Below are 72,089 nucleotides of genomic sequence, written 5' to 3'. Positions count from 1 at the left end.
CTGCCTTCAGTTCAGGTCATGATCTCAGGGTCCTGGGATGGAGGCCTGCCCAAGTCTGGCTCCCTGCTCAGTGGGGAGTCTGCTTCTCCCTCTCCCTCTGCCTGCTGCTCCCCTTACTTGGCTCTGGTTTTCTGTCAAATAAAGAAATAAAATCTTTTTTAAAAAATAAAGATTTTATTTTTAAGTAATCTCTACATTGTAGGTGCACAAACCTACAATGCAAGATCAAGAGTTGCATGTTCTATGGGCTGAGCCAGCCAGGTGGCCCTTCCACGTGCTTCATAAAGTCAATTAGTCAAATTCCACAAAGCATCCTGTTGGTATTCTGGCTAAAAATATAACAAAATTCTCCTATGTTAAAGAGAATTGCGTCTGCGTAATATTGAATTTTCATTTCAAGAACATGGTGTATCTCTCCTATTTTATGTCCATCAACAATGTATCATTTTTTACATTTAGGTATTACACATTTTTGTTAAATTTATTTCTGAATACATTATGGCTTTTCTTGCAACTATAATTTAGGTATTATTATTATTATATTTTCTAGTTGGCTATTGCTAATGTATAAAAATGATGGTTTTTATTTTCTTCTTTTTATTTTTTAAAGATTTTATTTATTTGATAGAGAGAGTGCATAAGCAGGAGGAGTGATTTAAGCAGAGGGAGGGAGAGAAACAGGCTCCCTATGGAGCAGGGAGCCCGATGAGGGGCTCTGTGCGGGCTGGATCCAGGACTCAATCCCAGGACCCTGGGATCAGGACCTGAGCCAAAGGCAGCCGCTTAACTCTCTGAACCACTTAGGCGCCCCACATTATTGGTTTTTAAATGTAGATTTTGTGTCACCCTTGAAGAACTCACTTTTAACTATTGATTACAAGTCAAAAGATTGTCTTGAATGCTCTGTGTCAACAATCACATTATTTTCCTATAATGATTATTTTATTTCTTCCTTTCGGATCCCTATTTTTTTTTTTTTTTTTTCTGATTTTCCTACCTTGGTTAGGACCTCCAGGACAATGTGGAGTGGATACAATAGCCATGTTTTGTTCCTGACTTTAAAGGCATATCTTCATTATCTCACCATTGAGCATGATGTTTACTGGAGGTTTGGGGTTTTTTTTAATTTATTCATGAGAGACACAGAGAGAAAACAGAGACATAGGCAGAGGGAGAAGCAGGCTCTCTGCAGGGAGCTCAATGCAGGGATGGATCCCAGAACTCCGGATTACGCCCTGAGCCAAAGGGCTCAACTGCTTAGCCACCGGGGCATCCCTATGGGAGGTGTTTGAGGTTAAGGATTTTATTTATTTATTTATTTATTTATTTATTTATTTATTTATTTATTTATTTATTTATCTGAGAGCACACAAGACAGGGGAAGAGGGAGGCAGAGAGGGAGAATCCTCAAAAAGACTCCCCACTGCACATGAAGCCTAGCATGGGGCTCAATCCTAGGACCCCGAGATCATGACCTGAGCCAAAATTGAGAGTCAGCTGCTTAACCAACTGAGCCACCTGGGCTGCCCTATTTCTAGCTTTCTAAGAAGGATATTTTAAAATCATAAAGTGAGTGTTAAATTTTATTAATTTTTTAAAATTACTGAAGTGATCATTTAGTTTTCTCCCTTAATTGAATAAGATAGTGAATCACATTAATAGATTTAAAAAAAAATAAAGTATCATTTGATATCTGAGCTTAGATCCTGCTTGACTATATTGTATTTTCAATGAATTGTATTTATTTAGTTTTTGTGTATCTATATTCAGAGGTGAGAGTAGCACATAATTTTCCCTTGTGCTGTCCTTATCTGGTTTGAATATTCTCCCTCGATATTTAAGTGGGTTGCCTCTCTACTTACTCTTTAACCCAATACTACCCTATGACAATAGCTCTCAACCTCATATCTAGGTGGATAAATTTAAAGTCTTTCCTCTAGCACTATGTTGCAATGTCTCTGTTATATGTAACACAACTGATCTATTCCTTATTAAAATTTACACTTTATTTTAATAACACCACACTCTCCCTATTCTCTCATATATCTCTGAGCATTTCTTTCTTTCTTTCTTTCTTTCTTTCTTTCTTTCTTTCTTTCTTTCTTTCTTTCTTTCTTTCTTTCTTTCTTTCTTTCTTATTTTATTTATTTATTCATGAGAGACACAGAAGGAGAGAGGCAGAGACTTAGGCAGAGGGAGAAGCAGGCTCCATGCAGGGAGCATGATGTGGGACTCAATCCCGGAACTCCAGGATCATGCCCTGAGCCAAAGGCAGGCACTCAACTACTGAGACACCCAGGCGTCCCTCCTTCTCTCCTTTCTTTGTGGGCCTGTCTTTTTTCTGGAATCTCCTTTGCCAACCTGTGTCTCACTGTACAGGTGGTCCCTAAGTGATCTGATACACTCTCAGGTTTTCAACTACACCTGTACAGAGATGAATTCCAACGTTGTGCCTCCATCTCAGCTCTGTCCCCTCAGTTTTCAGTTATTCTGGCTCATTCTTGCTCTCTCCCAGGGGCAGCTGGGACTTGGCATGTTTACAACAGAATTCTTCATCTTCTCCATTAAACTAGTTTCTCCTGCTGTAGATACCCTCTTAGTTCATGATGTTGTTATCCATATTTGTCATCCAAGAGAGAATCCTCTGATAATCTCTCTCCTTCATTTCTCAAATCCAATCAATTACCATACCTTTACAATTTAACTTCCTAAACGTTGCTTGATCTTTTCCTGCCTCACCATCTTCACTATCCATGCCTCACATAGGGCTCTCTTCATCTTTTACCTAGACTAGAACAGTACTTTGCTAATAAATCTCTTTTTCTTTGTCTGCCTCAAACATAGGTACAACCACAGCTGCCACTACAATCGTTTTCTAAGTCACTGAAGCAATATACTTGACACTCTTGTCATGTCACTGTTCTGCCTAAAATCCTGCTAGTTTCTGTCCATTGCAGACAGGATGGTCTACTCTTTATAACATAGCATTCAGAGCCCACCATTGTCTAGCCCTTAGCTTTTTCTCTAACTTCATTTACAGCTTAATCTTGTCTCTAGTGACCCAACACTGCTTGGAGTTCCCTATGTAGCTTATGCATTTTTTCCTTCCGTGCCTTTGCCAATGGTGTCCTTTCTAGAAGGTCCATCTTTACTTCCATTCACCTCTTCTACTCCAACCCCAAACCATCTCTACCTGACTAACTCTATATCCTTTGAGATCTAGCTCAGCTGTCAGCTCATTCAAAGCACCATCCCTAATCCTGACTCCTCTGGCAGGCTTCACTAGGTGTCTCTCTTCAATGAGCTCATAAATACTGGGATCATTACTATATCTTATGCTTACCACACTGCATTGTAATTATTTGTTTATATATCCCCACAGGACTATGAACTTATCAAGAGAAGTATTTGGGTTTTAGTCATATTTAAAGTTTAACAACCTAGTAGAGTATCTGGCACATAAATATTTGTTGAGTTCAATGAATAAATGACTTAGTTGAATTGAATATGCTCTTTATAAAAACTTTTTGGTTTTCTATCTATTATTGCTTAAAATTTAGTTTTCACTAGACTTCTCCCACCACATAGAGTTCATAAATTTAATTTTTTTGCTCTGGCTAACCAGTTCTAGGAATAATAATAATAAAAAAAAGTGACCTATCAGTATGGCTAATACGGTCTAGATTGGAGTATTGGACCATAGGGGAAAATAGAAACAAGTAAAGCAAGATAGGATAATGAAAGGAGAGGATCCAAATTGGAATGTGCAGTACCTATCACCCCTAATGAGGGTTTTCACTAATACCATGGTAAGGAGTGATTAATATTTATGAGCTGAATCACATAGTCAGGAGCTCCTGGATTGTTTGTTAAGTGATATCACCTTGAGATGCCTGGGTGGCTCAGTGGTTAAGTGTCTGCCTTCGGCTCATGGTGTGATCCTGGAGTCCCCGAATTGATTCCCACATCAGGCTCCCTGCGTGGAGCCTGCTTCTCCTTCTGCCTGTTATCTCTGCCTCTCTTTCTGTGTCTCTCATGAATAAATAAATAAATAAATAAATAAAATCTTTAAAAAAAGGGATATCACCTTGAGGTTTCTATAAACCTATCTGAAACCCCATCCCACATCTTATGGGAAAACCAATGCTCTCCCCAAACTCCCTGTAGTTTTTCTGAGCTCTCCATTCTCTTGGTAACCCCAGAGTTTGATTTCTGGCTTCTGTAGAATTCCCATTCTGCACTCTGAATCTTGCAGCTGTTCCTTTATGTTCATTTGGCCCTGACCCAAGGGTGGGTTACAGCTTCTCTTCCTAAATTTCCCACCTTAAATTCATGAGAGGCAGCTGTGTGTAGCAGACTCTTCCTGGAGATTCAAAGATAATGTGCACCATATAGGGGAGCTACTTGGCAAGGACATAACACTCTTCAGTAGCCAGTTTAAAATTGAAAACGATTTCCTTCCTTTATTTCCACCAACCCAAAGTTAAGCCCCCGACACTTTGCTCAATCTTTCCCATTCTTCCTCCTCATTTACTTTTTCTCTTTTCCTCTTGTATCTCCCAATTTTTTATGTGGAATGATTTTGTGATCTTTTTGCCGTTTCTTTCCAACCCATACAGAGCCTCTACATTCATGCCTTAGGCATCTCTTAAGATATTATTCTAAACCAGGACAATTCCTTACTTATCTAAAGAAAACTCTTGGGCCAGTTTGTAAAATAATATTTTCTAATTTCTCAACTACATTTCTATGTATAGTGTACAAATGTTTTTGTGTCATTTTTGTGTCAAGTAACTAAACATTCAATATTGTTCATTCTAATCCATGTGATTATTTCTTCTCAACTAAATTTTTTATAAAACTTATGAAAAGAACACTTTTAGCTACTGCTAATGATCAGTAACTGAACCAGGTGGTACCAACAAACACAGATAGTCACCATCCTGGTGTTCAGGTTGAGACAAACCAAGCAGTAATCTTTACATAATTATTTTGTAACTAGACCTTAAAATAGTCTTAACTTAATGCCTTTAAAACAACATTCCTCATATTTGATACATGTATATGTATTCATTCTGAATGAGATATTTTTGAGCAACAGTAAATATTGATGGTTCCTAAATTTCTGGAACCCCAATGAAATTTTCTCTTTTAAAAAGACTTGAACTCATTCTTTCCACTAAATATTTGTCAAGAGCCTACTGTGGGTCAGGCACTGTGATAAACCCTGGAAACAGAGTGGAGAAGAAAAAGTTCAACTCCCTGCTCCCATGGAGCTTATACTCTAGCAGGGGACATGGTCAATAGGAAGGAAACAGATAATTATACATTGTTATAAGTTCTACGAAGAAAGTCATCATGGTGAGTTGATGGAGAACAGGGGAAAGAAAGGTACTCCCAATAGGATTGTTTGGGAAGTCCTCTGTGAACTTTGACGTGTTATCTGAGACCTAAGAGATGAGAAGGAGCCAGAAAAGGAAGAGAGGGAATAGCTAAGAGGCCATTGCAATAGTCCTGGTAAGAGACGATGGTGGCTTAGATTAGGATTGTGACAGTGGAGGGCAAAGGAAGGCAATATAGTCCAGATATGCTTTGGACGTGGAATTATAGACTTACCTCTACTTGCAATAGGGTTACATTCCAGTAAACCTATAAGTTGAAAATATCATAAGTAGAAAATGCATTTGATACACCTAGCTCACCAAACAACATAGCTTAGCCTAGGCTATCATAAGTGTGCTCAGAACACTTACATTGTCCAACTATAGGGCAAAACATTTAACACAAAGTCTAGCTTATAATAAAGTGTTGACTATCTTATGTCATTTATTGAATACTGTACTAAAAGTGAAAAACAGAATAGACGTATGGGTACAGAATGGTTGTAAGTGTACTAGTTGTTGACCCTCATGATCCCATGGCTGACTGGGAGCTGTAGCTCACTGCTGCTGCCCAACATCATGAGAGAGTTTAATACCACATATCACTAACCTAGGAAAGATCAAAATTCAAAGTTCAAAGTATGGATCCTACTGAATCCGTGCCACTTTCACACCATTGTAAAGTTGAAAAACCTTAAGTCGAACCATCATAAATTGAGGTCGATCTTTTTAATAGTATTTGCTGATAGGTTTTATATATATATGTGGTGAGAAAAGGAATCAGGGATAACTTCTGTGTTTGTGGCTCAGGCAGCTATGTAGTTCATTTGACACCAAGATGGAAAAGACTAGAAGAAGAGCAGACTTGGGTAGGGAAATCTAGTGTTCCATTTTGGACCTATAAATTGAGATACCTCATACTGTTTTTTTTTTTTTTCTCATAGACTTTCAAATAAGGATATTGGATATATGAATCTGGAATCTTGGGAAAGGTTAGGGTTGGAAATATATATTTGGAGCAATCAGCACACAGATGCTATTTAAAGTCACAGAACTGAATGAGCTCTCCTAGGGAGAAAGTTATTCTTAGAGAAGAGAGCCCAGGACTGAGCACTGAGGCACTCCAACATTTAGAGGTCAGATAGGGAAATGAAGACAGAAAAAGACTGGGAAGGATCAGTCAGTGAGGCAAGATAAAGCCAAGAGAGTATGATACCTCAAAAGTCAAGGAAGAGGTGAGATGGTTAAGTTAGGGACAGAGCCATGCTCAGTCTATATAACAAATCCCGTGCAAGATTCCACCCAATCCAAAAACTTTCTGAGTCTAAAGAGATAGGTCAAGAAAGCTTCTAATATCAAACCTTCCAGGGGGTGCCTGGCTGGCTCAGTTGGTATGGCATGTGACTCGATCTTGGGGTTGTGAGTTTGAGCCCCACGTTGGGTACAGATATGATTTAAAAAATTAAATCTTGGGGGGATCCCTGGGTGGCTCAGCGGTTTAGCACCTGCCTTTGGCCCAGGGCACGATCCTGGAGACCCGGGATCGAATCCCACGTCAGGCTCCCAGTGCATGGGGCCTGCTTCTCCCTCTGCCTGTGTCTCTGCCTCTCTCTCTCTCTCTCTCTCTCTCTCTCTCTCTCTCTCTCTCTGTGACTATCATAAATAAATAAAAATTAAAAAAAAATTCAATCTTGGGGATCCCTGGGTGGCTCTGCCTGGTTGGCGGCTGCCTTTGGCCCAGGGCATGATCCTGGAGTCCCAGGATTGAGTCCCACCTCAGGCTCCCGGCATGGAGCCTACTTCTCCCTCTGCCTGTGTCTCTGCCTCTCTTTCTCTCTCTATGTCTATCATGAATGAAGGAATAAAATCTTAATAAAATAAAGTAAAATAAAGTAAAATCTTGGAGCATCTGGGTGGCTCAGCTGGTTGGGCATCTGCCTTCGGCTCAGGTCATGAACTCAGGGTTCTGTGATGGAGTGCCATGTCAGGCTCCCTGCTCAGCAGGGAGTCTGCTTTTCCCTCTCCCTCTGCCCCCACCAGCTCTTGCTCTGTCTCTCTCTCTCAAATAAATAAATAAATAAATAAAGAAAGAAAGAAAGAAAGAAAGAAATAAGACCTTAAAAACAAATCTTAAAACAATAACAAATGTTCCAGGTAAGGTTTTGTAACCTAATTGGGGGTCAGAAGGAACAGCAGTTCCAGGCATTTGCATGTGGTATGGGTCTTCCTGGCTTGTGATTGAACACAGTCATGATAGACGGTGAACAAGTGGCTCCAGTCTGCCTTCATTTCACACTGGCATACATTTTTTGGCTAATTCTTAGTAGATAATTCCAAAAAGATTTTTGTGATGAGAACAAAGTGTAAAAGCATGATTATAAAATTAGTATGGAAGTTTCACAATTTCCATGATGAAAGCAGGATCATCTTTGGGGATTTGTGCCTACTGCTTTTTCACAGAAGGCACTGGTCACTAGGAATAAAGAGTGGTGCCTCTTTGTCTTCCAGTTCCATGTGGTGAAGTCCGGCTCCCAACTGAAAGTGGGAGCATCGATGGAAAGAAACAACTTTTCATCTTATCCTACTATAAACAGCACTGACATTCTAGAAAGCGTTCCTTTGATGGCAAGTCCTGTGCCAATGTAGGATACAGCCATTTTGATACAGGCTGTTTTGTTATAGTCAATTTGCTGACACACAGCTTTGACACAGTCATTTTGATGCCAGGAACATCTTGATGTGGCTGCCTTGAAGTGGCTGTTTTGATATGGGAACATTTTGACTGTGCCTAAAAACAAACCAATAAACTTTTCACTCAGAAAACATTATTACTGAGTAATGTGCATTGACTGATCTCTTCCCCCACTCCCTGAGCTCTGTCTCACTCCCTCCCACCACTGTAGAGACCAGACTGCAGAGATGGACAGTAGGAATCTTGGGAGGAAGAAAATTGCTATGAAGGAGGGAGAAGGCTGGGACAGTGGACCCAACTCAATAATATAACCTGAAGAAAGAGAAAAATCATTTTGTTTTTGCACTCTCCTGATTCAGCCCTTCTAAAAAGTCAGCGTTTCTGTACAATACTGGAAGGTGTGGAGAGCACCTCAGCCTGTCCCAAAAGGTTGCAAGAGCTCTGTCGTGACCAGGCTTTTTCTTTTTTTCTTTTCTTTTCTTTTCTTTTCTTTTCTTTTCTTTTCTTTTCTTTTCTTTTCTTTTCTTTTCTTTTCTTTTCTTTTCTTTTCTTTTCTTTTCTTTTCTTTTCTTTTCTTTCCTTTCTTTTCTTTCTTTTCTTTTCTTTTCTTTTCTTTTCTCTTTTCTCTTTTCTTTCTTTTCTTTCTTTCTGAAACAGGAGAAAACCAAACAAATTTAATAACATGTATATGGGGCAGCCCAGGTGGCTCAGTGGTTTAGTGCCACCTTCAGCCCAGGGCGTGATCCTGGGGTTCCAGGATCGAGTCCCACATCGGGCTCCCTGCATGGAGTCTGCTTCTCCCTCTGCCTGTGTCTCTGCCTCAATATCTCTCTCTCTCTCTCTCTCTGTGTGTGTGTGTGTGTCTCTCATGAATAAATAAAATTTAAAAAATAAATTAAAAAAATAACATGTATATGTCCTATATACATGGGAGATACCTAGGAAAGCTAAATAATTTTAATCGGGCATTCCTTGGACAGGACACATCATTGAAGGAAGGATATTAACAATAAGCCGGAGAGGAGGGGTGTCGGGGGGTAGGGTGGGGTGGGGGTTAAAAAGAACCAGGACCTTGCATACCCAAACAGGAGGCAGCAACCCCAGGCTGCCAAGTGACAGATGTGGGCACAGAAGAATCAGATTGTTGGGTTGATCCAAGGCTGATATTTTGTTATTCAGGTATAACTAGACAATGGAGAAGAGAAAGTAAGATGCCTTGGGCTCCTTGTCCCATTCATATAATCTGGTATCTATTATCAAGCGTCCTTTTAGTTGAATGGAGAATATAAATTGACTTCCTCTAGGCACATTTTTCTCTCTAAGAATTCTCCTTAAGCAATAATAGAACTGAAATACTTACTCTGGGAAACCAGTTAAATCATTAATATGATTAATGCTATAATTTCTCCAGTACTAGGTGTTCACATCATTTCGGCTTGTGAAATAAAATATTAAATATTTTCCAAAGATGAATCTCTATTTCTGCCACCATTCTCCCTTTAAAGACTTAAGATGTTATTTAATTGATTTGAAGATGTACATGGAGGATACTGCATGATATATAATATGAAAATCTATACAGAGCACACGAAATGTTTCTGGAAATACAGATTCCTCTCTCCCACGACCCACCTTTCATTTCAAGCATTTCCTATTTTGTTTTAGTTCCAAGCCCTTCCAAACACTCTGATTTCAATTTAGGTCAGCAGGTATGTATTAAATATTACCATGTGCCAGCCATTTTACTAGGCACAACAGGGGACAGAAATATAAATATGAATAAGAAATAGCCTCTGCTCTCAGGGAATATATTGGGAGAGATCAGGTTTGAGTATAAACAAGACAAAAAACAAATAGAGGTATCTCTAGGCACTCTTATGCTTTTAAATATCATCTGATAAATTTTAGATGCCATAAGCTGGCATAATCAAAATGATTTGGGACCACAATGACTAGAGAAATTAAACCCTACTGGGAGAAAGAAAGAGAGAATGGCATTTAACTAAGATAGTCTCCTCTGTGATAAGCACTGTGCTAAGTGTTTCACATATCTTATCTCATTGAATTCTCCCAACAGTCCCATTTTCCAAAGAGGAAACAGCAGCTCAGCAAGGCAAAGTACCTTGCCCAAGGTCACACAGCTCAGATTTGGTGTGGAGGCCAACTTCAAACCCAGAAGACACCCTACTCATTTCAGACCCCTCAAGGAAGGCAGCGGTACTGGCTACAGTTAAGGCAAGAGAATTGGCAGCTCTTGATACTAATGCTTGAAAGAATGACTTGGAAAAAAAAAAAAAGGAGAAAGAATGACTTGGGATTATTAAAGCCATATAAACAGAAGGTAAAACAAATGGGAATTATAGCCACATTAGAGCCACCACTGAGCAATTTCAATGGGCACAGGGATCAAAATGGCTACTTGATAAATACAACTTTTTATACCCTTTGTTGGGTTGCCAATGAGAGGAACAAAAAACGTAACAAAAACATAACCTTTACCTTTTAAAAGGACTGCACCAATTCTTCAGGTTCTTTTTTTTTTTTTTTTTTTAAGATTTTATTTATTTATTCATGAGAAACACAGAGAGAGGCAGGTAGAGACACAAGCAGAGGGAGAAGCAGGCTCCATGCAGGAAGCCGGATGTGGGACTCTATCCTAGGACTCTGGGATTATGCCCTGAGCCAAAGGCAGATGCTCAACCGCTGAGCCACCCAAGTGTTCCAATCCTTCAGGTTCTTGAATTGAGAAGATATCTTTTCTTCCCCTGAGAAAAAGTAATAATACTGACCAACATTTATGGAACACTTACTAATGCTGGGCTCTATGCTGAATACATAGAATAGAGGATGAGATCATGAATTTAGAACCAGGTTGATAGGTTTCAAATCTTGGTTTTACCACCGATTGTTATTACCTTCACCAAGTCATTTAACTTCTCTAGACCCTAATCTCCTCATCTGAAAGGTAAGTGAGTCACTTCATGGGGGTCTGACAAATACACACCTTTTAAAATTAGCTATCATTATGAAGTTAGAGTGTGTTTTTTTTTTCTTAAGATTTATTTATTTATTTGAGAGAGAGAGCATGAATGAGAAGGGCGGAGGGAGAGGAAGGGGGAGTCCCAAGCACACTTTGTGCTGAACACGAAGCCCCCACTGGGGATTAATCCCATGACACTGAGACCACAACCCAAGCCGAAACCAAGAATTGGATGCTCAACCAACTGTGCTACCCAGATGCCCCCAAGTTCAAGTATGTTTAACTACAGTCCCAGAGAAGAAGGGAGTTTCTTGAGTACACCTGCTCATGGATAATTCCTTCTTGGGGCTCATTGCAAAGTGGGGGTCATGTAGACAGGGAAAGCAGGAACAAGTGAAATCACAGAGCATCGTGGCCATCACTTCTTTTTTTTTTTTTTTTAAAGATTTTATTTATTTATTCATGAGAGACACAGAGAGAGGCAGAGACAGGGGAAGCAGGAGCCATGCAAGGAGCCCGATATGGGCCTTGATCCCAGGACTCTGGGATCACGTCCTGAGCCAAAGGCAGACGCTCAACCACTGAGCCACCCAGGTGTCCCGTGGCCATCACTTCTAATGGAAAGCCCTGTGTTATGGGAAGTCTGATGTTAAAGAGAAGTACTCAAATGATGCCAAGGGGAAGTTGAACTGACAGAATCATAGATGAGGAACAAAATTCCGGGAAGGTTAGATGGTCTGCTCCCACTCATGTCTGGCTGCTTCAGCAAAATGCTCACTGTGTCTCTGATAGTCAGACTCCAAAATAATCCCCAGTGATCCTCATCTAGGAGTCATGTTCTTATACAGTCCCCTCCCACGTTGTACCAGGAACATAATACTGTGGAAGAATAGGGAAGAAGTGATGATATTATACATCCAAGATTAAGTAATAAAAGACCCCGTGGCTTCTGTTTTGATTTCTCTCCTCTTCTCTTTCAGATTCCTTACTTTGGGGAAAGCCAGCTGCCATGTCGTGAGCACATGGAGAGGTACACATGCTGAGAAACAGGTTTCCTGCTAACACCCATGTAAGTGAACTTGGAAGTAGATTCTCTAGCTCCGTTCAAGTCTTCAGATGATGGCAGTGAGCCAACTGCAATCTCATGAGAGACTCTGAGCTAAAATCACTCAGCTAAGCCCCTCCAGGTTTCTGGCACTCAGAAACTATGAAATAATAACTGTTTGCTTCATCTGATTGCAAATTTGGGGGGGCAAATTGTTACAGAGCATAGATAACTAGTAGACTGTCCTCTTTGCTGAGTTAGCCCTCAGTCCTACAGGATTGGTTCTAATAAGTCTAGACTTCTCTTCAGTGACAATCTTCACCCTTCACATCCTTCTCTCTCAGCTCCTTTTCCTTACTTCCAGGAAAGAGGGAATCTTTTCTACTCCTTGGGAAAAAAAATCACTTGCCCAGAGACAATCTCTCTTGCTATTTATTGGCTTCAGAAGTATTGCGTGGAATAATTTTTTTTTAAGATTTTATTTATTTATCAGAGAAAGAGAAAATATGTGAATGAGAGAGCATGAGTGGGGAGAAGGGCAGAGGGAGAGGGAAAAGCAGACTCCCCATTGAGCAGGAAGCCTGATATTGGGCTTGATCCCAGGACCCCAGGATGACACCCTGAACCAAAGGCAGATGCTTAACCAACTGAGCTTCCCAGGATCCCTGCCTGGAATAATCTTATTAAACGGTTTAGGGATTTTCTTTTTTTAAAGATTTATTTATTCAGAGAGAGAGAAAGAGAGGCAGAGACACAGGCAGAGGAATAAGCAGGCTCCATGCAGGAAGCCTGATGTGGGACTCCATCCTGGGTCTCCAGGATCACACCCTGGGCTGCAGGCGGTGCTAAACCACTGCGTCACCCGGGCTGCCTGATTTAGAGGTTTTCAAACTAGGAAAACACCCTTTCTCTTCTTTTTCCTCTCTGGTCCTCCTCACTCTCCTGTTCCCAACTCTACTTCATGGATTAGATCGCAAGGAACAGTTCCCTGCCTCCTTCCTCCTTCATCAAGTGCCTTACAACCACGAAGAGTCAGTTCTCTGGTTCCTTGGGAGCTGACAACTGGAGGGTGACTCTTCAAAATGTGTATTTCTGTCTCAAGGTCATGGGTTCGCCGCTGACCAGGAGACTGCAGTCAGGAACCAGTTCCCCTTGCACCATCCTAAAGGCTGCCTTGGGTATCTCTGCAGCCCACTGACCCTGTCACCCAGCTGTTAGAACCCGGTTTCCCCAAGTTTTCAACACGGAAAGGTGAAGGAGGTTGCAGGGAATGAGATTCCCCGGCCCCCCCCCCCCCCCCCCAGTGCCCTCTCACCTCTTTTGGACTCCACAGAAGCCCCACAGATCTGAGTCACTCAAACCATTCAGTCTGTAATAAAAATATTTATTGGACAAAAAAAAATATATATATATATACAGACCTCCTCCTTTTTAGGTTAATATATCAATTAACCTAAAAGTTAATATATCAATATATTATCCCACCAAATACATTATCTCCTCTAACAACTCTAAGAGATAAGTTTTCTTATCATCCTCATTTTATTTTATTTTTTATTTTTAAAAATATTTTTTAAAGATTTTATTTATTTATTCATGAGAGAGAGAGAGAGAGAGAGAGAGAGGCAGAGGCACAGGCAGAGGGAGAAGCAGGCCCCATGCAGGGAGCCTGAGGTGGGACTGAATCCTGGGTCTCCAGGATCATGCCCTGGGCTGAAGGCTGCCCTAAACTGCCGAGCCACAGGGGCTGCCCTCATCCTCATTTTACACACAAGAGATAGTCTTGCTTTAGGGCACATGGCTGGCAGGTAGCCTAATCAGGAACCCCAAGTTTCATGGACTCTCCAGCCTGTGCTCTTAACTATCAGGCAATATCAACTCTTTATATCAGTTATTCCAATGTTACGATGTTAAAATCTAATGAAAAGATGAAATTTGTGGAATCTGCATATCCACTATAAACACAACACTTAAAGTGAATCATTAATGAACAATTAATGAATAGTAATTCTAAGAAATATTTATTTGTTCCAAGACTAGTCAAGTAGCTGACATGTCTACCCATGCTTCAAACTTAATTGCAGAGTAGGATAATATATTTCCCAGGCAAGCTCCTTGGTCTCCTTCAAAGCAGAAAATCGGGCTAAAAGTGACATCACAATCAGAGAGGCCCTCCGACTTTACTCCCGACCCAGCTGGGACCCTTGTGACATGTTCTCTTCCATTCTCCAAAGCAGCTCTCTCACATGGACTCTGCTCTCCACAAATCTGCCACCATCCCTCCCACCCACACATGTCACTTCTCCTTTACTCCTAACAAATGACTCAAGATCTGCTGATGGGGAAAATACAAGCTACCCAATGATAACCAACTCAACTTCCCACCCATTTCTAAGCCCTGACCCCTCACCAAGCTTATCCCATCCTCCTGGGTAGAAGCTGGGGTTTGCAGTCCAAACCCTCCCACTTTCTCAAAAATCTTGCACTATTGCTTCATTGTCTGCCTTTTCCTCACCTATGGTGAGGAAAATCTACTAAATCCATTCATCAATATTGAAATGCTCAAGTCTCTGTGTAATGAATAAAAACAAAAGAACCCCTGCCCCTTCTCTCTCTTCCCCTTCTCAGCCACAGGTCTTAAGGAATTATATACACTTGGTCTAATGATTTTGTTACCTCCCGCTCCTCACCCCACCACATCTCAGTTTATGCCATCAATACTTCTCTCAGTGAAGATGCCAAGGACGCCAGTGACCTCCTAACTGCAAAATCCTAGGGACGCTGCTTACTCCATTCATTTTCTCACTTCTTAATGTTTAGCACTATTGTTCACTATCTCTTGAACTGTTCCCTTTGTTCAGCTGGCTTTTCTTTGTTTTTAAAAGATTTTTTTTGTTTGTTTGTTTATTCATGAGAGATACAGAGAGAGAGAGAAGCAGAGACAGGCAGAGGGAGAAGCAGGTTCCATGCAGGGAGGCCGATGTGGGACTGGATCCCGGGACTCCAGGATCATGCCCTGGGCAGAAGGCAGGCGCTAAACTGCTGAGCCACCCGGGGATTCCCCCCCCCGCCCCCCAGATTTTCTTTTTACCTATTTTGCTGTACTTTCTTCTTTTTAAGCTCCTCTTCCACTGGCTGTCCTTTTTCCTTGGGATTCTGCCCTAGGGCCTCTATCTTTCTCAATATACACACTTGTCTTAGGTGGCGCCATCCTTTCCCTTGGGTTTAGTTACCATCTCTTTGCCTGTGACTCCCAGATTTATAATTCTGTCCTGAATCTCCCTTCTGAGCTTCATATTTAAATAGCATGTCAATCTGTCTTCCAAACATTTCCACTTAGATATTCTATAGGCACTTCATGCTCTTCAAACTCAACTGCTCCAAACTCACCTGGTTTTCCCTCCCAACCTGTTCTTCCTGCTGGGTTCCCTGTGCCAGCGAATGGTCCTACCATCCAACCAGTTGCCTAAGGCAGAAATGTGGGTGTCATTCTCAACTTCTTCGCCCTTACTTGTGTCCTATTTCCAATCAAGTCTGACAATTACACCTTTAAATATCTCTGGAATCCATTTACTTATTTCCATTTCCAAGCCCCTGCCTCCTCTAACCAGGATGACTGCAAAAATCTCCGGATCTGACTGTCTGACTCCAGTCTTGTCTTTCTCTAATCTACTCTCCATCCTGCAGCCAGAGTGATCTCTCTAAAGTGCAAATCCTTCAAGATAAAACCCTAACTTCTTGGCACGGCATGCCTGGCCTCTTGTGACCTGGCCATCTGTCACCAACTCTTCTTGCTTCCATGTCTCCCACACAGTCTTGTATCTGGCCTTGATGAACTGATACTGGATTCTCTGTTAGAACTCTGTCCTTGGTCTCAATATAACTCCTCCCCTGGGACATCTGTCCTGCAACAACCTGTATGCCTGCATGTTTCTATCGAATGTGGATTACGCTGATGTACTTTCCAGGCATGGTTTTTAGACTCATAACAAAGCTGGGAATTTGGTTGAAAAATGTATGTCATGGTCCTAAGTAGCCTGGATCAATATATCAAATACTTACACTTCTTTCAATCATAGTACATTGTCTGTTTTTTCTCTTTGGACTCAAGGCACTTGAGGCCATGGCAATCAAGTACAATGGTTCAGAATTCAGGCTCTGGAGCAAGACTGCCTGAATTCCAACTTAGATTCTGCAACCTCCTAGTTTTAGGATGTTAGACAACTGGCTAACTTGTGCCTCAGTTTTGCCATCTGACCTGGAGGTCATAATAGGATCTATCTTATGGAACTGTTATAAACAAGACTGAATAAGAAAAGTTACTAAAATATTTCAAATGGTGCCTGGCACACAGCAAGCATTCAAAAAGAAGGCTGTTGTTACTTTTGAAGGCAGGTACAATATCATTTAGTTCTATAGAGCTACTAAACATGTATGAAGTGAATAGATGAAGGAAATGTTTGTATCTAAACTTGTCACCAAAATTCTTAAGGCTAACCCCAAAGTGAATATTAAATACATTACTCTAAGCACTATGCATAAAAAGTACACCGATATGGTCGCTGGCCTCTTGGAGCTTTTTGGAAATGAGGTCATTCTATTTCTACCCAAGCACTCAGGGAATTATACTCCCTTGAGAAGGGATGTTGGAATCGAACAGGACACCTCAAGGTTCCTGGAGGCGGCATGACTGATTCTGAGGTAATGTCTTCTTTACATAAATGTGCCTATTAAAACAAGGAAACATGAAGGTAACTGTTTTAACTTGTCTTCCAATAAGTTAAGTCTCCTAGGCCCTCCATTCTCAGAGTGTCACAGACACCTGTAATCTCCCTCAAGGAGAGAGCTGTGTTCTGTGGGTGTCTTTCCTTTCAGAGTCATAGAAGTAGGCTTTAGTTCTCAAGCATCACAAGCTAGTGTGATTTTGAAGTCGATTTTTATTTTTATTTATTTAAATATTTTTTTATTTATTTGAGGGAGTGAGAGAGAGCACTAGCTGGGGTGGGTGGGGCGGATCAGAGAGAGAGAGAGGGAGAGGGAGAGGGAGAAGCAGACTCCCCACTGAGCAGGGAGCCCAAGGTGGGGCATGATTTCAGGACCCTGAGATTATGACCTGAGCTGAAGGCAGACGCTTAACTAACTGAGCCACCCAAGTGCCCATAAAAGTCAATTTTTAAAAAGTAGTGCCACCAGATGCTTAGTTCGGTCAGGGGTGAGACAGAAAGAGAATAAAATTGTTTAATGGGGTAGGTTTGTTTCTCCAAAACATAGTCTAGCTGAGGGGAGCTGAGGTGACCTATGAGAAGTTTCAGAGTGAGAAAAAGCCGAACCAGATACACGTGTGGCCAAATATACACATACATGCAAATAAATAAATATTCATCCCACTCATAACTGCTTGCCTTCCTCATTGGCCTCCCGCCTCTCCTAGGGATAGACAGACACTGACACAGTATTTCTGTCTTCATAAAGAAAGCCTAGCGTCTAGGGAAATGACCTTGATAGACTGAACTATAAATATACGATTAATCAGAGCAATTTGCTCTTGAATTGTGCCCCCCTTCTCAATATCCCAAAGCAACTCTAGGAGAGAGGCAAAAAAGCACAATCACTAGCCACTTAAGGAGTGTGCAAGTCAAGGTCAAATATTCCAATGCAGTGGGGAAATTACCTGAGTCCTGGATCCAGAGAAAGTTAGTTTCTAGAATCGGCTAAATCTGAACAGATCCCACAGGCGGTGCCCCTTCGCCAAATGGTCTTAGTGTCCTAGAGCAACATACTATGGAAAACCAGGTTAGGAGTTTCATCCGCACGTGACGGGCACCTCTGCTGTCTGCAAGACCGACCCGCACAGCCCTAACTCCTGGGCCAGCCGTCTTAGCAGCGGCTGGGAGTCCTCCAGACTGTCTGGGGCAGGGGGGCCCGCTAAGCCTAAGTACCAGCCTATCTGCACTGATGGGAAAACAAAGTAGCAACCCGCAATCGCAGCCTCCTGGCGCTAAGAATAGCGAGTTACATTCATTTGTTCACTCTCCTCGGACTTGAGCATTACTTTTCAGGTCAAATGAATGCTCAATTGCACCCAACGATGAGCAGTCCTCCGCAATAAATGTCACCAAATGGACATTCCCCCCAGTGAAAAGAGTATTTTCAGTGTGAAAGTTGAATACAGAAAGGGGAGCCCCCTCATTCCTCGTTGCATAAGAAAGCGCCTCTGTGGCCAACTTAGCTGCTGTTTTACAAGTCAAAAGGTGGCCTTTCAACTGCCAGCACTGGTTCCTCCACGTGAGACTAAGAACCGAGCTGCTCCCTCTCCGCCTCTAGTGACCTGCTGAGTAATAAAGGTTTGTGGAGTCGCTTTGTTTCTTTCCTTTTGGTTTTGTTTTTTTGTTTTGAAATCAGAACCGAGCTGACAGTCTTCCTGGGGGAAGGCAAGGGCAAGTGAAAATCCACCTCCAGCTCCGCGGGGAATGAAGACGCTGAGCCTCATTCCTGTCAGCAGGTGTGAGTCAGACACGCTGGGAGCAGCAAAATTGAGTAAGTAGCTGCCATTTGGTCTCCAGTGTTCCCACCCCCACCGCACAGAAATAAAGAGCTGGAGAAAACGACCCAGGAGCACCGGGCGTCAGGCTGAATAGAAGGTCCCCGTTGAATGCTGCTTCATTATGCAACTTTTCCTTTCACTGAGGGATTCCAACTCTTGGTGGAACCGATTATGACGAGGAAAGGCTGACAGCCCTGGGAACCCGCAAAGCTGGCCTTTGATTTGTCGCTTGGAGGCCCAGTTTATCATTGGATTGTTAGTTAAGTGTAAGCATGTGAACTTGGCCGCCTGAGTCCCCAGGTTTTAAATCTAGAAACTGGGGTCCGTAACCTTTGCCATTAGTGTTTATAGATAGTGCCTGAGGGGACGGACGATATCAAAATGCCCCCTTTATTTTTTTAAAAATGTTTTATTTAAATTCAAATTGCCAACATATAGTAGAACACCCAGTGCGCATCTCATCATGTGCCTCCTTAGTGCCCACCACCCAGGCACCTCATCCCCCCATCCTCCTCCCCTTCTGCAACTCTGTTTGTTTCCCGGAGTTAGGAATCTCTCATGATTTGTCTTCCTTTCCAGTTTTCCCCATTCAGTTTCCCTCCTTTTCCTTATAGTCCCTTTCACTATTTGTTATATTCCTCATATGAGTGAGACCATTGACTTCCCTGATTGATTTATTTTACTCAGCATAATACCCACCAGTTCCATCCATGTTGAAGCAAATGGTAGGTGTTCGTCCTTTCTGATGGCTGAGTAATAGTCCATTGTGTGTGTGTGTGTGTGTGTGTGTGTGTGTGTGTGTGTGTCACATCTTCTTTATCCATTCATCTGTCAAAACACATCGTGGCTCCTTCCACATTTTGGCTATTATGGACGTTGCCGCTATGAACATTGGGGTGCAGGTGTTCCATTGTTTCACTACAACTGTATCTTTGGGGTAGATGCCCAGTAGTGCAATTAAAATGCCCCTTATTAATCATCCCTTAAACCTCCCCAGAGATACTTTTTGCCTTCCAGTTTTTTTTTGCCACACTGGAGGCTTACCTTCCTGTGTCTCCTCATGGTCACTGCAGGATGGATGGTGCTTGGCTTCCTGTTTATATATCCCCCATGAGGAGAGCAACAGAGGAACCTACTCAAGACATGACTCTCCCATAACCAATTCTCTAGTGACAGAGATTGGAGCTGGACCTGGTAGCTTCATCCCATATCATTTATCATTTTTCTGTGCTTAAGCTTGAACTGTTTCATAAACTCTATGTAGTTCATCCTGAATACATATATATATATAAATTTTTTTTTTACAATCCTGAGGTCTTTTATTTTCTTTACAGTTATCATGCCATGAATTCATAGGGAATGGGTCCCAGCAGTTCAGGCTCCTTTCCATTGGTTCTCACAAAGTGTGCTTCTCTGGGTGGGGCAGGCTGGCGCTTCAGTTGGACCCAAGTACCTTTCTCTTTGGCTTCCTTCTTTTTCTGATCATTTTCCTTCACATGCTTCAGGAAGCTATCTTGGCTCTTTGAGTGTTTAATATGCTCAATGCGAACATTAATTCTCTTGGCAAGAATCTTGCCCTTAACTTGTTTGTTTACAACAATGCCAACAGCATGCTGAGTAACATTGTAGACTCTTCCAGTTTTGCCATGGTAACATTTGTGGGGCATTCCTTTTTGAACAGTGCCCATTCCCTTGATGTCCACAATATCACCTTTCTTATAGATCCGCATGTATGTGGCCAAAGGAACAACTCCATGTTTTCTAAAAGGCCTAGAGAACATATAGCAGGGTACCTCTCCTCTTTCCCTTTGTGTTGGTCATTTTGGCGAATTACTGGAAGATGGTGGTTCCTGCCGAAAGGAAGTCATCCTGAATACATTTTAAAAGGAAGGACCGACCTGTGGTACCTAGTTCATCCCAGCCAATGAGAAAATGGTCTATGAACCCTTTTACTTGTTTATTCTGAAGTTCCAAATTAAATGCAGAACTGCACCAAATATTATTATTTTTTAAGATTTTATTTATTCATTCATGAGAGACACAGGGAGAGAGAGGTAGAGACACAGGCAGAGGGAGAAGCAGGCTCCATGCAGGGAGCCTGACGCGGGACTCGATTCCGGGGTCTCCAGGATCAGGCCCTGGGCTGAAGGCAGGCACCCAACCATTGAGCCACCCGGGTGTCCTGGCACCAAATACTACTTTACAATTCTGTGATTCTCAAAGTGTACATCAAATATAGACTCTTGGACCTCCTCCAAATCTACTAAGGTAGAATCTTTGGGGCTTGGGGCAAGTATAATTGGCGAAGTTGCCACCATGTGATTGTGATGAGCACGCTTGGAGGAGAACCACAGAAAATGTTATTTACATCAAATGGGCCCCCGGTAACCCTGGTAAAGCCTTTCCTTTCTCAGGTAATGCTTAGTTCCTTCTGCCAGCTGCTTAGGCCACAGGCCTTGGCGTCATCCTTGACTTAACCTTTATTCTCATGTCCCATCTATCAGCCCATGTCCCATCTATCAGCAAATCTTGTTGTCTCTACTTTCAAAATATATTCAGAGAAAAAAAATATTTCTATACTTAGGGCTCATCACTTTTGCTGATACTCTAATATAGTCTTTTTCTAAAAAAAAAGATTATTTATTTATTTGAGAGAGAGAACATGAAGGGGGTGGGGTCAGAGGAAGAGGGAGAAGCAGACTCCCCACTGAGCAGGGAGCGGGTTCTATCCCAGGCAGGGGGGGGGTGCAGGGGGGAGCAGGGAATCGTGACCTGAGCCGAAGGCAGATGTTTAACCAACTAACTGAGCCATCCAGGGGTCCCACTAATATAGTCTTTTTTTTTAAAAAAAAGATTTTTATTTATTTATTTATGAGAGACACAGAAGAGGGAGAAGCAGGCTCCTCCAGGGGAGCCTGATGCTGAACTTGATCCCTGGACTCTGGGACCACACCCTGAGCCTAAGGCAGACACTCAACCACGGAGCCACCCAGACATCCCTCTGATATAGTCTTTTATTCCTATATAGCAGCCAGGGTGATTCCGTTAAAATGTTAAGCCTAACATTTCATTCCTTGCCTCAAAAACTTCCTGTGGTTTACTCCTCCTTTCATTCAGAGTAAAAGGCAAAATCAATTTAGCATGGCATTTGGGGCTCTTTGGACCTAGAACCTGCCTCTTGTCTGACCTCTCCTCCTATACTGTCCTACTTTAGCCACGGTGGCCTCTGCTGTTCTAGGCATGGTCTCACTTCAGGTCCTTTGCACTGGCTCTCCTCTCTTCAATAGACATCCACAGGGCTAACTCTATCACCTCCTCTGAGTTGTCCAACAATCACCTTCTCAACGGCCAGCTTCTGACTACCGTGGCCACCCTATCACAGCCCCTCACCCCAACTCTCCCCAGTGCTCTTTACTCTGATCCAGTTTTTTTCTCCCAAAGCACTTATCACCTTTCAATATATCACATAATCTATTTATTGTATTTTGTTTATTACCTTCTCTAGGGAGAATATCAATAAGCCCCACAAGGGCAGGAATCTGTTGGTTTCCTAGTATAGCCCAAGCACTCAAAACACTACTTCGTACATAGTAAATGCTTAATAAATATTTGTAGCACTTAATGTATGAAGATTCTCAAATCCTGAGAGAGCAAACCAGGAATGTGAACTACATTGCAGAATGCTGCCTCCACAGAGTTTGATCCTAATTGTATTTGCCACTGTGAGGACAATCAGAGCTTATATGATATTTTAAGAACTTTGCAGTGCAGGGTAGGATACCATAAAATATGCTACTCCCGGTTTTCAAATCAAGAACTCAGAGTTGTTGAACTACTTCTATGCTGACAACCAACAGCTAAATCAAAAATAGTTGCTGGAGTTAACTATATTTCAATTAAAACTTTTTTTTTTTTAAATAGCTGCTAGAAATTTCACTTTAGCTGCAGGCCTGTGTGTTATTACATGAGAAATGGGGGTGAAACAGAATATGTCATTAGTCCTGTGACCTCCAGCTCCTATGAGGTGGGTAGGGGTCAAAAGCCAAACTGTTGGAGAGTCCTTCTCTGAAATGAGTTAGGAATAGAATCTCCATTTACCACAGAGAAAACGTTAAGAAAAAAGAGAGAGATCACACTTCACAGATCTATTTTTATTTTATTGGGCTGTGTCACAATCTCCCCTCAGAACAGTTAGCCCCGCCGCCGGGCAGAAAGATCAAGAACATCCCAACAGTGGTCAGAGACAGCAGAGCAGCACTCACCCCCGGTTGGAAGCAGTCTCTAGAACCTCCCCCATCCTGGGACAATGCTCTTAATTAGCGGCACCACATTTCCCAGAGAACAAAAGCTCCCCACCCCTCACCGGAAAAGCTTTTCCAGGAGATATCTCATTGGGGAAGCGCCAGGCACACAACAGAGAGAGGAGAACATACAGGCTGTTCTGAGCTCTGCAAAGAGACACAAACTGTGGATTCTCTAGGGAGCCGCAGAGGTTAGCGGCACATTTTACATCCACGTGACAGGCATGTGCTCCACATACCCTGAGGTGACCAACTTCAGAGGGCCCCTTCCCTCCTCCCTCTCCCTCAGCCACTAGCTGGGGTTAGGAGCCTCGAGGGTGGCCAAATAAACGGGACTGATCTTTAGAACTGAGCATCTGCAGGAGCAGTAGGGAAGGAACAGGGAGTTTATTTCAGGTGACAGACATTGAGCAGGCCCCTATTTTTTTCCTGAGACTATAATAATATTTCTGGAATGGGGATGCTTGAATCATATGTCTCTTCATATCACTGTGTGGGAAGTCTCAGTTATGAGCCCAACAACCGAAGTGAGGGGGTGCTTATAGGACTTAGTGGGGGGCCGTGCAAAGAGTCTGGAAGCTGGGGGGCGGGAGAGGAAGCGGGTGGCAGCAGAGAAGGCAGTGAAGGGGGAAGGTCCACCTCACTCACCTGACCCTGTCTGGGGAAGAAAAAGGATAAGGCTGACAAGTCTCTCCACAACTTTGCTCCTTCCCATTGAATGTGTTTTTTGAAAAACACAGAGAAAAAAACAATCTCGTTGAAGTGCCTCTTCCTGAGCGTGTCCACTGTCAGGAAAGGAAAATCCAAACGCTCAAATATTCTATTTTTGTGCCCAAGGCTCCAGGCGCCGCACATAGACCCTTCCTTGCTCTGAAGCAAAGGAAACTGGGCATGAGGCCTGCTGTCTCCGCGGAGGCCGGAATTGAGGAACTGTGTTACTCGAAGGCCTGTTCTCCACAAGGCCTCCATTTTAGGACATGAGGAGAGGGCTCAGGGCGCCTGGGACCTGCCGAGGGTGGAGCTCGTAGGAAAGAAAAGGAGTGTCTCTCTGATGAAGCTCTAGGCTTTGATTGGAAGGTTCAATCAGCTGCATTAGTATTCTGCTTCTTTTGGGCCTGTTGGTTTATTGCCTTCACCTGCCTCTCGGCTACCAGGTAGATAAGGATGGGAGGCCTGATTCAGAAGCCTGCGGTTTGATGTGTGGGCCAAGTGAAAGTAAGTCAGTAATAAGAGCAATAAAACAGCAGTTACCCGGCTAGATAAGGCCTCTCTTTGGACTGTTCCTGTCAGTTTTGTGCATCAGTTCACAGGTCTGTAGCTTCCCCTCTGGATTGCCTTGAACTGGTTTGGTGGTGGTGCTGAGGGCCTCCAACCTAGGGGCAAGGGGTTCAGGTGGCTCCTCCTCTCCATCCAGGGGTGGCCCTGCCCCCTCCCCTCTTTGCCAGAAATTGCCTTTTGTGAGGATCCTAGTGCACGCCAGAGGGACCATTGGGTTTGTGACAGCCACATCTCTGGGGCTTTTCTGCCTCCTTTGTCAGCTGGCATGTGAGGCCCACTTAAAAAGAGACCTCTGTGTTTAAAGCGTTTCCTGGGAAGCCGGTGATTGAGGATGGAGGAAGGAAAAGAGAAAGTTCCAATTGAAGAAAGAGGCGGGTACCTCCGGCTTTGCTGGCTTATTAATATACTGAGGTAGCCCTGACCCTGGCTGGCAGAGGCAGAGCTGGTCACAGCACTAAGCCTGCTCACAACCTTTCAATTGCTCCCCAGAGTCCTTAGGGTAACCCTGAGGGATGTCCCAAGAGGATTTACAAGGCTCTATGGGAGCTGGCCCTGCTTGCCCTGTGCCCCACCTCACCCTGCCCCCTTACCCCACCACTCCACCAGTTCCACTGAATTTCTTTCAGTTCCTCAAATGTGGTCTGCTTCCTCTCTTCCCCAACTCCCAAACATGCCTCTTCTTGCTGCTCCTAACTCATCGGCAAGTTTTTGCAAACTTGTATTGAACATTTCTACCCCAGGGGAGCCGTCCTTCACCCCTCCCACCCCCCAGCTTTGGATGAGGTTTCTCTATGAGCTTCCACAGACCTCCTACTTAACTGATTACTTACACACTACTTTGTAATTACGCGTTTGTCTGTCTCTCCTAACTGGATTGTAAACACCCGAAGGCAGCACGAAGTCATCTGTCTTGCCCACCGTTGTTTTCCCAGGGCACGGCCAGTGCCTGGCACACGGTAGTGCTCTACAAGTGTTTGTTGAACACATGGGCATTATGCCAGTATGACAACAGAAGGTCCAGTGGTCCTTCCCATGTTTGCATTTACCGTGTTTATTTGAGTTAAGTCCCTGCTGAGACACAAGGAAAGGCCCTGAATTAGACAGACATGGTGCAGTTGAGCTGGCCTGCCCTCCCTTCTTCCTTCTTTCTCATCCCACCTTTTCCTCAATTCCTTCCCAAAGATTCTTGGTCTTCCCCAGTTATCCCAGTCAGCTTAGGGCCCCTCATGGAGCAATTTGTTTGTGTCTAGACTGACACCTGTCTCAGAGTTAGTTATTGGTTATATATTTTTTTAATTTGAAAATTAGTTAAATTAATTTCTAAAAAAGATTTTATTTATTTATTCATGAGAGATGGAGAGCGAGGCAGAGACACAGGCAGAGAGAGAAGCAGGCTCCATGCAGGGAGCCCGATATGGGACTTGATTCCGGGACTCCGGGATCATACCCTAAGCCAAAGGCAGATGCTTTGTGCTGAGCCACCCAGGCGTCCCTGAAAATTAAATATTAGTTATATCTTAAGTGATTTCATATGTATGCCTTATCTTTCCCACATTTTTCTCGAGAGTAGAAAGAATGTCTTCTTTTATCAATCCTTTCTTTAGTACCTAGTGTGGTACACAATTTTAAATATTTATTTATTTTTATATTTTATTTATTCATGAGAGACACAGACAGTGGGAGAAGCAGGCTCCATGCAGGGAGTCCGACGTGGGATTCGATCCCCAGTCTCCAGGATCACGCCGCCCTGGGCTAAAGGCGGTGCTAAACTGCTGAGCTTTCCCCCCCTCCCCTTCCCTGGGCTGCCCAATTTTAAATATTTAACGAGTAAACATAGGATGACTTGAAGTCGCATTTTTCTTTACATGCTGTGTTTGTTACAGTCCCGCTGTGGAAATGCATGGTCAATGTATTTGGTGATGTGGCAATTGGGAAAAGTTTCTTAAAGGATGGGCTTGGAAATTTTAACCCAGAACTATGTGCAGCCCTGGTCGGTTGGCAGGAGCTGAGAGCCCACAGCCTGGGAAAAATGTTGTTCCAGGGTGCCCTCTAGCGATCCAAGGCACCACTAGGTCAGGAGCCAGGGCCAGAGGCTCTTGCACTTCAGCAGGAAGCAGAATCATGGTGGGAGCTGTTAACACTAGAGACACCAGGATGCCAAGCCATCATCGGGGAGACTGATCCTCTTAATCAGCATTTTTAAGGATCTGATGCACAGTCTTCAGATCACACTGCGAAATATCAACTAGGTGATGCCCATTAGAGAAAATGTTCCAGATATGCAGTCTGAGGACACCCAATGTCATTCTTTTGCTTATAGGGATGGATCACGGACTCCTTGCTCACAGGTCAAGTGTGGGCCTCAGTGAGAAAGAGAGAGACTCAGAGGTGGCCTAGGTCTGGTATAAAGTAAGGTCTGGGACACACAAGAGCATCAAGCAGCATTTTTCGCTGGACCATTGAGTAAATGTTTTAAAAAGGACTGTTACTTTCTCTTGATGTCTATTCTCCAATCAAGAGAAAGGACGCCCCTCTTTTCTTCTTGTGCCTTTACTGGCCATGGGCACCTGGTTTCTATTGAGCACATGTTCCAGGGCCAACTCTATGTTTGACTGTTCCCGTATATTTGTGAAAGTCCCTGGAATCAACACAAGTGAGGTATTCCTTATGCCATACAAGCAGAGAGAAGGATTGCTGGACAACTGGTTCAAGCATAGGCAACTGCTAGAATTTGCTTTTGTGTGTTCTGTCCTGTTAAGCCAATATGCTAGAAAGATAAAGCAACAACCTCATCCTTTTCTCTATTGTATAAAGAGCTAATTGATGCTCAGAAATCCAGTAGACAATTTTTTATAAAGATTTTATTGATTAAAAAAAAGATTTTATTGATTTGAGAGAGAGAGAGAGAGAGAGAAAGAGAGAGAGAGAGAAAGTGCATAAGCCAGCACAAGCAGGGGGAGGAGTAGGGGGAGAGGGAGAAGCAGGCTCTCTGCTGAGCAGGGAGCTGGACTCAGACCTTGGTCCCAGGACCCTGGGATCATGACCTGGGCCGAAGCAAACATTTCACTGATTGAACCACCCAGGCGCCCCCCAGTAGATTATTTTTTGAAAGATTGTATCTGAGTCCCCATCGGTATTTCCTCCTGCTTGATAATTTCCCAATTAAAGGCTGCTGCTTTAATTAGGGATTGTTAGCACATTAAAATGTTTGTTGAACTTTGAAAGGTGATAAATCACTCTGATGATTTGCAATCTAATACTCAAGTCTCATTATTTTATGTGCTTTTTCATGTACTAATAGCACCTAATGAATTCAGTTAAATGGTAAAACCACATTTATTGAGTGTCTCCTATGTGTCTGGACACTGTGTTGGGCTGTGGAAATATAAAGGAAGCTACGAAAGCCTGAGTGCTGACCTCACCAGGGTCGGGGCTTAGAGGGGACATTACCTCTGATGCAGTGTAATGAGTACCGTGCCAGAAACATGAACCCAGGGCTAGGATAGCACAGGACAATTACAACTCTCCATGGGAACCAGTTGATAGAGAAATGCTATCACATTCTAATATTCTAATAATTGATGAACATTAGTATTTTTCATGAGGAATTGGATAAAACCATGTCATTCATTTTCAAATGATCTTGGACACAAGAGTTCTCAAATCTCTCTTCTCCAAAATAGCAATGTTGTCTTTCACACCCCCACCCCCATTATTATATCTTTAAAACAAAACATTAGGTGTTGGCCTGACACCATCTGATTTCTCTCCTGTTCATTTGCTTGTCTGGAAAACTTTAAGCATAGGCTCGCAGAGCCCTTAATGAGAAAGCTCATTAGAAAGCCGTCTGAAATGGGGAAACAAATTACATGCACAACACAGTCCCCTCTTTCCTCTCCATTTCCTTCTCCCCCTCCCAGGGTTAGAAATGACAAGGCGAAGTGACTCATCGGGTCAAAACAAAGCACTGCCGAATGGGTCTGTCTTTACCTTGTTGCTTTGATGACATTTATCTTGCTTCACTGCAGCACTAAAATGTTGCCCAAACAGCAGGAGGGCCTCGTGCTTGTAATGATGGCCTTATAAAGCCTTTGATTGTGTGTATTTGGGTGGAACTTGAGCTTGTAATTGGCCTTGCACACATTGTCTGATTTCAGAGCCTCTCCCTAGAAAGCTTGTTTATTCCTGGTGCAGAGGGGCGTTTCCTTCCTTCCAGGTGTATCTGTGGCTACCTTATGAAAGTTTCCTCTGGAGGATTATTTCAGGATGGTAGTGGTCCTATTCAGAGCCGGCCCAGCTGCAAAGTCCTTCTCTAACCCCTCCAATCGGGAGTCTCATGAGCCAGAGTAGACTTCCTGCCTCCTGGCTCAAAAGGAAGTGATAGCAGTGACTGTCCACTGGGAGGAAGAAATGGGAGGTGGTTTTCTTTTTTTTTTTCTTCCTTCTTCTCTTATCCTGGAGTTTGCAAAAGGAAGGCTACAAACACCAAACAATCCTTCCACACCTGGTAGCAAGGCACTGTTTGTGGGGAAGAAGGAAATCCTTCCTGCCATCTTGCCTATTGATTTCTATAATTTGCTGGGGTTGAAGCCTTTAGGATTAAGACTTGCAATGGGGTTCTTTTCTGTGCTGAGGGAGAGAGACTGACTCCTTTAAAGTAAGAAGATGAGGGTCTATCACATATTTGGCTCTTTTCCATTTTTTAAAATTATTTTTATTTTTTTAGAGTAGGCTCCACGCCCAACATGGGGCTTGAACTCATGACCCTGAAATCAAGAGTGGCATGCTTTACCAGCTGAGCCAGCCAGGAGCTCCCTAGCTGTTTGACTCTTGAGAATTTGCAAAACACCTCCAAACCCAAGTATCTCTCATGTGCCAGACCCGGAGCCAGGCACCAAGAATGTAAACATGGAGAAGTCACTGAATCCATCCTGAACTTGTTCCTAATCTGGGGAACATGGACACACAAATAGTCCCAACACAACATGATCTGTGCTTTCCCGAAGCCATGGAAGAGTGGCCAAGAAGGCAAGAGGAGGGGGAGAAGAGCAAGAAAGAGGTGAGAGGTGGGGACACTGTGGTTAGGGAGGTCCCATGGATTGGAAGCTCCAGCAGGATTTAAAAAAAAAAATATTTTATTTATTCATTCACGAGAGACACAGAAAGAGAGAGGCAGAGACGCAGGCAGAGGGAGAAGCAGGCTCCATGTGGGGAGCCCGATGTAGGACTCAATCCCATGACTTCAGGATCATGCCCTGCGCTGAAGGCAGCTCAACCGCTGAGCCACCCAGGTGTCCCTCCAGCAGGATTTTGAAGATGAAAAGTGAGTTCATGTAGAGAGAGAGAGAGAGGGGTGGTAGAAAAAAACATTGGTAGCAAGGGCAGGGCTGAGAAGGAGTGGGCTCAATAGGGGGAAACTGGCAGAGACTGGCTCCAAATGCTGCTGGAGGCTCGTGATGGTGTGGACGGACTGGCATCCATTGGACTGATTGGACTGGGCAGATGGACGTCGGTAGTGATGGTACCGAGAACAACTTCAGGGCACTTAGGGGAAGATCCCAGGGGAGAGTGAATGGAAGAAGAGCAATGGGGCTGGGGGGGAGGGGCGTGGAGATGAATAGGGTGTTAGCTGGAGAGGGAAGAGGGATGAAGGAAAGTCTTCCTTGTTTCGGTCTCTAACTGAAACTTGGTATGGTTCTATACCCCAGGGCGGGAGGCGGTGGCGAGGGAAGAGTTAATTTAAAGCAGCCAGATGGGATCAAATAGGGTTAATTCCTACCTTGTAGTCCTTCTGAGGATTAAATGAGATCCACCCCCAGGCCAACCCTTTCTGTAAAGAGATACACACATGTGAAATATGATTATCCTGCTATTGAAATAAAACCTCCACGCAGCGCAAGGCTGCTGAGTTGGGCAAATCTCCCTTATCTCCCTTATCACTTGGCAGCTCTCAGAGGCCAATCTCCCTCTCGGTAGCCTTTTTGTGTGCGTGCTGCTTTCCTATTTCCTCTTGCCACCACTTTAGACCGAGAACCCAAGAATGAACTGAGCCCTTCTCGACATTTCTTCCTGCCAACAACACAACTCACCAGTTCCTCTGGATCACGGCAGGAAGTTGGGGGCTGATAAGTGAGCAGCATTAAGGGAGGGGCGCAAGCCTTCTTATTGTTAAGAGGTGGGGCTCACGTCCAGACCTCTTAGAAACTTGCTTTGTCAGTTGATCGGCTTTTCATCAGATAGATAACCCTGGAGCTACCTGGGTCGTCAGGACTCTGAAGTAGACTGGCCCATCACAGACACAAGAGGCGTCCTTTTCCTTCTTCATGGATGAACTGGGAGTCCCACCAGGGCGGAGATTTTTTGTCTGTTATGCTCACTGCTGTATCCCCAGTGACTAGAACAGTGTCTGGCACACGGATGGTATTTATTAAATATGTGTAAAGTGAATGAATTCACCCAATCATTCATCCTTTCATCGATTCAATCAAAATGAGTGTGTCCTATGGGTCAACCAACCAAGCCCATCCTAGATAAACAGATAAGTAATACTTGCTACTTTTTAAAAAAAGATTGATTAATTAATTAATTTACTTATTTATTTGTGATAGACATAGAGAGGCAGAGGAGACACAGGAGGAGGGAGAAGTAGGCTCCATGCCAGGAGCCCGACCTGGGACTCGATCCTGGGACTCTAGGATTGTGCCCTGGGCCAAAGGCAGGTGCTAAACCGCTGAGCCACCCAGGGATCCCTACTTGCTACTTTTTAAAAAATGTAGGGGCACCTGGGGGGCTCAGTGGTTGAGTGTCTGCCTTTGGCTCAGATAATGTATTCCAGGGTCCTGGGATTGGTCCCACATCCGGCTCCCCACAGGGAGCCTGCTTCTTCCTCTGCCTGTTTCTGCCTCTCCTTCGATGTCTCTCTTGAATAAATAAATAAAATCTTTTTAAAAATGTATATTCTGTGCCAGGCACTTTACATAGAATAGTAATCACAATCACTTTACAAATGGAGAAACTGAGACTCAGAAAGAAGATGCTTGGAGGAGGATATACGGCTGAGAAGTGGTGAAGCTGGAAACCTATATGCCCTTGTTACATACTACCTGCTTCTCCAGCCTGGTCTCTCCACATTCTCTAGCTCAAGCCATAATTTTAGTCATAGCTGACCATTTACAGTGTCTTGAACATGCCACATTCTCTCTCCTGTGCTCCTTTGCTTGGGACTTGTTTAGCTGTGCCTTCTGTCTGCTGACTTCTTCCTCTTCTTTCCTCTGGGAGGCTCTCTTGAAATGATGCTCTCCAGCTGGGGTAGGTTGACCTTCCCCTGTGCTGCCCCAGCCCCTTTGCAGCCCACTGTCACAGGACATATCACAGGCATCTTTGATGCCTAATTAAATGTGCCTCGCTCCATTAGATGGTGAGAGGTTCAAGGGCTGGGACTGTCTTCGTAGTGGGAGCTGCCATTTACTGAGTGCTGCCATGACTCCCTTCCCTTGCTTAATTCTCAACCACCACCTGAGGTGGGGATTACTGTGCTTGCCTCCCATATGAGGATATGGAAGCCCAGAGAGGATAAATAACTTTCCCAAGGTCATCATAAGTAAGCAGCTAAGTCGGAATCACACATAAGTACATGTGATTTCAAGGCCCCAATTCTTTTTGCTTTGCTATGCTAGCATCAGACCTATCCATGATGCTCACAGCTCAGCTGCTGGGATAGAAAGACAGATAAATACTACCTGAACAAAGAAATTAGCAAGCTAATACAGGTTTATACGACATTCTCTGGGAAAACACACGGAAGGGAAGAATTTGTTCTCCCTCGGGGAGGAGGGGTTGGAAAAGCTTCATAAAGTTGCCAGAATGCTTGGGAACTTGTAAACTGGTTCCATAATTATAGTTTAAGATGGAAAATAGATCCCTGCATCAAATACCGGTGATTAGTTTTGGGGGCCATGGCAGCTATTTGTTCGGGCCACCACTGCTTCCAAATTGGCCCGTCAGGGTGCCAGGAATTTTGCCCAAATGCCTGCTGGTACCTGCTGAAGTGATGGCTGGTAACCAGGCAACCCGGTCAGCACATTGTTTCATTAAAATCGTGTATGTGTGTGTGTGTGTGTGTGTGTGTGTGTGTGTGTGAAAACTACTTCACATAATCACAGTCTTAATCTCACATATGATATTTTAAATCTAAATGAAAACCATCCATTTTCAAGCTTATGGCTACCTGGAATAGGGTAGTAACTCCTAATCATGTGTTCCTTGCCTGCTCCTGTCTCTCAACTGCACACATCCCTGGAGGCTGCTGTTTCTATATTCTCTCCTTCAGGGAGTTCCTCTCTTTTCTAGACTAGAACTACTGTAAAATTCCTATAAAATTAAGCTTAAAACCACAAGCAAAGCATAGCTTTAAAACATACGCTACAAAAGCTTCTTTGTTTGCTCTGGAGGGGGATGTGAGGGGAGGCACAGTGGGCAGCTGGTACCCAGATACCGATGTCGTGGCTCGGGCATTGGGCAATCCAGAGGCTTCCCTAACTGGCTCCATTTCCAAACTGTGGCCTTGGGCAAGTTACTGACTTCACCTCCTTAAGCCTACATATCTGATCCATGAAAGAGTGAAAATAATAGTATACCGTAGCAGGATGATTGCAGGACTAATAAAATCATGCAAAAGCACTTATTGACTGGTTTGTAATGTTACCAATAAGCGCTAGTTGTAATGATAATTATTATTACACTTAACAATGGCAGGATGAACTAATCTGGGTGACAGTGATTTGCAACCTATGAAGCTCTGTGAAAATGTGAAATAGTATTATTATGGTGTCTAGTGTTGAGTGAATGCCAAAGAGCTTGGTAGAAAGAGAAACAAGCAGGAAATCAGGAAAGCTGGATCCTTTTTTTCTCTTTCTAAAGGTTTTATTTATTTATTTGAGAGAGAGAAAGAGAGTGCACAGGAGCAGAGGACAGGGTGTGGAGGGAGAGGGAGAAGCAGACTCCCCACTGAGCAGGGAGCCCAATTCCAGGACTCTGAGATCATGACCTGAGCGGAAGGCAGGTGCTTAACTGACTGAGTCACCCAGACACCCCAGGAAAGCCAGATCTTAATGCTACTCTTGCCATTAACCCTGCACTGTGACCTCGGGCCAGTCTCTTTCTGAGCCTCAGCTTTCTGGCTTGTAAGTAAAGCAGTTTGATTAGATTATCGTGAGATCAATCCCAGCTCTGAAATTCTATGATTCCATGAATATTGGAGCAAATAAGTGACATAGCACAGCTTACACAGTTTTTGGAATAGAGTGGAAGGTCAATACATACTATGTGGTTCATGCCTGAGGTTGATAAAAGTTAACCCCAACTGCAGCAATCAGAAAGAGCAATCTGGGGGAATTCAGTGAAAAGGCAAACTAATCTGCCACACCTCGGGAATCTTGGAGGACATTACTGTGGCAGAAAGTAATAATTTCTATCATCTATAATGGCAATACTAAACTCAAAAGTAATAGTTTCTATCTATAATGGCAATACTAAACTGAGACACAGTCTCTATTACCGAGGAGCTGACAAACTATTGGATAAAGCATTATAATGGTGGGGATACCTTTACACTTTTGGCATAATCCTGTATAGTGCTAATATTGCTCATATATTATTTGTCCATTGTTCTGTAAAAATATAGCTGCTTGTGTATTCACCTCTGACTTTGCTTCTCCACCCTCAGCTCTCCAGCAGCTTCTGGATGTTAAATATTATCTCTTCATGTGAGTGGTACCAGAAGGAAGAGTCATATATTACTCTTTAACTTCCTAGGAGCCCCTTGAACTGGTTTGCAGGGCAGCTCTGGATTCTTTCTTATTCTTTTCAGAGGACAGATCAGTTGAGATATGGCTGTTTGGCCTGAGTCTTCCCCAGGGCTCCAATTTTATTTTTCCTGTCCACTCTGCCCTTTGGCCCTCAATTAAGACAAAATAACCAGAAATGATAACAATAACAAGACAGTGCTGTGTGGTGGCAGCACTTCGATCAATCCATGGATAGGCTAAATATTTCTTTTGCTACTATAGCAACTACTATTGAATGCCTTGTCACTTACCTTTGAAACTCTTTGGAAATGTGGAAGTGGTTTTGCATGTAAATGCTTAAATCACTTCATTTAGTGAAGACACTTTCATCTCCCTCCAAGATTCTTCTTAAAGAGACTTTTACTATTTTTTTCAGATATCATTAGAAATGTAGAATGCCATATTGATAGATTTCCCCGAAACTCACTGATTTTCATACTCCCTGAGAGTGACAAGGATATTATGAAAACCACAATAGAAAAAATTTCCATAAAAATACTTAATCAAAAATAAAAGACCTGATGCTTAAAGATACTTCCAATTATCTGGAAAATTGATGAGATAATTGAGTGCTCATTTAACAATTTGTTAGATAAACATGTATTAAATGCCTAAAAGTATTGTATGTGCAGAGCCCTTCAAACATAAAAGAGATTAAGAAATGGTTGCTACTTTCAAGGAGTTCAATTAAAAATTGCTTGCTTTATATCTTGTACAAATACCTAATATTTTATAAAACATTTTCCATATGTAGCAACTCATTTCATCCTCAGAACAATCAATCCTTGTTTCACACTTCATAAACTTGAGGTTTATTGTTGCTCACTGTTATTTGGCAACCAGAATGTTCATTTTGATTCCTGGTTTGATTTTATGTGCCTCATGACTAAGAGTTCACAAAGCATTCATTGGAAATAAAGTTCTTTCATCTTCTTGCTGTCTAGTCCTTGTTCCTCTTAGGTTTGAGTTCCCTCCTGAAAGTGTCAAGGGCTAAAATGACTTTTCAAATTCTCTGGCAGGGACCTCTACTGCACACCTGTGGTGGGGACCTGGTTCTTGAATTCCTCTCCCTTTTTATTTTTTAATTTTTAAAAAGATTTATTTATTTATTTATTCATGAGAGACATAGAGAGAGAGAGAGAGAGAGGCAGAGACATATAGGCAGAGGGAGAAGCAGGCTCTTTGCAGGAGCCGGATGCAGACTTGGTCCTGGGATCACAACCTGAGTGGAAGGCAGCCACCCAACTGCTGAGCCACCCAGGCATCCCTTATTTTTTAATTTCTTAAAAAATATTTTATTTATTTATTTGACACAGCAGGCTCCTCGTAGAGCAGGGAGCCCGATGTAGGGCTCAGTCCCAGGACTCTGGGATCATGACCTGAGCTGAAAGAAGGCAGACACTTAACTGACTGAGCCAACCAGTTGCTCTTTGGATTCCTCTCTTACCCAAACTTCTAGACCAGAATTCAGGAGTACATTGCTACTTCATTTTTGCTTTCTAATTTCCCTTTATTCCACTCCTGATCATTCCTTCCAGGTCATTTGCCATCTTGGACTATTTTCTACCAAAAGGTTGAAAGAATTGGGCAATTCTGGATTTATCCTGTCCCATGTTTTCATGTAGAGAGGAGGAAACTGGGGCCCACAGCCATCAGTTGTAATGCCAAAGCCACACAGATAAGTGATAGAGCTGGACTTGAACCTGAGAGGCTGTTTTTTGACCAGATGTCTTTTAAAGGCATCAAGGTGTGTTTAAAAGCCATCTATCAAATGATATACTACTCTTCCTCCTCGGATTAAGAGCTTCTTTTACCTTGCTAATATGTAAACATTTGGTTACTGTTACAACAGAAATCTACCCAGTTTTATAATGTTTCACAGATCACATGGTTGTGTTTTTTCAGAGTATACCTGTTCACCAAGGAATTAAGTAGTGACTGAGTCTATTACTGAGCATCTACTATGTACCAGGCATAACAGAGGCATCAGGAATATAAAAACCACCAGCTTTGGGCCTGCCTTTAATTGAAAGTATTCTTTAGATCCGTGTAAGATCATTCAACTGTGGATTACTAGTAACCAAATAATTTTAGTGTAAATAGTCCTGCAAATGTGAGAAAAATTAGTAACAAGAAGAACTGAGCTCCGGTAAGGTGTTGATGCAGTCCTTGCGGCCTTTAACCCAAACACTTAGGATTTCGCAGTGCAGAGGACCCAAGAAGTGCTATTCGAATGTCACCAATCGTGGTTTTATTTTTATTTATTTATTTATTTATTTATTTATTTATTTATTCATTCATTTATTTATTTATGATTTTATTTATTTATTCATGAGAGACATACAGAGAGAGAGGCAGAAACACAGGCAGAGGGAGAAGCAGGCTCCATGCAGGGAGCCCGACGTGGGACTCGATCCCGGGACCCCAGGATCATGCCCTGGGCTGAAGGCAGGCGCCAAACTGCTGAGCCCCCAGACATCCCCACCAACCGTGGTTTTAAAAGTCTCCTGGGGGGGATCCCTGGGTGGCGCAGTGGTTTGGCGCCTGCCTTTGGCGCAGGGCGCGATCCTGGAGACCCGGGATCGAATCCCACGTCGGGCTCCCGGTTCATGGAGCCTGCTTCTCCCTCTGCCTGTGTCTCTGCCTCTCTCTCTCTCTCTGTGACTATCATAAATTAAAAAAAAAAAAAAAAAAAATTTAAAAGTCTCCTGGGGGATCCCTGGGTGGCTCAGCGGTTTAGTGCCTGCCTTCGGCCCAGGGCGTGATCCTGGGGTCCCGGGATCGAGTCCCACGTCGGGCTCCCTGCATGGAGCCTGCTTCTCCCTCTGCCTGTGTCTCTGCCTCTCTCTCTCTGTGTCTCTCTGAATAAATAAATAAAATATCTAAAAAAAAGTCTCCTAAATTGCTAGTAAACTGTCAAGAGCCTCCATCCCGGCCGGTCTATTCCCTTGATTTGCCTTGTTTCCCCTGCAGCGGCTCCACCACCGGCCCCCGCGCCCCGCCCCGCCCCGCGCTCTCGCACGCTCTTCCGCGGTCCCCGGGGCCGGGCCACCTCGGGCCACCCCTCGCGTGACTCCCCGCTCCGGACCATGGCGGCGGCGGCTTGGGGCCGGCGCCTCCCTCGGGCGTGGCTCCGCAGCTGCGGCCCCGACCGCCCCCGAGCCCCAAGGCCGGCCGGGGCTCCCCCAGTGACGCGCCCCTCGCTGTGTTGCAGGAGCGCGGGCCCGGGCCGCGGCCGTCACTACCGCGCCGCACTGTGCGTGGAGCCCAAGCAGCCCCTGGCCGTCGAGGAGGTGGGCCCCCGGCCTGTCCGGCCTCACGAGGTAGGGGGGGCCCCCGGGACCCCGGGGCTCGCGGTCACCCTGCCCGCGGCCGCCACGCACACCCCACCCGGCAGGCCGCGTCCTGCTCGGAGTTCCCGAGTGCTCGGCTAGGGGGCGCCCGGGAGCCCGGAGCGCAGCGGCCTCCTTTGCCCCCCCCCCCCCCCCCCACCTAAACGTCGGCCTCTTGCCCAAGGCCCCAGAGCTGTGGCCTTAGAAACAGACAATTCTGAGTCGCACACGACTTTGCGTAAGCACTTGCAGGGGGTTGCTTCAGTACACATAAATGGACCCCATCCTTGGCTTCCGCTTCGGTGTCAGCATTTAATGATCTGTCCTCCCTCCTCTCCCAGACCAGCCTGTCGCGTCTGTCCTGTAATTCTGAGTATGTGCCTGGTGCCCTCCTCTGGTGTAGTGCAGGGATTTGGGGTGGGGGTATTTAGGATCGTGGCCATTTCCAGTGAAATGTGGAGGTCACTTTGGCCCTTCCGGGTAACCCCTCTGGTGACACAGTGTCACCTCGAATGGAGAATGAGAACCTCTGACAAGGTCAAGCAAGCAGTGAGCCTCAGTGTCAGGGATCCCTGATGAGAGGGAGCCATGCAGCTTCAGTCCTGAAGTGTCACTTTGCTAGCAGGGACCCTGTTGTGAACTGGATTATTTGAGCGGGCATATGATGGCAGCCGGTCTGCTTCCTGGGATTCGTGTGCTGAAGGAGGGTCATTCTTGAATTGTCCTTGAATCGAGGTGCAGCGGCTTGAGGACCTGTGTGCGCCACACATGTGTGTCATGCACACAGGGTGCACAGGTTGAAGGCTGGGCTTCTGGGTTCTGGTATTTGCCCAGGCACTGCCTCGTAGGAATTAGCTCAGGAGAGTTGGGTCTCTGTGAGTTTTCTCACCATCAAATCCTCATGCTCTGGAACGGTGCCTGGCACATGGCAGACACTCAAAACATCGCTGAATGGATGCATTTTGTCCATAGAACTATCTTGTCACCAACATGGCTTCTTCTGTACTAAATTGGGAATGTAAGCAAACAAATAAATGAATGTCAGTGATTCTCTCTCTCAGCCTTCGTTTTCTCCTGTTCTCGGCCCTGTTCTCCCTCTTCAGCCTGTGTCACAATCACCTGGGGCTCGTTAGAACAGATTGCTGAGCTTTGTCCCCAGAGTGATTCCAAAGATTGGGGTGACGCCTGAGAATCTGAATGGCTAGGGAAACTCCCAGGTGACACTGGAGCCAGTGGTCTGGGAACCAGACTTTGAGAACCACTGGCTTCCAGGGTCTAGAAAAAGTGCTGGCTACACTGTGCAAGGCTGCCTCTGCTCTGGCATGGGCCTGAAACACAGAAGCTTGAGTCCTAGAACTGGCCTCCAGAAAATAGCTGGTCACGTTACCCCACTGCTTAAAACCCTTTAATGGCTTCCCACTGTTCTACTGTGAAGACGCAGAGCCTCAGTAAAGACTACACCCCACTGGATGGTGTGGTCTCTGCTCTGTAGCCCTAGCCCTATCTCTTTCACCTCTTTGTGCTCTAAGCTCGCTGGTTTTTCTTTTGTGCCTATCACAGGACTTTTGCACATGCCATCATAACAAAAGGCCAGATGACCCTATTATGCACTTTCATAGCACCATGTATTTCTCTCTAACATTTTGTGTAAGAGTTGTAATTTAACACACAAAGCATCACAGTTACTTGGCTGATGTCTGACTAATCCCATCCAAGTACTAACCAGGCCTACCCATGCTTAGCTTTCGAGATTGGATGAGATCGGGTGTGTTCAGGTGGTACGGCTGTAATCTGATGTCTGTCTCTCCCACAGTCTTAGCTCCATGAAGGCAAGAACCTTGTCCATTTTGCTTCATGATTACACACTGGCACTTAATTCAGTGTTTGGCATATAGTAGACATTCAGGAAATATTTTGGTGCAGTTGAATGAACTTCGTCCCCACAGACATGAACTCTGCTTTGTTGCTGTTTCCTTTTTTTTTTTTTAATTAAGGATTTTATTTATTTATTTGAGAGAGACAGCAGAGCAGAGCTGCAGAGGGAGAGGAAGAAGCAGGTTCCCCACTCAATAGGGAGCTCAACGTGGGACTTGATCCTGGCACCCTGGGATGACCACCTGAGCTGAAGGCTGAAGTAAAAGAGAAAGCACCCAGGCACTTTCTGCTCTTATGTTTCCTTTGCAGGTCAGGGTTGATGTCCATTTCTGTGGAGTTAATTTTGCTGATATTTTGGTCTGCCGTGGTCAGTATCAGGAAAAACCCCAACTTCCTTTCACACCTGGTGAGTATGAAGGGACCAAATGACTGGTTGGGAAAGAAGCTACAGAGTTTTCAGAACCGTGTGCTTCATCACTGGTGATGCTTGCCTGTTGGCAGCGATGCTTCGGCTTTGTCAGCCTCGCCGCTAATTAGAAGCACTGGATTGTGAGCCCCTTGAGGGAAGGTTCTATGACTGTCTCGCCCCTGGTTTTATCCCCTATCTTAGCATTGTGCCTGGCTCCTAGTAGATGCTCAACAAAAACTTTATTTTATTTTTTAAAATATTTTATTTATTTATTCATCACACACACACATACACACACACACACACACACAGAGGCAGAGACACAGGCAGAGGGAGAAGCAAGCTCCATGCAGGGAGCCTGATGTGGGACTCGATCCCAGGTCCCCAGGATCACACTCTGGGCTGAAGGCGGCGCTAAACCACTGAGCCATCCGAGCTGCCTTCAACAAAAACTTTAATGATGCATAAATGAGCAAATGAATTTTTACATATTGTGTTCAGCAGAGTTCTGATCAGAATCCTCGGCCCTCGTCATTCCCTTACATACCTTGTTAGTGCCTCAGTTTTGTTTTTTCACTGAAGGGTCATAAACATCTGTTTGCAGCTAAAACTCTCAGTCCTCACAAACACATTCCTAAAGAAACCGAATATCAGAAGATCAGAAAGAAGAAAAAGAGTTTATACATTTCTAGCAGTCCACTGTCTGATTTTAATTATGCCCAATCTGATTACATTTAGATCTCAAGTATGCGGACAAATGACTGCTTTTTGTTGCTGGAATTTAGTTAAAGAGAGATATAAGTATAGCCTGTTGTGTATATAGTACATGTATATTTTATACAGACATATACTATTAAGGATACAGTGATTGCAAAATAGTTGCTGTGTTTTGGCCTCAGGGTGTTTGGTTGTGTCTCAACATTTGGAACCATTTCCCTCTGTATTTGCTGACATGCTGGATGGGGAGAAATGTCATACTCAATTGAGTTATTCCTCTGGCAGCTCAAGTGGGAAATGTATGATCGTTAAATTCAGAAATTTTGGAGGTGAATAGTAAAGAGCGGACATCAGTTCATCCAAATTGAACCAAGAACTTTATGGATAAATATAGTTCATCCCCTTGAGGGCCTCATAGTCCACAAGAGGAGACACAGAAACAGATAAATGTAATATGATGAATGTTGTAATTGGGGTACTGTAAAGAGCCCAAGGCCCCAGTGAGCAGGATCAAACTTACTTGTGTATCTGTGATTCTGTTTTTGCCCATTCTTGAAATTTTCAGTTGTGTCTTGGTAAGAATGGGACTGCCATAGCTTTTCAGGTTGTGATCATTAAATCTTAAGTTCCGGGCAGCACCCATGGTCCAGCGGTTTAGCGCCGCCTTCAGCCCGGGGCATGATCCTGGAGACCCGGGATCGAGTCCCACGTTAGGCTCCCTGCATGGAGCCTGCTTCTCCCTCTGCCTGTGTCTCTGTCTCTGTCTCTCTCTCTCTCTCATTCTGTGTCATGAATAAATAAATAAAATCTTAAAGAAAAAGAAATCTTAAGTTCCCTTTCCTGTGTTTTGGGTAGGATGTTCTTCCTTGAGGGGTGGGGGGACACTAAAACCATCTCAGCTCTAGAAAACGGATAGAACGGCCTGTTGATCAGGCTTTTCCTGCCTCTGTGGAGCTGGGCTTTCTAGATAACCTAGTGTTTAAACCATTTGTTTTAGGAATGGAGTTTTCTGGGATTGTATTGGAGACAGGCGCAGATGTCAGCACAGTGAAAAAGGTAAATGAGTGGAAATCTAAGGAATTGATGTGTGTGTAGCTATGAGACATGTGCTAACCTCATCTATAGCCAAAGGATCTTACTTCTCTTGGCCTTTGCCAACAGACACCAGAGGGGAAACCGAGATGAAGGGGGAAGAAATGAATTCTGAATTGGAGGAAGGAAGCCAGTGGAAGTTCCTGGCTTCGTAAAACCTTTTATTACTAAAGAAGGCAGTACCTTAGTCTTCAGTCACTGAGAGGATAGAAAATTCTCAAATTTCAGCCTCTTGTGAAAAAAATTCTGGGATTCTAATTTACTTCAACTTTTTCCATACTCTGTCCTGTCCAGAATGTGCTCATAACATCTTGGCATCCCGGTGGGGGTACTGAGAAAATGGTTGAATTATTTACCAAACATTAACTCTGAATAAGTGATTATGGCAAACCTATATCTTATGGGGTCAGAGAGAAAGATTTTCTTTCTTTCTTTCTTTTTTTTTTTTTTTTGATTAATTTGGGAAGAGGTAAATGTCAAGGCCATGCATTTGAACAAGCCCTTAATGGTATTTTCTCTTCAGGGAGATCGAGTTATTGGCGTGAGTGGCTTTAATGGTATGGCTGAAGAATGCATCATTGACCAAAAGGTATCCCTAGCTCTCAATATTGATGCTTGGAAATTTTTTTTTTTTCCTCATTTCTTTTCTTTAATCTCCACCTAGCTCTCATTCCTTGTTACCCTTCTCTCCCTCTTCTTTGTATTTGTTGTCTTTGTGTTTGTTCCTCAGCCAACACTTCTTTCAAATGCTAAACCCTTTTCTGTATCCGTGTGACAACCCTGCACAGAGCTTTGTTTGTGTGGAGCGGTGTGACGAAGAAGGGCATTTTGTTTTCTGAGTCCTGGAGCAACTGACTGGCTGTCCCATTGAAGTATAGGTAGTTTTGGTAGAAAAACTGGTTTGGGGCATTGAGCTGGATATAATAGGTTTCTCCCGGACGTGCAGCTTGTGAAAGAGATAGTCCTGGGAATGGAGCCAGCCAGGGTGGTGGGCTAGGGTTGCGCAGGATGTGAATGGCGGCCCCTAATGGTGAAGAGTACACAGTTTTTCCCACAGTTTTATTGAGGTAAAATGTCCATAGAACCATCTCTGAATGGGTTCCATTCTCTGAAACTTGATTCCTTCCTAAGCCAGATACTAGCCTTGGGATTTGTGAAGACCCATACACCCAAGTTTTGAACTCTGTCACAGCTTGCTTGGTTTTGACTTCCGGTGGCTTTTGGTTCCTGACAGGTTTGGTTCATTGGCATATCAGTCACTCAATCAGATCGTAATATTTACTGAGCAGCTTTTTTCTTTTCTTTCCTTTTCTTTTAAAGATTTTATTTACTTATTCAGGATCACAACCTGAGCCAAAGGCAGATGCTCAACCACTCAGCCACCCAGGTGCCCCTACTGAGCTGCTTTTATGAACAGGTTACATGTGCTTAATCTCTAAATTACTCTTATCTCTTTTTATAGACACTGTGGCAGATTCCAGAAGGAGTCTCCCTCCGAGAAGCCGCTACCCTGCCTGTATCCTATGGCACTGCTCTTTTGGCTCTGGAGCATCGGGCATGCACTCAGCCTGGGTAAGAGGCTGTGTAGACAAGCCAGAGCTAGATGGTATCTCTTTCTGATATCAGAAGTGCCCAGCAAGACCTTGCCCCTACCTTTCCCCTCCCTGACCTTTATTTTTTAACTTTTTTAACGATTTTATTTCTTTATTTGAGAGAGAGAAAAAATATGAACGTGGGAGGATGGGGCTTGGGAAAGGAAGAAGAGACTCCCGCTGAGCAGGGAGCCTGATACAGCACTCGATCCTGGGACCTGAGATCATAACCTGAGCCGAAGGCAGATGCTTAACCTATTGAGCCACACAGGTGCCCCTCCCCTCCCTGACCTTTAGCTCTTGTTCAGCTTGGGTGAGGAAAGGCCAAAGGAAGGTAATGACCAGACAGGTCTGGTGACAGCGGGGTTATCTTTTTGTCTGAGATGGAATGGTGGACTATGAAATTGGCCAATATGAATTTGGAGAAATACCTCTTTCAAACCTGGCCACTCTGGAGATCACCTCCTAGAAACTCTTACATGTGAGAGAGTTGGTTTATGTAAACTTGTTTCCATCTGGTTTTAATGGAATCCTATGGTATTTGTTCTTGTGAGGCGTGACTGGGTGTGCCTACCGGTGGTATTTCAAACTCAAAGGTGCAGTGGTTTCCTACTTCATCTGAAATATATGCCTTTTGCCCTTTTCAGAGAGACTCAGAATTGCTCCAGAGAAGTGACTTTAGTTGAACTGTGGCCATTCCTTGATCACCACCATCAAAGATGCAGCAATGTTTAGTATGAGAATGATTTTAGGACGGAATTTCTGAAGCAGACATTGGAGTGGTAGCTCAAAGGAAGGGTTGCTCCTGGCATGATGAAGAGGTTCCCTAGAGGGATTAAGGAATATTTTTCCTAGGAAGTCTTCAGCCCAACCAAATTCTCACCAATCAAGCAGTCACAGATATAACCCAGCCCTAACGTCTAGAGAATGGGTCTCCATGAAATGTTGAATGAAATGGCCTTTAAGTTCTCTTCTTGCTTTAGAGTGGTCATGAAATCATATGATTGGATGATTTTTGAAGGTTTCTGAAGTAATGCCCACCTTTCTCTGGCAGAGAAACTGTTTTAGTGACGGCAGCTGCTGGAGCCACTGGCCTTGCAGTGATTGATGTGGCAACGAATATTCTTCAGGCTAAGGTACTTGCATGGTAGGGTCTCCATTAAAAAAACCCACAAAGCACCACACCTCCAGTTTTCAAACACAGAATATATTCATTTGTTCATTCATAAATATCATAGGTAAGGCACTGGGATATAAAGTAATCCAGAGTAGGGTCTTGCCATCTTATTTGCATGCGGACTGGTGAGGGGACCTGGGAGTAGATCATTCATCCTTCCAGTTACTAGAACCTGGTGAGAGCTGACTTGCTTCATGGCCTCTGCAGATTCTGTTCCCTTTCCCTATAATGCTCTTCTGAACTGTCTCCCCCTGCACTTCAAAAAAAATTTTTTTTAAAGATTTTATTTATTTATTCTTGAAGACACAGAGAGAAGCAGGCTTCCTGTGGAGAGCCTGATGCAGGACTTGATCCCAGGACCCCAGGATCACACCCTGAGCTCAAGGCCGACTCTCAGCCACTGAGCCACCCAGCAACCCCTGCTGGACTTCAAACTTAAACTCAGATGTCATTTCTTCAGGGAATTATTCTTTATCCTATAGGAGATGTTAATCTCTCCCCCGTCCCCCTGCTCCCCCACTTCCCCAGCTGTTTGTAGGTGGTCTCCTAGCATGCTATACATCTCTCTTTCGTGGTATGAACCTCAGTGTGTGGTTTATCTTTTACCTGTGTCATGATTGGATTAATGTCTCCCTCCTACTCAACTGTAATCCCACTGAAGGCAAGGACAGTGTCTGCATGGTGCATTACGGTAGTCCCAGCAGCTGGCATGGTACCTAGATCATAATAGGCACTCAATAACTATTTCTTTTCTTTTTTTTTAAAGATTTTTTTAAAGATTTATTTATTTATGATAGACACACACACACACACACAGAGAGAGAGAGAGAGAGAGAGAGAGAGAGGCAGAGACACAGGCAGAGGGAGAAGCAGGCTCCACGTGGGTAGCCCGACGTGGGACTCGATCTTGGGACTCCAGGATCGCACCCTGGGCCAAAGGCAGGCGCCAAACCGCTAAGCCACCCAGGGATCCCCTTTTTAAAAAGATTTTATTTACTTATTCAGGAAAGACACAGAGAGACAGAGGCAGAGGGAGAAACAGGCTCCATGCAGGGAGCCTGATGTGGGACTCAATCCCGGGACTGCAGGATCATGCCCCAAGCTGAAGGTGGATGCCCAACCGCTGAGCCACCCAGGCACCCCGGAGAAATAGTTATTGAGGCATGATCAGCTTGGGGCATGATCCTGCAGTCCCGGGATCGAGTCCCACATCAGCACTGGGTGTTATGCTATATGTTGGCAAATCGAACTCCAATAAAAAAATATACAAAAAAAAAAAAAACCCCAAACTATTTCTTGAGTGAAAGAATAAATAAAGAAAGACCGAAATCTCTGCAAGGGCATCGTTCTGAGGCGGTAGGTGTCAGATAAGGAGGATTTCTTAGAGACAGCAGACATTTAAGCTGATTTCTGAAGGACTGGTAGCAGTTGAATAGAGGAAGGAAGGAAGGGAAGGCCATTTCAGTGGTGGGAGGGCATATTATCAGAAACATGGGATCTCACATGATGCATTCCCTGGAATTGCAAAGTAGCGTCTATGGAGCAAAGGGTCTGTGGGAGAATGGTGGAAGATGACTCTAGGGAGGTGAGCAGAGACAAGATCAGGAGGTACTGAAGGATTTGAACCCTTAGTGGAAGCTATCAGGAGGTATGAAGGACTTTAAACAAGGAGGTACGTGGTCATGTTTGCATTTTGCCAAGTTCATTCTGGTAGCAATGGGGATGCAGGATAGGGCAAAGTCAGGGGTAGTCTGGAGGCAGTAGGGCAGCCCCTTGGAGCAATCCAAGCCAGTCCAGTGGTGATGATACTTGACCCAAAGCACTGGAAGCGATGAATTGAGAGATACTAAAGTAGAAAAAAATAGAGAGTTTGATCCTAATACAGTTGAAGGAACAAGGAATTTGAAGCTAGTCTGACCTAGGTTCAGATTCCAACACTGCCTCTAGCTTAATTGCTTCGCTTTCCTCTTTGGTACAATAAACCTTTCCTCATATGGGGTCGTTGTGGGAATATTGAAATTACACGTGCAATATGCCTGTTAGAGGGCATGGCATGTTGGTAAGAATCTCTTAAAAAGGATTCCTGTTATTATTAGACATTGAGTGGGAAGGAGCAAACTAGGTTAACTTGTGGATTTGCCATTTATTGCAGTTGAGAACACAGGAGGAAATGGTGAGCTCAGTTTAAGTATTAAGTGTGAGGTTTCTGTGGAACATGCAGTTGGGATATCCAGAAGGCACCGAGATACCCAGGTTTGGAGATAATTGGATTGCTCTGGAATTTCTTCAGGTTAAGTTCTTTTTGGGAAGGGCATATGAGTTCTGAAAGCAATTTTAGATACCAAGAAGCTCTCCATGGAATATTAACACATTTCATGTCAAAGCAAGGGCTTTTAGCACCTCTCAGTGGGGAGACCAAAATTAGTCTCATTGTCTAGAACTGCTGACTACCATTCCTAGGAAGATAAAATTGCACCATTTGTTTTGAATAGTGATAGTAGGTTAAGTAGAGAGAAAAATTGACTTCAATTCAGATATTAAAATTAATCCAAGCTGTATTTTCTTGAGTAGCCATAATGGTTTGTGTGTGTGTGTGTGTGGTTTTTTTTTTTAAGATTTTATTCATTCACTTGACAGAGAGAGAGCGAAAGAGAGCGAGCAGAAGCAGGGGGGAGCAGCAGGCAGAGGGAGAGGGAGAAGCAGACTTCCTGCTGAGCTGAGAGCCCGAGGCAGAGCTCCATCCCAGGACCCTGGGATCATGACCCTAGCCAGAGGCAGATGCTCAACCGACTGAGCCACCCAGGCACCCAGCCACCCAACCATAGTGGTTTTAAGCAAAAGCAAACAACAACAAAATAATAAAAATAACTTTAAAAGTGTCATCATGCCGCCCACTTGGAACAGGTTATTTTGAGAACAACCTCTATTCGCAGCATTTCATATTGCTTTCAAAGTGCCTCCACACCAATTATCATACCCCTGATCCTGACAAACCCCTGGGAGAGGGGTAATGTGTTTATTATCCCTATTTCACAGATAAAGAAAGTGAGGCACCAGGGGATACAATGGTTTGTGGCAGGTCTCAATGGCGCCCTTGTGAGAATCAAGATTGGTGTCAAGTCCCTGACCCTAGCCTGGTGTCTGCCCTCTCTGGTGCTGTGTGAAGCTACTTGAGGGTTCCTCTGGGGAGTACTTGAGGGTGGCTTTCAGTTTCAGATAGTTATGGGTGAGTTTGCAGTCTTCTAAGGGCACTGATGGTGCTGTGTGTTTGAATGCAAGTTCTCAGTGTCACCTTGGGGCCAAACTGCTCGGGCTGGTGGGTGCTGTTCAGTAACAAGGTACCTCTAGGCAGTGCTTACGTGTTTGAAGCTTTTCTGGAGGCTTCCGAACCCCACACAGCCTCACAGTCTGGCCCATGGTCATCCTTGCCAGGTGTTAAGCATGGTTTTCTCCCAGGGTGATGGAATGGAAAAGCATGGGCTCTGGAGTCCGGCAGCACCACTGGGTTTGAATGGTTTTCTACCACCTACTTCCTGGCTAATCCTGAGTTAATTACTTAACCTCTAGGTCTGTGTCTCCATCTATAGAATGGGAGTAATTATACCTCCCCCATAATGTTCTATGAGGCTTAAATAGAATAAATGATTGTGTATGTGCAGCAATAGATTCAATTTATCTAACACTTTGTTTTCCAAATGCTTTACGGACAGTATTGCATTTGCTTTTTTAAAATAAATCTTGCTTTACGGACGAGGTAACTGGAGCTTAGGGAAGCTGGTGGACAGCACAGAGGTTAAAAGTATGAAGTCTGGAGATGGACAACCTGGGGTTGGGTCCCAGTTCTGTTTCTCATTAGTTGTGTGATGTTGGGCCTCCCATTAGTTATGTGACCTTGGGCAGGTTCCTTAACTTCTTTTGCTTTAGTTTCTTCATCTCTAAAATGAGGGATGCTAATAGTGTGTGTATCATTGGGCTACTAAGACTAAGAGAGTTATTAATATATGCAAAGCATTTACAATAGTACCTGGCACATAGTAAGCTTTATGTAAATTAGTTCCTATTAAGTAATTTGTTGTAGGTGACACTGCTAGTTAGTAGCAGAGCCAGAATTTTAACTCAGGTCTTTCTAACTTCAAGATCTTTCCACTGAATTGTGTTTTACCCTCTGGGAAGCCTTCTGAGATCTCAAACTAGGTTGGATACCTCTCGTTTGGACTTCTGCCACCACCTGTACTTCCCCACCATCACACTGCTGTATCTTGCTATCTTGACTCATAGCAGGTACTCAATAAATGATGGTTTAATCTATTTTTGGGAAAGACTTTCTGATTATCTCCTGAACCATCTCCCAGCTAGACTCATTGGGGTTCCAGGATTCCTGGAAATGTGGATCCCATGGCCAGTGGGTGTGGAGGGCCAAGTGTGATGGTGCTGTGTGTTGGCCCTGATGTGTAGGATTGGGGCTGGTCCTAGGGCAGCAAGGTCACACTGTTTTTTTTTTTTTTTTGTCACACTGGTTTTGTTGGTTATTCCCTTTGGTTGAAAGCTGGGTGGGTAGGATGAGCCTCTTTTGGTACATATCCTGGATCACCAGAAGCTTTGTGTTCTCTATGCAGGTGATAGCTGCTGTCGGAAGTGACGAGAAGTGCCAGCTTGTGATGCAGAAGGGCGCGCAATCCGTCGTGAACTATAGTCAGGGCGGCCTGAAGGAGGCTGTGAGGAAGCTGGTGGGCAGTGTTGGGGTGAATGTGGTCATCGACACAGTGGGAGGAGATGTCTTCCTGGAGGCACTCCGCAGGTGCATGTGATGGTCTTTCCAGAGGGGGCTGGACCTGGGGGTCTGCTAAAGCCTTTTCAGACCTGTCTTCCTTCTAGTCTTACTTCTTTTCCATTTTAGCTGCTCACTTTTCTTGTAGGCATTGGCTTCAACGAGAACAGCTGAGTGGGAGGGTGAAAAGGAATAGAAGCAGAGGGAAAATCAGGAAATGCTTAAATATAGAAAAACAAGATATCCAGCTGGAAAATATCCAAAAAATGACTGCAGACTCTCTGGTTGGCAATATTGAATGCTTTAGAAATTATGCACGTGTTAAATTCAGCTATGCCGGCTCCCATTAACTACTTTATATATATATATATAGTGTGGGTAATTCTCGGGATCATTGTTCAGATGTTAGAATGACCTGAGTGGCAGGCCCTGGTTCACTATGCACCAAAGTACAGACTCTTTCTTTCTTTCCTTTCTTTCTTTTCTCTTTCTTCTTTCTTTCTTTCTTTCTTTCTTTCTTTCTTTCTTTCTTTCTTTCTTTCTTTCTTTCTTTCTTTCTTTCTTTCTTTCTCTTTCTTTCTTTCTTCTTTCTTTCTTTTTCTTTCTTTCTTTCTTTTTCTTTCTTTCTCTTTCTTTCTTTCTTTCTTTCTTTCTTCTTTCTTTCTTTCTTTCTTTCTTTCTTTCTTCTTTTATTTTCTTCTTTCTTTCTTTCTTTCTTTCTTTCTTTCTTTCTTTCTTTCTTTCTTCTTTCTTTCTTGTACAGACTCTTGATCTCACTGCTTTCAGAGGCAGCCAGCAGTGTAGGTATCTCCTTGATTTGTTTTATTTAAAAAAATCATTAGAGTTTTAGTGTATCTGTTGTATCCACACCAATTCTCATTCTGTCTTTTTTTTTTTTTTAAAGATTTTATTTATTTATTTGAGACAGAGAGAGCACAAGTGGGGGGCAGAGGCAGAGAGAGAGGTATAAGCAGATTCCATGCTGAGCGGGAAGCCCAATGTGGGGCTAGATCCCAGAACCCTGAGATCATGACCCTAGCCGATGACAGACACCGGACTTACTGAGCCCCTCTCATTCTGCTTTTAACCAGGGACTCCAGAGTGTTCTGATAATACTAGTTTCATTTCTCATATCATCCTGGCAAGCACAATTTTGTGGTTTATCTCAGTTTAAAGTGGAAGAAACAGAAGCAGAGATAACAGCTTTCCTACGGAAGGGACCCAGTTGGCTCTAGGGCCACTGAGCATCACTGTACTGTGCTTGGTGGTACTGTAGAATTGTGGTACTGTGCTCAGAGAAGCAAAGGAAGGAGTACGTTGACTCAGTGGGGAGCCAGGCCAGAGAATTGCTAACTCTCATGCTCTTCTTGCCTTCTGGGTAACGGGTAATAGTGTTATCACAAAGGCTTCTTGTTTTTCTCTAAAGAAGAAAAGCAAAAGGCAAAAGCCAAACAAAGATACACATATTCTTTATCAAAGATGTTTACAAAATTATTTTATTTTTTTAAAAGATTTTATTTATTTATTTATTTATGAGACACACAGAGCGAGAGTCAGAGACACAGGCAGAGGCAGAAGCAGGCTCCATGCAGGGAGCCCGATGTGGGATTCGATCCCGGGATTCCCGGATCACACCCTGGGCCAAAGGCAGGTGCTAAACCGCTGAGCCACCCAGGAGTCCCTACAAAATTTATTTTTATAACTTCTTACTTAGTGTGAAACTGTATAGTGCTTCTCATGGTAGGTTGCAGAAAACTTGCATGAATTTTTACAGATTCTTCAAAATTCTCTAGAGCAGCACATAACTTAAGGAGTCCTAAAGTAAGTCTTTGTGTGAAGCACATAATGCTTCATGAAAGTGTCTATCTTCATTCCTGCTTCTGAAGTTCGAAATCTTACAGTGTTTGTAACTCGCTTATTTCATTTAGCACAATATCCCCAAAGTTCATGCATGTCATAGCATGAGACAGGATTTCCTTCTTTTTTAAGGCTGAACAATATTCTATTGTATGTATATAACACATTCTGTTTATTCATCTATCAGTTGGTGGACGTTTGGGTTGCTTCTCCCTCTTGGCTATGGTAGATAATGCTGCTGAGAATGCGGGAGTGCAACTATGTCTTCAAGGCCTTGTTTTCAATCATTTTGGATCTAGACCCAGAATGGTATTGCCGGATTATGTGGTAGTTCTATTTTTTTAAAAAGATTTTATTTATTTATTTTAGAGAGAGAAAGAGAGAGGGTACACTTAGGCAAGCAGGAGGAGGAGCAGAGGGAAAGGGAACAAGAATCTGGAGCAGACTTTGGGCTGAGCAGGGAGCCTGATCCCATATGGGGCTCTGTCCCAATACCATGAGATCATGACCTGAGCTGAAACCAAGAGTCAGATGCTTAATCTGTTGAGCCACCCAGGTGCCCCTGGTAGCTCTCTTTAATTTTCTTTCTTTTTTTAAAAAAATATTTTATTTATTTATTCATAAGACAGAGAGAGAGAGAGAGAGAGAGAGAGAGAGAGAGAGAGAGAGAGACAGGCAGAGGGAGAAGCAGGCTCCCTGCAGGAAACCCGACGTGGGATTCGATCCTGTGGCCCCAGGATCAGGCCCTGGACTGAAGGTGGCGCTAAACTGCTGAGCCACCCGGGCTGCCCTCTCTAATTTTCTGAGGAACCTCCATACTAACACTTGGTATTTTCTGTTGTTGTTTTTATGGTAGCCATTCTGATCAGTGTGACTATACATTGCTAATTTTTAAAATAATTTCTATTCCTTGTCCTTTCTTGCCTCAGCCTGGCGTGGGAGGGCAGGATCGTGGTGGTGGGTTTTGCTGGAGGAACCATTGCTTCTGTGCCCGCCAACCTTCTGCTCCTGAAGAATGTCTCAGCCATGGGTCTGTACTGGAGCCGATACAAAGAGCAGAACTTTCCCATCTTCTCCAGAACCCTGTCCTCGGTTCTTCAGTACTGCCAGCAAGGGCGCATCCAGCCACACATCGGAGCAGTTTTTAAGCTGGAGAAGGTGAGATACTCTGAAGGGATATGATGTGGCTAACGCCAGGACATCTCTGGTGTCAAGGTACTGGATAGTTTCTCTCTGGATTCCATAAATCCTCCTTTTATGGATTGAAAAGGTACAAACACGGTGCAGAATTATGGGGTCTCACAGGCTGCAGGCGGACAGGATTTCTCCTTGTCTTCAGGGTTGTGTGGCTGTTGCCTCAGGCCTCATGAGCCACCTGGGAAACTGAATTTGCACCGGCCATAAAGGAGCTAGATTTCAAGGGCTCTACCTCCGTCATTGGTTTCTTAAACAGAAGGACGTGATGGAACTTTAGAAAATAATTTACCCGTGTTTGTATGAACTCTGAACTCCATAACATACAAGTCTTAGAAGGAAGCATTTAACTTGACCTTTGATTTTAGAAAACAGATGCTTTAAAGTACAGCCAGATGATCTAAGCTGAGGTTCTGTGAACAAAACACTAAATCATGCCCCGCGTCATAGGACTGTAATTCATCCATTAGTCACCGTAGTTAATTTTGTTGGCTATGCACTCCCTTTCTTCATTCCCTCTCAGCCCCATTAATGTGGCTTAAACTTCTCCAAAGTGTAATTGCATATGCAATATAGTTGTAAATGTGAATCTGTTAGGCATTCACTGTGAAGTCCTTTTTTTTCTTTTTGGTTTCATTTGTTTAATGCTCAAAAAACTGTTTTGGTAACTCCAGTCAGCTATCCTTGGGCGCAATGTTTTATTCATATGCAGATTCGTGGGGCCTGGAGCTGAGCTGGCAGTGCCAGACTTCCTTGCTCACCATGGCTTCCATTTTTATGTTTTTCTCTAGGATGGGGCATATTCTCAAACCTGGTTTACTTTCTTCCTCCTCCTCTTCCTCTTCTTCTTCTTCTTCTTTTTTTTTTTTAAGATTTTATTTATTTATTCATGAGAGACACACAGAGAGAGGCAAGACACAGGCAGAAGGAGAAGCAGGCTTCCTGCAGAAAGCCCAGTGTAGGACTCGAGCCTAGGACCCTGGGATCACACCCTGAGCCAAAGGCAGACGCTCCACCACTGAGCCGCCCAGGCGCCCCTGGATTATTTTTCTAATCACTCACGTTGAAGTTCTCTCTTCTCTTAAACATGAATTAGCTATTTAATTACTGACTCCCTGTCAGCTTCTGTTTGCCCTGCTCCTTTCCATTGACTGCTCAGAATGTAGGGTTTTTCTGGTCCTTCCCAGCCTGCTGACCTTCCTGCTGTCACCGGGCCCTCTGAAACCATTCTCCCTAACGATTTCATCTCATTCACACACCCTCTGTTGACTATTTCTTCTCTCTTTCTCTCTTTTTCCAGTTTGTAAACTACTTAGAGGAAGGTAGTAGAAGTGGCAGCTCCTATACATTTAGGTGCCTACTGAGGGTCAAGCACTCTGACATCTATTTTCTCATTTCATCTTCATAATGCTCCCTTGAGGTACGAACCGTTTTTATCATGTTTTATAGAGGAAGAAATCAAGACTCGTGGAGGCTAAGAAACCTGCTTGGTATTATGTAGTAAGTGACAGACCTGGAATCCAGGCCAGGTGGGTTTGACACCAGATTGGGTGCCTTATGGCTATATCGGACTCTCCTCAAACAAGCCAGGAAGTTGCTTCTTACAAACCTTATTCTAGAGTATAAAGTTTGTCCATCTATCAGAGAATTGTCTATGTGAAAGAGCTATCTTACAGTTAAAACAACCAAAAACCTTGAACTTTCCAAGCACTACCAGAATTTATATATTTTGTTCTTTTACACTGAAGATGACTAAGGGCACCTGGGTGGCTGAGTCGGTTAAATGTCTGCCTTCAGCTTAGATCATAATCTCAGGGTTCTGGAATCAAGCCCCAGGTTAGGCTCTCTGATCAGTGGGGAGCCTGCTTCTCTCTCTGCCCATTCTCCCAGTTGGCTCTCTCTCTCTCTCAAGTAAGTAAAATCTTTTAAAAAAATAAAATGAAGATGATTAAATGAATGTAAATAGTTAATTTCACTTAACCTGGGTAATATTTTTCATGTAAATCAGTTAACGTATTAGAAAAAACTATCAGAACCTGCCTAGACTCAGAAAATGACCACTGTATATACATAAACAAGTATATACATATAATGACCAGAGATACCAGTGCTTTCTAGCTTGATTTTCTCCTGAATCTATGGGCTTATGGATTTGACCTTGATAGTTGATATTATCAGTAGTATAGTATGACTATATACTTTGTACCATAACCTACCTAATAGACATGAGGTATGAACTTCCATAGCACTCAGTGCTTTTTCTTTGCCTACTTGTCATTGTTCAATGCTTGTCATTCCCATAGACCATAAACTCCATGTGGGCAGGGGCCATGCATCTCCTTGTCTCCAGATGCTGGCAGGTACTCATGTATCTGTTGAATGACTGATTAAGAGTAGGGGGCTATCAGGTCAGACCACCTGAGTTCAGATCCTGACCCTAACACTTGACTGGCTATGGGCAAATTGCTCACATCTATGTGCCTTAGTTTCCTCATCTGTAATGGGGGCAGTGATAAACTCTGTCTACTGAGGTCTTTGTGAAGATCAAATAAGATAACACATATAAAAGTACATAGCAAACACTTAATATATTGTTTACATTTTTTTTTAATTTATTTGTGATAGTCACAGAGAGAGAGAGAGAGGCAGAGACACAGGCGGAGGAAGAAGCAGGCTCCATGCACCGGGAGCCCGATGTGGGATTCGATCCCGGGTCTCCAGGATCGCGCCCTGGGCCAAAGGCAGGCGCCAAACCGCTGTGCCACCCAGGGATCCCTTAATATATTGTTTAAAGCAAAACACCTGGCCATGATAAAATACAGAGTTGAGCTTTTTCAGTTCGCACGAAATGTAACACATTTATGTTAACATTTCATGGGCAGGAGTAGAGAGACAGTCTTTAGATTTTGAATTTTAACTAGAATTTATTGTTTTCTGAAGTGTTGCATCTGTGCCATGATGGGTAGGCCATGAATGAGCCCTGTGATCTGTCCAGGAGATGGCCTTATTCAGATGTGCCAAGTCTGCTTTCTGTAGGGAGATGCTCACACACGTCTCAACTAGACATACTACTTACTCCTCAGAGATCTGAACTTGTTTATCATGTAAAGGTTAGATGAGGTCACTATGTGAATAGATTTGATAGATAGAAATTGTTTACTTAAGTTTCGTGAGTGTATCTGTGGAATATTCTTTTTTTTTTAATACTTTATTTATTTATTCATGAGAGAGGCAGAGACACAGGCAGAGAGAGAAGCAGGCTCCCTGCAGGGAGACCAATGCTGGACTCAATCCCAGGACCCCGGGATCACACCCTGAGCTGAAGGCAGACATTCAACCACCGAGTCACCCAGGCATCCCATTCTGTGGAATATTCTTAAAAATTAAGTTACTCTTTAAGTTTAGGTAATGTATTAATTTGAATCCACTATTCCATACCTATTTTCTGGGGTTCTCCATACTTGCCAGCGACACCTGCCCCACGCCTTGGCCACTTGTCACACTTTTCTACAGATGGCTCACATCACTTATCCCTGCTGTCATATAGCCAGACCCTTTCCCTAAGACTCATCTCCTAACACTTGGTGGTTGCGTGCTTTCTCTGGCAGGAGGTCCGATCCTAGGCAGGGCCTCCACTGTGTCTTTCAGCGGGTGGGAGCTGCTGCAGACCTAGTGTACAGTTCTGATCTTAAGGAAGCGCTGGCTTCCCCAGAACTTGGATGTGGAGGTCTGGGTAATGCAACTGGGAAGTTGTAGATAGAGTTTACTTCATGGGACAGGATTTGACAAATGAAAGACAGGAGACAAATTGCTGCCTTTGTTTCTTCTAATAGAGTATGTTGACATGCAGTGGGTTCTATATGTCCTCTTTGGAGAGGTCCTCTAGCTGTATGTCCCCCCGGAGCTGTGACCAGTTCAGGGTCAGTAACACACACCTCCTTCCTTGATTCACTTCACCTTTTCCTTCACCCTTGTCTCCCTGGGATTCCAGTGAAGCATTAGGGCATAGATTTTTTTTTTTTTTCTAAAGATTTATTTATTTGAGAGAGCAAGCAGGGAGAGGGCCAGAGGGAGACAGAGAATCCCAAGGAGACTCCCCACTGAGCACAGAGCCTGACCTGGGCTCCATCCCACAGCCCTGAGATCATGACCTGAGCCAAAATCAAGAGTGGGACTTAACCTACTGAGCCTAACCAAGTGTCCCTAGGACATACATTTTTTTTTTAATTTTTTTTTTTTTTTTTTTTATGATAGTCACACAGAGAGAGAGAGGCAGAGACACAGGCAGAGGGAGAAGCAGGCTCCATGCACCGGGAGCCTGACGTAGGATTCGATCCCGGGTCTCCAGGATCGCGCCCTGGGCCAAAGGCAGGCGCCAAACCGCTGCGCCACCCAGGGATCCCAGGACATACATTTTGACTAAGCTCTATTTTCTTTTCTTTTCTTTTCTTTCTTTTTTAAAGATTTTATTTATTTATTTGACAGAGAGTGCACAAGTAGGGGGAGTGGCAGACAGGCAGAGGGAGAAGCAGGGAGCTCCACTTGAGACTTGATCCCAGGACTCCGAGATTGTGACCTGAGCCGAAGGCAGATGCTTAACTGACTGAGCCACCCAGATGCCCCTAGGCTCTATTTTATTTATTTTTATTTTTTTAAAAGATTTTACTTATTTATTCATGAGAGAGAGAGAGAGAGAGAGAGAGAGAGAGAGGCAGAGACACAGGCAGAGGGAGAAGCAGGCTCCATGCAGGGAGCCTGATGTGGGAATTGATCCTGGGACTTCAGGACCACACCCTGCCCCGAAGGCAGGCGCCAAACCGCTGAGCCACCTAGGGATCCCCTAGGCTCTATTTTCTAAGGAACCAAGGCTGACACTTAGTTTTGAAGATTTGTTTACATTTGTGTTTAATAACACATGGCTTGAGATTTCTTTTTTTAAATGTTAGGTTTATTGAGATATCGTCTACATTTGGTAAAATTCACTCTGAGCTTTGACAAATACATGTATTCATGTAACTACCCCACTGCAGTCGAGATATAGAACATTGCCATCACTCTGAAAAGTGCCCTTGTGCCCCTTTGTCATCAATCCCCTTCTCCTATCCCACAGCCCCTGGCAACCATGGGTCTGTTTTCTCTCCTTGTAGTTTTACCTTTTCAGAATGTCATATTAATGGAGTCATATAAGAGGTAGTCTTTTCAACCTGGCTTCTTTAAAACCTGGCATAATACTTCCGAGGCTCACCCATGTTTGTGCATATCAGTAATTTGTTCGTTTTTTTTTTTTTTTTTCTGTACTGCTGAAGAGTGTTTCATTGTGAGGGTGTTCCACAACTTATTTTTTCATTTATCAATTAATAGTTGCTTGATTATTTTTAGTTTCTGGTGATTATTAATAAGTCTTCTATAAACCTTCATGTGCAAGTTTTTTATAGACTTTTTTTTGTGTGTGTGATTTTAGGACTGGAGTTTCTGTGTCATGTACTAAGCATAGGTTTAACTTTTATAAATTTGCATACATTTAGTTGGCTTTATTTACAGAGCGGTTTCATTCCTCCCAGTCTCTGATGTTGTCTAGCTAACGTCATTAGGTAGAAATGTCCATTTAAAAGAAATCTATGCAGAATCCTACAAATAACAGATATCTATGCTCCTCAAGAAGAGGCTTGACTGTATCCACAGCTTTCTCTCCTTGCCTTGTTACAAGTGCTTCTGGCGCTGTCTCTACTGTCCAGGTTTTGAAGACACAGCCACTACTATTGCATTCCTACCAAAGCCGTACATAACATGTGGGGTTTCTATTTTTCAGTGTATTCTGAATGAAAAACTGATGCTCCAGCGTACATTGTTTATTTGTACACTTAAGGATTTTATTTGTACTGATTTGCTACTATAGATTTAACTTTTTTTTTTTAATTTTTTATTTATTTATGATAGTCACAGAGAGAGAGAGAGAGGCAGAGACACAGGCGGAGGGAGAAGCAGGCTCCATGCACCGGGAGCCTGATGTGGGATTCGATCCCGGGTCTCCAGGATCGCGCCCTGGGCCAAAGGCAGGCGCCAAACCGCTGCGCCACCCAGGGATCCCGATTTAACTTTTTTTTAAAAAAGATATTTATTCATGAGAGACACAGAGAGAGAGAGAGAGAGAGAGAGACAGAGACACAAACAGAGGGAGAAGCAGGCTCCATGCAGGGAGCCTGACTGGGACTCGATCCTGGGACTCCAAGGTCACTCCCGGGGCCTAAGGAAGGTGCTCAACCGCTGAGCCACCCTACATGGTTAAATGTAGCCATCCCTACATTTAACTTTTAATAAATTACCAACTGCATATCAGAGAGGTGGTATTACTCTGCATTTCCACCAACAATATTAGAGTCTAGTTGTTGGGCATCTGTCAGAACTTCATACTGACAGATTCTTTTCCTTAACTTTTGCCATTCCAATAGGTATTTAGGGGTATCTGACTGTGGGTTTAATTTGCATTTCTCTATTGAATAATGATCTTGAGCATCTTTTCATATGCTTATTTGTCATCTGTATCTCTTTTTTGGTAAACTGCCTTGACTGACTTTTATTTTATTTTATTTTATTTTTTATATATTTTTTTAATTTTTCTTTATTTATGATAGTCATACAGAGAGAGAGGGAGAGAGGCAGAGACACAGGCAGAGGGAGAAGCAGGCTCCATGCACCGGGAGCCTGACGTGGGATTCGATCTCGGGTCTCCAGGATCGCGCCCTGGGCCAAAGGCAGGCGCCAAACTGCTGCGCCACCCAGGGATCCCTTGACTGACTTTTAAAAGATTCAGATCAACTGGTATTCAAGCAGTGACATGATGAATATAATTCAACTGTGACTGTGTATCACTAACAAAACATTTTTACCTTTTAAAAACAATCCCACTCAGTCCCAGGTATATTCATTCATTCATGAGTTTGTTTTATTTATCAACATTCACTGGGTACATTCTGGATGCCAGTCAATAAAAACTAAGACTTAAGGAATTCCTTTGTTTAGTCGGGAAGCTCTCAGGACAGGGTTATGATAGGGGGAAGAGCTGGTTTCTAAGGAGGCGTGAATCAGCACGGATATATTTAGGGAGCCATAGCTTACTCTGATTATTCCTCCTTGATAAGGTAATTAAAAATTCCAGCAGCGGCACCTAAAACAAAAGCAATATCCTCACCCATCCTCACATTCCGGGTTGCATATCTCCAGAGACAAATTTAATTATAGCTTCACCCACTGCGAGGGAGGGTTCTGGGAACCAGTCTCTGGATGCCTCTGGGGAGCAGTATGGAGCAGCTTCCCTCTCCGTGGCACAGCCTGTAGAAAACAGAAGGAGCAAAATGTCCCCAGGCATCTGAATTAGCTTTCAAAAGACTCTGGTCTAATGCCCTGCACTTTCCTTCTCAGTTTCTCACTCAGAGCCTTATCACACTTATTAAACATCCAGTCCTTAAGGCCACTGGTTGTTTTCCCAGCCCAGATAGAAACCACAAGGCAGAAAGGGGACAGAGTTGGGTTATTTTTAGAAGCATCTACAGTCACAGTGGAAGTGGCAAATGGACATAGAAATAACAGAACAAAAAAAAAAAAAAAAAAAAAAAAAAAAAAAAGAAAAGAAAAGAAAAAAAAGAAGAAGAAAAAGAAAAGAAAAGAAAAAAAAAAAAAAAGAAAGAAATAACAGAACGCCTGAAAAGCAGGAGGGAGAATCACGGATGTTCAAAATTATGAGATACCCAAATCATGGAACAAAAAGTTTATGCTTCCCACCAATATTACCCTCCAAAGAAGTTAGGTAAATGTGTGCTACATTTTTATAAATATTTACATGCAAAATATTTAAAAAGTAAGCTCTAGCATTTAAAGGGACAACTTTTTTTAATGTGAAGATTTACATCTAGGAGATTCCTTATTTCTCTAGGATGCCGGGTAAAAGAAGTGTCACTATCTTGAATCATACTTGCTTTCCAAGTGTTTTCTGTTTTTGGGCTGTGACAGATCTCTGGGAACAAGTGGCTTCTACCTGACAGGGAAAGATGCGGCTGTGAGTCACCTGGAGCTCTGCCTCTGAGTGCTTGTGATCGACAGGGCAGGGACGCGTGTTTCAAACCATGTCTTAGACCTCTTTCACCTCCTTGGAGTGTGTCTAATTTACATGGATTGGAAAGGTCTCTGTAAGGTACAAAGACCTGCAAGATAGATGTTTTTGAAACCAGAGATTTCATGCTGCAGAGAATTGATTTCTTTGATTGACTGATTGGTTTCTCTGTTTATTTTTATTTGGTTACCTTTTTCTATGCTTTTCTGGGGAAGGATTTCAAGTGGGGAGGGTTGGTTATTCATATTCCTCATTTCAAAGCACATTTGCTTTGCTGGACCTTTGTTTTTACGCGTGTGTATTTCTGGAGGTCTGTATTGACTTCTTCCCTTTATCCTCACTGCCCACTACCACCCTCTGCACTTCTTCCTCCCCTCCAACTTGTTCTCTATGATGTGTTTGGTAAATACCCTTGGATTTATATTTCCTTGTAAAACATAATGTTTTTGTGTTCTAATTGATTTTCAAGCTACACAAATGATTTAACAGCATAGGGTTGTGCTGTAGGCCTTATTCTGTTTCTTCATTTCTCACTCAGTGCTGTCTTTTTAAGATCCACCTGTGCTGCTGGTGCTGTATCCAGTTCATTGCGTCTCACTGCTACATTGGGGACTGGGGTGTGCACCTGCCATAGTTTACAGATCTGCTTCCTAGTGATGTACTCTGGGGTTGACCTGATTCCCTGCCGCCATAATCAGCACTCTAATTCACAGGCTCACAGTCAGACTTGTGCAAAGTTGCTTTGGGAGTATTTTCCCAGGAGTAGGGTTGTTGGGTCACAGGATGTATGCATACTTAATTTGACAGCAAACTGCTCTCCAGGCTGACTTGACCAGTTTATGCCCGTGCCAGCAGTGCATGTGGATTCTTTTTTTGCCACCCTGTTGCTATGTAACATTGTCCTACTTTCTAATTTTTTCCAAACTAATAGGCATAAAGTGGCATCTTGTGATTTTAATTCGCATTTCCCTGATTTCTAATCAATGTAAGATTTGGTAAACATTCAGGTTTAGCAACTTAAGCCCTTCATGCAGTTTTCTACAGGGCTTCCTGTCCCTTTCTAGTGCAGAAGTTCCTTTATAATCTGTAATTCTCAAATTTTACTGGGCATATGAATCACCTGGGGATCATGTTAAGATGCAGATTATGATTCGGTAAAGGTGGCTGGGGACTCCAGATTGTGCATTTCTAATAAGCTCCTAGATGACGCAGAAGCCTATGGTCCTTGAACTGCCCAAGAGTAGCAAGATTCTAGATGTTAGTTTGTGACTTTGCAAAAGTATGTCCTTCCAAATTTGTCATTTCTCTGTCACCTTTGTCTATATTTAATGTAATGAAACACATTGATATTTTGTCTTGTGGGTTAGTGCTATTTGGGACATGTTTAAAAAGTCCTGTCATATCTGGGTGCAGAGTGATCTTCATCTCTATTTTAAATATTGCTTTATTTTAGAGAGAGAGAGAGTGAGTACATGAGTGGAGGGAGGGATAGAGGGAGAGAGAATCATAAGCAGGCTCCCTGCTGAGCATGGAGCCCAATGCAGGGCTTGATCCCAGGACCCTGAGATCATGACCTGAGCTGAAATCAAGAGTCTGCCTAACAGACTGAGCCACCCAGGCACCCCTCTCTACTAACTTTATACTTTTATTTCACACTTAAGGATTTAATCCATCTGAAGTCACCTCTTTATTGGATATAAATCAGGTAACCAAGTTTTATTTTTCTCTTGTGAGCGAGTTTTCCTGGACCAGTAGTTCATTGTTTCTCCATTGATTCATGTGGTGCTACCTCCATCTTATTTCAGGTTCCCAGATACACTCTGCTTTCTTTTCTATTTCCTTGGTTCAGATTTCTGTTCCTATAATAGTATCATACTGTTTTTATCTTTGTAGCTTTGAAGTATATTTTAATATCTGGAAGGGTCACTATTCTACCACAGTTGTTTTTTAAATTTGATTTAGCTCTTTGGGAATCTTTATCCTTTTAGATAAATTTTGGAATAGATTTATTTAGTTCCTAAAAAATATCTGGCTGAAATTTAGAATGGAATTGGATTGACTTTATAGATTAATTTGGGGAGGGAGGGATCCCTGGGTGGCGCAGCGGTTTGGTGCCTGCCTTTGGCCCAGGGCGCGATCCTGGAGACCCGGGATCGAATCCTATGTCAGGCTCCCGGTGCATGGAGCCTGCTTCTTCCTCTGCCTGTGTCTCTGCCTCTTTCTCTCTCTCTCTCTCTGTGTGTGTGTGTGTGTGTGACTATCATAAATAGATAAAAATTAAAAAAAATAATTTGGGGAGGGATATTGATATTTTTGCAATGTTAGGTTGTTTCATTTGTGAGCAGGGATATATTGCTATTTATTCAGATCTTTTCAAGTTTTTATTTTTTTTTTATTTTTTATTTTTTTTAATTTATGATAGTCACAGAGAGAGAGAGAGAGAGGCAGAGACACAGGCAGAGGGAGAAGCAGGCTCCATGCACCCGGAGCCCGATGTGGGATTCGATCCCGGGTCTCCAGGATCGCGCCCTGGGCCAAAGACAGGCGCCAAACCGCTGCGCCACCCAGGGATCCCCTTCAAGTTTTTAAATCTTAAAGTTTTTCTCCATAAAGTCTTGTGGATCATTCTTAGTTATGTTAATTATAGGTACTTTACTGTTTTTGTTGCCTTGGAGAGCACTATTTTATTTCTGTTATATTTCCTGGTTGATTATATTTGATACAGAGAAATGTCAATAATTTTTGTTAGTTGATCTCATCCCTCACAATCTTGCTGACTTTTCATATTTGCTTGTCTGTGCTTTGACTAGTTTTTCTACGTAGATTATTATGTTGTATGCAAATAATGACACTTCTATTTTCCTCCATTCTTTTCTTTTTCCAATTTTAATTTTTTCCATTTATTACTTATTAAGAATCTGGAGATTTGGGGAACTTGGTTGGCTCAGTGGTTGAGCATCTGCCTTTGGCTAAGGGTGTGATCTTGGGGTCCTGGGATCAAGTCCCACATGGGGCTCCTCATAGGGAGCCTGCTTCTCCCTCTGCTTATGGCTCTGCCTCTCTCTCTGTGTCTCTCATGAATAAATAAAATCTTAAAAAAAAAAAGAATCAAGAGACTTTACTTTTTCAGCAGTTTTAGGTTTACAGAAAAATTCAACAGAAAGTAAAGAGCATTCTCATGTATTTCTTCTCCTACCACCCAGTTTCCACTAGTGTTAACATCTTGCACTGGTGTGGTACATTTGCTATAATTGACAAACCAATAGTGATACATAATTATTAACTCTAAGTCCACAGTTTACATTAGCGTTCCCTCTTTGTGCTGTATAGTGGTATAGGTTTTAACAAAACAAATGTATGTCATGTATCCAACATTACAGTATCATATGGAATAGCTTCAGTGCTCTAAAGGATCCCTTGGGCACCACGTTTTCACCCCTGCTCTCTACCCTGACCCTTGAAGGCCCCTGATCTTACCGTCTCTATAGCTTTGGCTTTTCCAGAATGTCATATGGTTTGAATCATATAGTATGTATCCTTTTCCAACCGGCTTCTTTTACTTAACAGTATGCACTTAAGGTTCTCCCATGTTTTTTCGTGGCTTGATAGCTCTTTTTTTTTTTTTTTTTTTTTTATGATAGTCACAGAGAGGGAGAGAGAGAGAGAGGCAGAGACACAGGCAGAGGAAGAAACAGGCTCCATGCACCGGGAGCCCAGAGACACAGGCAGAGGGAGAAGCAGGCTCCATGCACCGGGAGCCCGATGTGGGATTCGATCCCGGGTCTCCAGGATTGCGCCCTGGGCCAAAGGCAGGCGCTAAACCACTGTGCCACCCAGGGATCCCAGCTCATTTCTTCTTATCATGGAATAAATCCCATTGCCTGGATGTACCATAGTTTGTTTACTCATTCTCATTCATCTCAGTTGCTCCCGAGCTTTGACCATCTTGAATAAAGGTGCTGTAAACATTTGTGTGCAGGTTTTTGTGTGGACATAAGTTTTCAATCTATTACCTAGGAATGTGATTGCTGGATCCCATGGTAAGATTATGTTTAGCCTTGTAAGAAGCTACCAACCTGTCCTTCAGAATGGTTGTACCATGTTGTATTCCCACCAACAATGAATGAAAAGTTCCTATTGTTCCACATCCTTGCCAGCATCTTGTGCTGTCAGTGCTCTGGATTTTAGCTCTTCTGATAGGTGTGTGGTGGTATCTTGTTCTACTGTGCATTGCTCTAATGACATACGATGTTTAACATCTTTTCATGTGCTTTTTACCATCTGTCTTTTTTTTTTTTTTAAATTAATTAATTTATTTATGATAGTCACAGAGAGAGAGAGGCAGAGACACAGGCAGAGGGAGAAGCAGGCTCCATGCACCGGGAGCCCGACGTGGGATTCGATCCCGGGTCTCCAGGATCGCGCCCTGGGCCAAAGGCACGCGCCAAACCGCTGCGCCACCCAGAGGTCCCTTACCATCTGTCTTTAATTGATGAGCTGTCTGTTCAGATTTTTTGCTGCTTTTTAATTGGGTTTTTTTTTTGTTGTTGTTGTTGTTGTTGAGGGTTTTTTTTTTAATATTTTATTTTGAAGTCATTCCCACACCCAACATGGGGTTCGAACTTACAACTCTGAGATCAAGAGCTGCACATTCCATTGACTGAACCAGCTAGGGAATCCATCTTATTGTTGAGTTTGAAGAATTCTTTGTATATTTTAGATACAAGTTCTTGATTAGACATGCATTTTACAAAGATTTTTCTCCCAGGCTGTAGCTGGTCTTCTCATTTTCCCAAGTGTGTTTTGCAGACAGAAGTTTGTAATTTTATGATGTCCAACTTAAACAATTTTTCTTTTATAGTTCATGCTTTGGTGCTCAGTGCCAGATCCAAGGTGCCTTGGACTTTTTTCCCCTGTTTTCCTCTGGAAGTTTTATAGATTTGCCTTTTCCATTTAGGTGTAGGATTAATTTTAAGTTAACTTTTGTGAAAGATGTATAGTGTCTTGATTCTTCGTCATCGTCGTCGTCTTCTTCTTCTTTTTTTTTTTTTACATATGGAGGTCCGATAGTTCTAGCAACATTTCTTGAGAAGGCTTTCTTTTCTCCATTAAATTCCCTTTGCTCTTTTGTTAAGGATCAGTTGCCTATATTTGTGTGGGTCTATTTTTGGACTCTAATCTGTTCCATTGATCTGTTTATCTATTCTTTTGCCAGTATCACACTGTCTTGATTACTGCGGCTGTTTCTTAATTTATGTTTTATAACATTATTCTTCTAAAAAATAGGATTTGAGATAGATTGCAACTTCAGTTACATTGGAAACAGGACAATTTTAATAAAAAGATAAAAGTTGTAAAATATTAAACTATTGATTTTTCTGGCAGTGGCTGCATTCTTTCAAAAACTAGAAGACAAAGAAATATTGCAAAAGATTATGGACAGGCCTGGAGGCTTTTTACCTGCTGTCATTTATCTGACATCATTGAAAATTATACTTTCGACCGAAAAATTCTGAGGTTGGGTTATTCATAAATATTATTGTTTTCCTTTGAGTTTGTGGTGATTAATTATTTAGTTAGTATTGCATAGTTAGCTGTATGTAGTTCATTGGAGACACATCTTAATATTTAACGATTTTAAGATTCAGACTACCAACAAATGCTTATTGCAATATGCGAGTGTGACCACTTTTTTTTTTTTAATTTTTTAGGTCAATGATGCCTTCCTTCATGTGATACAGCGCAAATCCACGGGCAAGGTGCTTATCTCCCTTAAATGAATCCTCGCCTCAGCAGCAAACTCAGCATGTCCAAATCCAAATTCATCATCTTTCCAAAAAACCTCATTTCCCTCCTGTGTTTCTTTTCTTTTTTTTTTTTCCTCCTGTGTTTCTAAAGGTGTTACCACTTTCCTTATTAATCCAGGTTCAAAGTCTTTTAGAGTCACCTTTGATTCTGTTTTCTTATCCCTCGTAATTAGTGTGACATATCCTTTATTGTCCTAACTTGGATGTCTGAATGTGAAAGGATGCTATTTTTAATTAAACCAGGGAAGCCAGGGTCCCAGGCAAAGCAGGCTGTATGGTCATCCTGTTCATAATGCATCAATGGCCAGGTTCTGTCATCCCAACCTCTAAGAGAATCTCTCACATCCATATCCTCTTTCCCATTCTGCCTAATTATGTCTCATTTGCTAATTCCAGTAGCTTCCTAACTGGCTTTAAACTACTGCCCCACTCCTCCATCTTTGTTATACATTGTTGCCATGGTGACCTTCCCAAAGGACAGCTGTGACTGTTTTTTGACTCAAAACCTGCAATGGCTTCCCATTGTCTACATGGTGGAGTTCAGACTCTTCGAGCTAGCCTTTCTTTATGCCCTTGATTGTGCCTGCTCTGCCTCGTAGCCTTATGTCACACAACACCTCAGCCTCTCTGTACACACTTAACAGAGATTCCTGCCAATCCTCCTTTGCTCTGCTCAGGCGGTTTCCTCTACTTCCTTATCTTTGTCAAACATAAGCCCTCCTGACCTCGAAGGCTGGCCTGTCACCTCAGGAGGGTGCTCAATTCTTCCCTTCCACCTTCCTGTAGCTTTTCTCTCAGGATTTGTCACATTCTGTCTTGCACCAAAAGGAGCAGCTGGTCTAATAGAATGAACACAGGATTCTGTATCTAAGATGTGGGTTTGAATCCCAGTCTCACCAGTTCAGAGGTGGTTACCGAAGCTCCACGAGCCTTCATTTTCTCACTGGAAAGTAGATGTTACAGTATCTACCTCATAATGTTGCCATGAGCCATACATGCAGTGATTGGGCAAAGTACCTGGTGTGTGGTAATCTATTAGCAAATGCTAGTCACTTTTCCTTCTTTTTCTCCTCTCCCAATGTAGGGTTAAGTTCCTCGAGAGTAGGTACTGTGTCTGATTCACCTTTGTATCTCCCACAATACCTAGCACAGTGAGTTACCCTTATTAAACACTCAATAAATTGAATTAATTTTAAATTATATACAAGTCTAAATTGTGGGAATAAGTTAAGAATATGTTACCTTGGTAACGAGCCAAATGTCCATCCCTGAGGAATGGGTATACCGAATGTGGAGTAGCTAAACAATGGAATAGTATCTGGTCTTTAAAAGAAAGGACATTCTGACCCATGCTACAACATGGATGAACGTTGAAGACACTATGCTAAGTGACATAAGCCAGTCACAAAAGGATGAATATGGTTTGATTCCACTTACAGGAAGTACTGAGAAGAGTCAAATTTCTAGAGATAGAAAGTAGAATAGTGCTTGCCAGATCCTGGGGGTAGGGTGGGCGACAAAATGGGGAGTCATTATTTAGTGAGTACAGAGTTTCAGTTTGGGAAGACAAAAGTTTTTGAGATGGATGGTGGTGATGGTTGCATGACAATGCGAATGTACTTAATGTCATTGAACTATACATTGAAAAATGGTTAAAATGGTCATTTAAAAAATCTTATGTATGTTTTACCACAATAAAAATGTAAAAAAAAAAAAACCCCACAACATATTACCGTCACACCTAAATGAATACATTCAGGGAAGAGAACAGAGACTGTGAATAGAGTGTCCAGATTAGGCTGATATAAGCTCCAGTCTCTGCTCACAGTCTCTGGTCTGTGGGGTGAAGCCCTCTACAGTTGTTGATGCCAAACTTTGTTCTCTACTCCTCCTACTCTGTGAGTGATATTCCCAAAAAACAAGAGTGGTGGGATGGTGATAAAAGAGATACCTGAGACCACTACAGGGATAGGTGTACTTTTACTTATTCTTCATGACGTTTTATTCCAATAAATGTGGTAAGAGGCTTTGTTTTCTGAGAAGTACCTCAGGCCATTTGGAAACACCTGTCTTCTCAGGATCTCACCAAAAAAGCTTCTGGAAGAATTGAATTGTAAAATAAGGAGTGAACATTTGGGGAAAGAATTTGAAACTCAGAAAGTAGCAGAAGGAGGGAGAGGGGAAAGCCCCCTTGGGTCTCTTGTGGGCCATGTGGTACTTCTGTGAGGGTCAGAGCCCATGCTGCTCCTCTTCCACACCTTCTGGGAGCTGTGTGCCCTGAGGTTCCATTTAATGGTAAGTCTCTCCTTATGCTTCCCCCCAACCTTACTTCTTCTTAAAATGAGCTATTTTGTATTTAAATGAAAGTTGGTTTTCAAAAATATCGAGACACCAACTCTGAGGCCAATTTTAAAATTTCCTGACATCCTTTGGGATAATTGAAGACATGCTGGACAGACCCCAGGAGAAAAGGGAGACAAATCAGGATTGGGACAAGTGCACAAGCACAGCCAGAAGCTACCTTTCCCTCTGTTCAGAGCTGATCAGTTGGTGTCACTAGCAATAAAGATCGATTGTCCTCAGCCCACTAATGTCAAAATGACTTAGATTGAAAGAGGCAGTCATTAAGGTGAGTGAATTTCATCGGGTTTAACAAGTATTGGTTAGAACCTCTAATGACCTGCTCTCTGCTTGCCATATTCCTGCTTCATTGGAATGATTTGATTTGAAAGCATTTGACTCATATTTTAGTCATCGTTTGGTTTTTCCACCATCTGAGCCATTAGTCTGAAAAAAGAATCAATGCGGCTCCAAGTGACAGCACTTATTCTATATTCACAGACTCCCCAGCTCTTCCTTGCAGGCTGGCTGCTGGAGAAATCACTCCCACGCACCTACCTCTTCTTTTCCACTAACTGTGGGTCTGTCCACCTGCAAGCACTTCTCTCAACAACCCGAGTGAGGTTTTGTGCTATTAGCCATGGATTCATCTTGTCTATACATTGCCAGTATATTTGCCCTTGCTCCTAAAGCCACATAGGTTGTGGCTTTAGGAAGCTATCTTGTCTTTGGAGCTATGGCAAAGACCAAAAAGATTTGTTATTTAGCAAGTGAAGAGAAATAAAGGTGTCCTCACATAACCACTTGTATTCAACCAAAAAATTAAACTCAGGAAAATGTACGCTCTTATTTCTTTCACTTACTTTGTTTCTCAGATTGTTTAAGTGAACCAATAAGCAGTGATTTTTCAAAATATTTATTGTTTATGAAAGTCATGTGAAGGGAAGCAAATTAAGCAAACAAATGCTGGCATGTCTCATTATTCTCTTCCTTTGGCATCTTTGCCACAGCTTATTGCTGGATTGAAGCTCTGTTCTGCAAGTATGCTGGCTTCTGGAACTTTGCTATTTTTGAGGAATCCCATACAAAGTGATTATTATTGTTTTTATTATTATTTTTTGCTGTAACTAGAAACCGTTTCCTAAACTTTAGTGAATTGTCTCATTTTTAAAAATGGTATTGTTAAAATCATGACATGAAAAATGTCAAATCAACAAGCAGTTTATGAATAGAAATTATTCTGTTTTTCTCTAGCTTGTCTTATTCTCATTCTCTTATAGCAGTTTCCCAATGGTCTTGCAGGCCCTTTAAACACATACACACCTATGCATACATACAGAGGTAGTTTTTTTCTTTTTAGAATTTATTTATCTATTTATTTGAGAGTGAGAGTTCAAGTTGGGATAGGGAGGGGCAGCAGGAGAAGGAGAGAGAATCCCAAATAGACTTCACACTGAATGTGGAGCCTGATGTGGGGCTCGATTTCATGACCCTGAAATCATGACCTGAGCCGAAACTAAGAGGCAGATGCTCTTAGTTGACTAAGTGCCACTTAGGTGCCCCCAGAGGTTTTTTTTGTTTTAATTAATTAATTAATTAGAAAGAGAGAGAGTATGAGCAGGGAGGAGGGGCAGAGGGAAAGGGAGAAACAGGCCCCCTCTAAGCAGGGAGACCAATGTGGGACTCGATCCCAGGACCCTGGGATCATGACCTGAGCTGAAGGCAGATGCTCAACTGGCTGAGCCCCTGTTGTTGTTTTTAAAATAAAGGCATACATAGATTTAAAAAATAACTGATCATAGTATGCACAGTGTTGTGTAATGTACGGCTTTTAATCAGTAATATGTCATGAACGTCATTCCATATTAGTAAATATAGATGTCTCATTCTTTTTTTTTTTAAGATTTTATTTATTTATTAGAGACAGAGAGAGAGATAGATAGAGAGAGAGAGAGGCAGAGACACAGGCAGAGGGAGAAGCAGGCTCCATGCAGGGAGCCTGATGTGGGACTTGATCTCAGGTCTCCAGGATCACACCCTGGACTGCAGGCGGCACTGAACCACTGCACTACTGGGGCTGCCCAGATGTCTCATTCTTTTTAACAGCTGCTTAGTGTTCCATAATGAGGATGTATATTTATGCAACCATTTCCTTAGTGGTCTTATTCATTTATTCACCTTGATGTAATAAACATGGTTGTGCCTCTATGTGCCAAGCTTAGCACAGCACAGGGCATATATGATGGTAAACAGAAGTTTACAAATCTAGTAGAGGAGACAGACATTAATTAAAACCACAAAGCCATGTCAAATTAGTGCCCTATAAAGTATAATGAGGGAATGTAACTCAAGGAGGTCATGAAAGGTATCTCTGAGGAAAAACCCTTGAGACTGTCTGAAGATGGAGGCTTCTAGAACATTTAATTCTAGGAATTTAAGTAGGCAGGGAAGAATCTTGTAGGGCCAGCCATGTGGCAAATGAAAGCCTGTGAGTGAGAGGGGCAGACAGAAGGGGAGTGGGGCTGGAATGGGAGAAAAGGAAGCAGGTGTTATGAGATGAGGCTGCTGGCAGGCCCAGATAAGGCAGGGACCTGTGAACCAGTTAGGGGTTTGTGCCCTGACCTTAAAAAAATGTGATGCCATGAAGTGCTCTAAGCAGGGGTGGGGTAGGAGTGGCATGACCAACACAGCATTTTGGAAGAATCCTCCTGGCTATGGTGGGGAGAGAGTATTGGAGAGGAACAGACCAGCTAGGAATCCATAAAAGTCCAAATGGAAGAGGAGGCTATCTGGGACTAAGGTGCTGATGAGGGGAAGGAAAGAAATGGAAGGATAGAGAGCTCTGCAGAAGGTAAAAGTGGAAGAACTTGGTATTAGATTGGATATAGACAGGATTGGTGGAGGACAGAGGGAGGAAATGTCAAGATGATTCCTAGCTTCCCAGATAGGTACTTGAGAAGAAAAAACATCAGAAGAGAATTGGGTTTTGGCAGTGGCAGGGGATGTGATAAGGTCAGAAGATGAGGTTTTGTACATACTGAGACATCCAGATGTCAACTATGCAATTTTATGTACCTGCTCAGTGCTCAGAAGAAAGGTGTGGCCTCTCAGATACAAATTTGGGTGTCATTTGCATGGAGGTACTATTGATGCCTGTGATGAGATTGTAGAGGCAGCATGGAGAGAGAAGGGAAGAGGGTCCAGACCAACCGCAAGCATCCTTCCTCTCAGTGAGACTGTATTTTTTTTTTAATTTTTATTTATTTATGATAGTCACACACACACACACACACACAGAGAGGCAGAGACACGGGCAGAGGAAGAAGCAGGCTCCATGCACCGGGAGCCCGACATGGGATTAGATCCCGGGTCTCCAGGATCGCACCCTGGGCCAAAGGCAGGCGCCAAACTGCTGCGCCACCCAGGGATCCCAGGACTGTAGAGTATTTCGTGACTGCATGGTGGACCACTGAAAGAGAGTTAGTTTGAGAGGGATAGTTTGGTGATTTAACATAAATCACAAGAGGTTATCAGGAAGGCTGTCTTGAACAGTGGATAAAGCATCATTCTCTCAATGGAGGACCAGTGACTCAGGCTCTAATTCCAGCGGTTTGACTTTGTGCTAGACTCATCTTTACAATCTTATCATGTCAAAAATGAAGATCATGATATGTTTTTTCTACCTTGCATGGTTCATGTGATGGTCAAATAAGATCATGTATGTGAAAGCACTTTGTGAATTGTCGTTCTCCTAAC

The 72,089-nt window shown here is 43.2% G+C and overlaps 1 protein-coding gene and 1 pseudogene across 1 annotated transcript; one reads left to right on the top strand and one right to left on the bottom strand.

Annotated features, from left to right (window-relative positions):
• Positions 1-19,935: 19,935 nt before the first annotated feature.
• Positions 19,936-20,463, bottom strand: LOC121498788 (annotated as a pseudogene).
• A 16,632-nt stretch (positions 20,464-37,095) lies between these two features.
• Positions 37,096-67,195, top strand: LOC121471257 (quinone oxidoreductase-like protein 2). Its single transcript, XM_041721737.1, has 9 exons — positions 37,096-37,389; positions 39,583-39,679; positions 41,397-41,455; positions 42,015-42,080; positions 42,954-43,063; positions 44,138-44,219; positions 48,877-49,058; positions 51,815-52,043; positions 65,898-67,195. The coding sequence occupies exons 1-9, from the start codon at positions 37,156-37,158 to the stop codon at positions 65,964-65,966; spliced, it is 1,128 nt and encodes a 375-aa protein (XP_041577671.1). The 5' UTR covers positions 37,096-37,155; the 3' UTR covers positions 65,967-67,195.
• The last annotated feature ends 4,894 nt before the right edge of the window (positions 67,196-72,089 follow it).

This window comes from Vulpes lagopus, chromosome 1, assembly GCF_018345385.1.
Source record: "Vulpes lagopus strain Blue_001 chromosome 1, ASM1834538v1, whole genome shotgun sequence".
NCBI classification, from domain to species: domain Eukaryota; kingdom Metazoa; phylum Chordata; class Mammalia; order Carnivora; family Canidae; genus Vulpes; species Vulpes lagopus.
Note: the sequence above shows the minus strand (reverse complement) of the source record. Positions and strands in the feature narration are given on the sequence as shown.

Excerpts from the sequence above, each read along its gene's own strand:
- LOC121471257 (XM_041721737.1), top strand. The coding sequence starts at position 37,156 with ATGGCGGCGGCGGCTTGGGGCCGGCGCCTCCCTCGGGCGTGGCTCCGC. Across the intron at positions 37,390-39,582 it reads GGCCTGTCCGGCCTCACGAG|GTCAGGGTTGATGTCCATTT; the intron begins GTAGGGGGGGCC and ends TTTCCTTTGCAG. Across the intron at positions 44,220-48,876 it reads CGAATATTCTTCAGGCTAAG|GTGATAGCTGCTGTCGGAAG; the intron begins GTACTTGCATGG and ends TTCTCTATGCAG.